Here is a 72,089-nt window from a genome sequence, read left to right on the forward strand (position 1 = left end):
AGGAGATGATGTTGCTGCAGAAAATACTTTGGGGACTAGATGATGCCAGGGACCAAAAACAGGGCCTCCAGCATGCAAAGCATAATTTGCCTAAGACTAGGGTTTTAATAGTTCTAAATCCAGTGCAACACTGCTGCATCACTCTGGGCCCCAATTTCACCCATTTCTAAGTGAATATGATGCTAAGTTTAGGTGAATACTAAAGTGGTAATAGTTAAATATGATCATATGTGTAAAGGGCCTAATGCAATACTAATGCATGCTCAAGTGTTGACATTTTCTCAAGGTCTCTTCTGTTCATCCCTTTGTGGTACCTTCCTGTCTTCTTCACCGGACTTGAAACTACTATTATATTCCAGTCTTTCTGACATGCCTCCAAAGCTCACTTTCTATAAGACAAGTGTGATCCAAAGCCATCTTTGCTGACTATAAATAGGCCTCTGGAACCAGAGGGAGAACACAGCTCTTCTTAAAATTGAAGGTGTTTATGCTTGGGATAAAACTGAAGTCTATCTCGGCAAGAGGTGTGTTTATGTGTACAGGCAAAGAACATCACTGTGGCTCCTTGTGGCAAATCTAAATAAATCAGAGTGATCTGGGGAAAGGTAACTTGTGCCCATGGAAACAGTAGCATCAGACTAAGACAATCAGCCACAGAATCCATGCAATGCCATACCCCTCAAGGATTTAAACTTATTGAAAAGTAAATAAAATGTAGATTTTTTAATTGACTAATGTAATCACAACATTTGCCTGCTTAAGTCTTTCTGTTAGTTCTCAACTACCTCCATAGAAATTTTCCATAGAAAATTTCTGGCCCTTATATTATGATTTACAAAGCTGTTTACAGCCTATCTTGTGGCTTTACCTTCCTCTATTCTATTCAGAGCTTTACACTCCAATATGTTAATATTACTTTCTTCTGAAAAGTCAAAGCTCTCTAACCATACTTTTCCTTTATATATTTGTTCTGTCTCTTCCTTAAAGCTTTCCCCGCTTCTTTACTACAAAGTAAAAATTCCAGTTGAATCTTTTAAGACTCATGTCAACTTGTATTTTTTAAAAAACAAAAATCAAAGGGTCAGAGAGATAGTAAGATGTTTGTCTTGGGACTAAACAAAAGTACAGCAGGTAAAACACTCACCTTGCACACAGCTGGCCTGGCTTCAGTCAACAGCATTCCATATGGTTCCATAAGCAACATCGGGAATAATTTCTGAGCACAGAGCCAAAAGTAACTCTCAGCTAACTTCTTAGTGTGATAAAACAAAACAAAACAAACAAACAAACAGAAAAACAATTCCCCCCCTTGGATATGGTCTAGCCTATCTAATTCAATCACTGGCACCATATATGGACTCCTGAGCACTGTCAGGAGTGATTCCTGAGCACAGATTAAGGACTAACCCCTAAGTATTGCTAGATATGACCTACTCCACCCTCCCAAATAAATAAAATTTAAAGTGTGGGTCAGTAAGACCACTTAAGAGTTACTTCACATGCTAGAAGGGTTCAATCCCTAGCTCCACATAGTTCCCTAGGTATCTCTAGGAGTGATTCCAGACCACTGCAGTAGGAGTGGCCCCTAATTACCATTGGGTGTGGCCCCAAACTGTCCAACTCAAATAAAAATAATAATAAAAATTAATCCTACAAGGAATTAATGACCCTATTCTCAACACTTGGTTAGTAGTTTTTACTGCTATTTTATGTAATCATATATGTGCTGTTTATTTTGTTTGAGGCCAACACCTAGTGGTGCTCAGAGCTTATTCCTAGCTCTGTACTCAGGAAACCATCTGGTACTCAGAGAACCATATGGGGTGCCAGGAATCAAAGCCAGTAGTTAGGCTGTATGCACAGCAAACACCCTTCTTCCTGTATTATTGTTCAAACCACTACTATTATACTTAAATTACTTGCTCATATATTTTCCCAATTCATCAAAACAAAACACATGCCTTATTCTTTATTAACTCCCCAGAAATCCAGAATATTTGTGCAAAATTATGCTTAATGACTATAACAATGACTAAAATAAATAGAATTCCTATTTTATTTTATTTATTTATTTATTTTTGGTTTTTTGGGCCACACCCAGCAGTGCTCAGGGGTTATTCCTGGCTATCTGCTCAGAAATAGCTCCTGGCAGGCACGAGGGACCATATGGGACACCAGGATTCGAACCAACCACCTTGGGTCCTGGATAGGCTGCTTGCAAGGCAAACACTGCTGTGCTATCTCTCCGGCCCCAGAATTCCTATTTTAAAGAAGGCTCTAGTAAAGCTCTAAACAAAGCAAAGCATCTTTTAATTAAGTTAATCAGGCTTCCAAAGTGATTTTTCAAAAATTTTAAGTTTTCATGGGGCAGGAACAGTGGTACAAGTGGTAGGCGTTTTACTTGTATGCGGCTAACCTAGAACCCACCGATGCCCTGGAGACCCACATGGTCCCCCAAGCCAGGGGCAATTTCTGAACACATAGCCAGAAGTAACACCGGGTGTGGCCCAAAATCAAACAAAAAATTTTATTTTAAGTTTTCTTGACTTAGTTTATGTATACTTCACTGAAACTAATCTGAGGGTAATTTTAAGGATTCAAGGAGTAACTCTAGGGGTAGCCAATGTCCCTAAGAGTTATAATTTGATATGCTGGCTGAGAGGCCCTCTTGGGACCATGACTCTATAGTGCTTGGAGTCAGCATTATCAGAATTTATTGTTATTTATTTATATAGTTAATATTATTAATAAAATAAAAATCATAAATAAAAATAACCTGTTCTTATTTTCAATGTAAACTTTTTTCCAGAAGTACAAACATCTGGAGCCAGAGAGACAGTACAGTGAGAAGGGTGCTTGCTCTAAACAAAGCTGATATGAGCTTGATTCCTGGCAATCAAAATGGTCCCTCACACACTGCCAAGACTGACCCTACAATACTGTAATAAAGGCCAGAAATGTCACTCAATGGTAGAGTACAGGTGTTGGAGATGTGTTCAGCCCCTAAGCACTGTCAGGAGTGACCTTTGTTAAAAACCAAGAAAAACCCTCTTATTCTTTCTAGCAGTTAAAGACAGTTGGCCATTATTAAAGACAGCTGGCCATAATTAGAAATTATGAAAATAAATAAACATACGAAATAACCTCTGTTTTTCAGCCATACTTAGTGAAGCTCAGCAGTTACTCCTGGTTCGATGCTCAGGTAACTGTATGTGGTGGCAGGGATTGAACTGGAGTCAGCTGTGTGCAAAATAAGCACCTAACCCCCTATATTATCTTTCATCCCCTCAAAATCTCTTCTTAAAAATTGAGGTGCAAGTCACCAAAATAACCTTGAATTTCATAAGAAAAAAATAGTTACAACTAAAGAACAATTTTCTCCAATAAATATTTTTAAAACTTTCATTAAAATAATTCAAATGTTGGGGACTGGAGAGATAGTCCAGCAGGTACTTGCCTTACATGTGGACAACCTGGGTTCAATCCCCAGCATCCCATATGTTCCCCCTAAGCACCGCCAAGAATAATTCCTGAGTGCAAACCAGCCTGAGCATCATTGGGTGTGGTCCTCAAACCAAAAATTAATAATAATTCAAATATTAATAAATATTTTATAATGAGAGAGGGTAAAAATGAAACCAGCAGAAAAAAACCACCATAAACTTTAGCTCAAATAGCAGAGTCTGGGATTAATTTTGTAAATTTATTTGTCAATTTCAAAAACTCACAGGTGGAATAAAGAGCTTAATACAGGTATGCAAAAGGGAAGCCTGTGAGGTTTTCACCAGGATGAAATGGGATTAGCTTTGTAGTTTCTGTAATCTTCTTCACAGAAGAATGCAATTTCAGTTTCATTGGCTGAAAAAGAAAAAAAGAAAAGCAGAAAATGGGAAAAATTCTAATATAAACCTAGATTTTAAACAAGTATGGAAATCTCAATTACTTTGAATCAGTGCTTCAGATGCCTCAAATGAGAAAGATAAGTTACTTGTTTGGTTTCACATTTTTATCAACAAGAAATACAAGCTGGAGTTACACGAATCTAGAATTCAAATAAATTAAAGGTGATATGGAAATTATGAAAAACAAGAGCTAACACAAGATTGGGTTTTCAGGAAATCATAAAACTGCTCATTTATAGTCCCCATAACTATCTAAAAAAAAACGACAACCCGTTTTTTAATTTTTTTTTCATATTTGCTATTCAGTTACTGAAGGTAGACGAAAATCTCTTTTCCCCCCGAAATTAGCCTGTAGGTATAATAATTTAATACTTAGAGGATCAGTAGAATATTTTACAGATCACTTTACATTCTCCCTCATGACCCATCAAAATATGTGTCTGAAGAAGTTAATTTTTTGCCTGCTTATGATTAATTCATGAGGCTTCAACAATATGCAAAGTGAAAGACACAAATTGGCTTCTACTGCAATACCTTCAAATACCTCTAATTATTCACAGGGGATCCAGCATAGCTAAAGGACCCACAAAGGTTCATAGCAGTCACCATTCTTTCAACCTAGCAGGTCAAGGACTCTGTCTTCTAAAACAATATGTCAGCAACATTATTAATTCAGACTGGAGACAAATCTGATGGAAAACCTTCCAATTATTAAACATGCAATTCTTTAAGGTGTTGCGCCAACAAGTTCCACATACATTTTTTAAATTAAACCAGAAGTTAATACAGTCTGCTTAGCTTTTACAGAAAGAGCAAAAGGGCCTTCAGAATCCCGACAAAAAGACAGACAAGATTATTTGTAATGAATACTGAGCACTCAATTAACATATCCTCTTAAAAACAGACAAGTAAAACTCTTCAAGCCAAATAAATAGGATAAAGAAGGATGACAAGGATTACTACACTCTCTTTACAATTCTCATCTCATCACTGGAATTTATCACAAAAGAATGGAATTAAAGAGCTTACTGCGACATTTCATTACAACTGTTTTAGCTGGTATTAAAAGTATCAAATTAAATATTTCTCAATCCTAAATTACATTTGTTCATTACAGAAAACACAAAACTGGTGGAAGAAAATGAAATCAGCACTGTCCCAGGCTCTTATTCCAGCCCCACTGTAACTTCGAGATTAAATGAAGATGAATCTTGATGAAAATCAGCTTGTGAATTCTTGTCATAATGAACTAGAACACTGGGGATAGGGAGAGTGGGCAGATAATTCTCAGCAGAGGAACTGGGAGTCAATAAGAAGTTACAAACAAAAGCATCCTGGACAATTTCATGTATAGTTAAAGTTTACAAGAAAATAGCATATCCAAGAATGGGTTTGAGGCACCACACTGAGTATCTATAAAATGTTTTGTTTATTTAAAATAATCAAAGAAAGGTCTTCAAAAAAATGCAATATTCAAAGGTAAGAAATTTTAAAACCTGTCTTCTTAGAATTTAATTTTGAGAAAGAAGAAAGCCCTGAAGGCAGACCTATATAATTTGCAAATGATTCTAATCATCTTCCTAATGGATAATGAGAACAAAAGCACCCAGCTCTTAATAATCATAGAGCAAAGTTTTATCTTTATCTTTATCTTCGATGTGCTATTTACATACAGAACTTTACATAGTGCTTTGCCCACACAGCACTTCACTAAGTACAAGCTAACTGTAATTACAATCTTCACTTTAAGCAGTTGACATTTCTCTGTACCCCTTTAGAGAAACTAATACATTGTACAGCTCTTCAGGACAGTACTTACAGGTTCCGAATAAGCTGATATAAAAGACTGACAAAGCATTTTTGTCTTGACATTAGGTTCCCTTGGGCTTAACCAACTTATAGATGAATCCATTATTTATAAAAAGAATTTATGCCATCTCTCATAAAACAGCTCAAAATGAGATGATCTAAGGGCAAGATTTAATTCTTCCTTTCCTGATAAAAAGAAGGCATTTTCCCCCTAGAACAACAAATGGGTTACACTTGAATACTTCATGCTAATAAAAAAAATCTATTTTTGACATATGGGAAAAAACCCATAAATTAATAGTTATTTGGATAACTCAGAAGTACAATGTAAAATTTATTTTAAGCTTTAGTATCATGATTCCCCAAATAGAAATAAAATGTTTTTTTTTTAACTATGACACTCTGTTGAAAATGTTTGAGAACAATTTCATATACTAATTCTGAAAATTTACTGGTCAATTAAAGTAGAAATAAATTACAAAAGATATTCAAGAATCTCTATCATAATCACCCTTTCTACTATTATCTCACAGTCTTGCTTCCCAAATTCTACTTAAAATGGCTCCAGAAGAACCCTCAGGAAGTCTGCTGTGCCAGTCCCCCAGGGCACCTGGTTTTAAATTAAATGTGCTGCGGGCGGCGGTGCACGAGGATACAGAGTGCCTTGGCATGTGAATCCGAAATGAATGTGCAATCTAAAATCCAATAAATATACCAGTTCATCCCTTCGTCTCACTATCAAATGAAATCAAGTAAGAGCCCTCTAAGTACATCTGTGAACCATTGTAATGCTGACTTTCAAGTTGGAAGTAATGAATACAAGTCGAGACATTAAACTTTGGGAGGGGCCGGGCAGTGGCGCTCGAGGTAAGGTGCCTGCCTTACCTGCGCTAGCCTAGGAGACGGACCGCGGTTCGATCCCCCGGCGTCCCATATGGTCCCCCAAGCCAGGAGCAACTTCTGAGCGCATAGCCAGGAGTAACCCCTGAGCGTCACCGGGTGTGGCCCAAAAACCAAAAAAAAAAAAAACTTTGGGATATGACATTAATAATTTTATGTTTCCAGATGCACACTATTTAAGATAAATAGGGACTCTAAATGACAGAAGCCAAGTAAAACCAATGTTAAATATAAAGTCTCCAGAAATATTAAATGCAAGGTCCTGACCTCCTTCAACTGCCTTAACTGCAATCGACTCACAAGGATTTGTTGCCCTTTCTAAGTCCCTAGCCTCAAAATGCCTGGGCATCAAAGCAGTACAAAGCACAGCAACAGTTGCCTGAGAAGAGAGCAAACATGTGCATGGACTTTGTGGCACAAAGAACTTAATGAGCAGAACAGACTGCGGTGTGGTAATTGCAGGCATTAACCATACTGTTGAGATCTAAAGGATCAAGTTCCACCATCTCTCCTGTTTCAGAATGCATTTTGCAAATTTCACAAAACCTAATCTACAAACCATTCAAAACCATGTTCCCTGCCGAGTTCTATTTCTATTTCTCAATTTTCAGGAAAGGAGGGTGATAATCCAGACAAATCCCTAGTTACTGTGCATTTAATTTGCAATTAATTTCAAATATCTGTTTTTTAGATTAACTGGCAGGAAGATTTTACTCTACCATATGAAGAAAAGGGAGGTAGAGGTAAAGGAAATGTGTCCTTTGATAAGGCTGGACACACCTGAAGTTGCCACCATGGGAAGGGGAGGGTAAAAAAGGAGGAATCACCTCCACGCATTCTCCTCCGAGCTCTGAATGCCACATTCCCTAGGTCCCGATATCTGCTTCACTGATCCTGATGAATGCAGACTGAGGCTGTTAAGATATTAGTCTTCAGGACCGGTCCTTAAGAAAAATGCCTATCACCTACCTAGGATGCTACAACTCCCCCTTAAAGGATCAGAAAGGGTCCTAAACTACAAGGAAAGAAATCAAACAGGCTTCTAATAAAGAAGAGATCAGAGGACATCACCATATCAGCTGTGCAACACTAGCCAGAGATGGGACTCAGGATGTAGGCAGGGGACAAAAGTGACAGGCAGAACAGAATAGAAACAAACCACAAGAGATCTTTAAAGCTAGGTTGGACCCAAATTCTTCCTAGAGATTGGCAAGGATGGCTTGCTTGAAAATATTTACAGCTTTCAAAGATTTATCCTTCCACACTTTCTTTCTTAAACCAGGGGAAGATTCAAAAGATAAGAGCCACAGAATGTAGCAAAACCAAAGAGAGAAACTAATACTTGCCTCCCCCAAATACTTACATGCTAATGTATTATTGAAGGGAATTTATCCATAAAACTACAACTGTTAATGACAAGATAAAATTGTGTTCTAAATAACAACTCTCGCTAAAGCTTTCTTCTTCCTTGGACAATGCAAACCTTTTCACTTATGTATTTTAGCACTAAGTCCACAGCAATAACTTCCCCAGCTGTCAGGCATAGAATATACAATTGGGATCTGCAATGCAGATAAAAGGCCAGGGTAGGGACTGGGGAGTTTCTGCGGAAGAAATAGAAATCTTCAAACAAGTTTGTTACCCTAGTTTCTCCTGCACAGCCTTTCTTTGCCTTTCATGAATCTTGTAGAAAAGTCATAATGATAAATTTGTTACATTGGCATTATTCCCATGGCAACTGGCCGTGATAGCCGAGGCACAGCTCTATAGCAAGATCAAGTGGTAAAAAGGGAACGTGAGGACTTAGAATTTTTCTCTTAAACCTCTTAAAACCCTAACCTGCGCCAAGGCAGAAGAAATTCCCTAGAAAAATCACACGCTTCAAGTGTCATTTTCACAACTTGACTTCCACTTAGGATTTTTTGTTGCTCTCGGCACCATCACCCCCTTTGCCCACAGACCCAGGGCTTTTCTGCAGTGCACAGCAACACTGCTCCAGAAAACAAGAGGACGGTGCAGCAGAGAACAAGCATCCCCATCATCCATGCACCCTCCCCTGTAGCCACCCACAAATAACTGAAGGTATATCAGGAGTTACTCTTGCCTCTGCACTCAGGAATTCAGTTTGTGGCTTCAAACTGTTCCTCATAAGTGAAGAAGACTGGAAAGGATCTGATTCTGATTAACAAGCAAGAATGATACCAAGGAATTTGGCTCCAATCTTTATATAAGTCTGAAATTAATCACAAAGGACAACTCTATAAATTAATTGATTAACTTCAAGACATTTGTCAACTCCCCTCTCCAAAACTGATTTCCAAATAATAATTTTGGAGGAAAGGGAGCCACACCCAGCAGTGCTCAGGGGTTATTCCTGGCTCTGTGCTCAGCAATCACTCCTGGCAGGCTCAGGGGACCAGATGGGATGCCAGAGATCTAATCTGGTTGACTGTGTGCAAGGCAAATGTCCTACCCACTGTGTTATTTCTTTGTCCCCCAAATAAAAAATGTTGACAGTCTTTAAATGCACTGTTTCATATACTTATATACCTTCTTTGATTCAACTTTTATGCTCTTTTAAAATAGACTTGTTCCTACATTGTTTTATTGAAAACAACAGAGATTCAGAGACTCTAAATAGGCTACAAAAGGTCATACAGGAAGTAAAGTACAGAGTCTTCATTTAAACAGATTTTTTCCTATTTTAGGACCTAAGTCTTTAAAATCAGTTTCTTTTTTTTTTTTTTTTTTTTTTTTTTTTGGTTTTTGGGCCACACCCATTTGACGCTCAGGGGTTACCTGGCTATGTGCCAGAAATCGCCCCTGGCTTGGGGGGACCATATGGGACGCCGGGGGATCGAACCGCGGTCCTTCCTTGGCTAGCGCTTGCAAGGCAGACACTTTACCTCCAGCGCCACCTACCCGGCCCCTAAAATCAGTTTCTTAATTTACCAGTTATATACTTGAACTGTAGCAAAAAAAATTGTTATTTATTTATTAGGGGGGGGGCACATCTGGTGATACTCAGGGATTACTCCACACTAAGGAATTACTGCTGGCAGTGCTCAGGGCCATATGGAATGCCAGGGCTTAAACCCATGTTATTTGTGTATAAGGCAAGTGCCCTACTTATATACTATCTGTACAGCTCCTATAGCACAAATTTTAAAATATGAGAAGAAAGCAGTGGGAAGAAATGGGAAGAAATCAGTTTCTAGAGCAGGTAGAGTATTTGCCTTGCATGTAGCCAACTGGGGTTTGTTCTCTGGCATCCCATATGGTCCCCTGAGCACTGCCAGGAGAGATTCCTGAGTACAAAGCCAGGAGTAACACCTAAGAATCACTGGATATACCTAACTCAAAAACAAAATCAGTGCCAACACCCAGATTAAACACTTAAAAGTTTTGGTATATGTTCTTTCCTCTATATACTTAGTGGTATGTATATAAAGAGAAACTTTAAAACAATGATAAATCATACAGCATATCTTATTTCCAATCATTGGGTAAAATTACACACTGGAAAATCAGAGAGAACCTTACTATCCCTTGAAAGAACATCAAACCCACAGAAGTTGGATAGCAGAGAACACATGTACCTGTGGGTATGGTAACAGATAAGACAGAGAGTTATATGGGTCAGAGACCCATAGAAAGTTAGGGACAAACATTCAGTAGGACAACAGAGCCCATGTTCAGCACCCCTCTTTAAGATCATCCAGCAGGGTCATCTAGATGGAGCATAGCAGAATCAGACTGTGAAAGCCACGCACTTTGACACCTTCTACAAGTGAACCACCAACCAGCCTGGCATATTAAATAACAGATAGACTCTATTTTCATGTACATTCCTCTCTATACTAATAAGTGAAGTATTTTCATCTATCAGAAGAGTTTCTTGTTTCTTTTTTTTTATGTTAGTGATGAGTTCTTTAGAAAGTCAAGCTAGTCGTGGATCGAACACTCCTAAAATTCATTTGGAACAATAAACACCCACAAATAGCTAAAGCAACCCTTAGGAAAAAGAAGAGGGGAGTCATCACTTTCCCCAACTTTAAATTGTATTACAAAGCAACAGTCATTAAAACAGCATGGTTTTAGAATAAAGACAGACCCTCAGATCAATGGAATAGACTTGGATATTCAGAGAATTTTACCAGACATACAATCAATCAATCTTTGATAAAGGGGCAAGAAATGCAAAATGAAGCAAGGAAAGCCTCTTCAACAGGTGGCGTTGGGACAACCTTTCAGCCACATGCAAAAAAGCAAACTCAAACCTCCATCTAACACCATGCATAAAGGTCAAGTTCAAATGGATTAAAGACCTTGATATAAGATTCAAAACCATAAGGTATATAGAAGAACACATAGAGAAAACATTCCATGACATTGCAACAAAGGCATCTTCAAGGAGGAAACATCACCATTCAAACAAGTGAAAGCTGAGATAAACAAATGGGACTATATTAAGCTGAGAGGATTCTGCACCTCAAAGGAAATAATAACTAGAACACAAAGACCACCACAGAATGGGAGAAACTATTCACCCAATACCCATCAGATAAGGGGCTAATATCTAAGATATGCAAGGTACTAACAGAACTTAACAAGAAAAAAAAATCTAATCCTATCAAAAATATGGGGAGAAGAAATGAACAGACAATTCCTCAAAGAAGAAATATAAATGGCCAAAGGCACATAAAAATGCTCCACATCACTAATCATCACAGAGATGCAAATAAAAATAACAACCATCTCATGCCACAGAGACTGGCACACACCACAAAGAACAATCAATGCTGGCGAAGATGTGGGGAGAAAGGACTTATCAATCACTCCAGGTGGGAATGCTGTCTAGAATAGCCTTTATGGAAAATAATATGGAGATTCCTCAAAAAAAACTGGAAATTAAGTTCCCATATGATCTAGCTATACCACACCTAGGGATATACCTAACCTAGCAATACAAAAACACAATACAAAAATGCCTTCTGCACACCTATGTTATTGCAGCTCCATTTACAATAGCTAGAATCTTGAAACAACCCAGGTACCCAGCAATAGATGAGTAGCTAAAGAAACTGTGGTACATATACACAATGGAATACTCTGCAGCTATCATGAAAAATGAAGTCATGAAATTTTCCTATACATGGAGGGACACGGAAACTATTATGCTGAGTGAAATAAGTCAGAGGAAGAGAGACAGACACAAAATAGTCTCACTCCTCTGCGGGACTTAAGAAAAATAAAAGACATTATTGTAATAATAATGGAAGACGATAAAGATTAGGGCTAGAAGGACCGGCCACAATATGAAACTTCCTTACCACAAAGTGTGATGAGTGCAGTTAGACAAATAACTACACTAGCAACTATCATGACAATGGTAGTGAGTAAGAGAAATAGAATGCCTGTCTCAAATACAAGCAGGGGTTAGGGAAGGAGGGAGATGGGGGACTCTGGTGGTGGGAATGTTGCAGTGGTGAAGGGGTGTGTTCTTTTTTATAACTAAAACCCAACTACAAACATGTTTATAATGGTGCTTAAAGATATATAAAAAATAATAAAATAAAGCCAGGCTAGTAACCATGTCTGTCATATGTGCTCAAACTATTTTTTCACAATTCATTGTTCCTCACTTAAACTATTTGTCTTTGTTAGTTTTTAGAGGGGTAAACTGATCACTTCTCCCTGCTTTATTTATGACTGCTGCCTTTTTTTTTTTTTTTTTTTTTTTGGTTTTTTGGGCCACACCCGTTTGACGCTCAGGGGTTACTCCTGGCTATGGCTCAGAAATAGCCCCTGGCTTGGGGGGACATATGGGACGCCGGGGGATCGAACCACGGTCCGTTCCTTGGCTAGCGCTTGTAAGGCAGACACCTTACCTCTAGCGCCACCTTCCCGGCCCCATATGACTGCTGCCTTTAAGGTCACTTTTCAAGATCACAATATTACAGAGACACAGTTAGCTTTTTAACATGATCACAATATAACCTTTAATTTAGCTAGAACTGACTTTGAAATAAAGACTGAGATAGGATTTGAGTTCTTAATATGAAAGTGTCAGCAATGGGCCAGACGTTATTTTCTGACTAACACACTCTACATTTGTTTGAATACACTTTTATTCAATAGTAAAATCTTACTTTTTCTATTTAGCTTATTTTGGGATTTTCCAATATTTTCTATAGAGCTGCCTGTCAATTCTTAGGTCAATAGGTAATCAGATAGATTCATTATAACTAAGTCTTAAAAACCAGCAAGGCTACCTTCTTGGTGCCATGTGCTAAAAGAATATGACTTTTAATTAACTAAATCCCAAATGTAAAAAGTTTTCAAACAAAAACAATTCATCAGCTTAGGTACTCATAGTATGGAAAGACACTAAATCTGGCAAATAGTATAGCTATAAAAACATGTCTGAAATTTCACTTATTCTATTTAAACTAGAAATGTTGTCAGAACCTCATACTAGCTATGTGTATAATTCAAAATTGAATGCCTGATCTACAAGATGAAAATAACACAATAGAACACCCATCATAAAAATGTCAAACTTCGGGCCCGGAGAGATAGCACAGTGGCGATTGCCTTGCAAGCAGCCGATCCAGGACCAAAGGTGGTTGGTTCGAATCCCGGTGTCCCATATGGTCCCCTGTGCCTGCCAGGAGCTATTTCTGAGCAGACAGCCAGGATTAACTCCTGAGCATCGGCCGGGTGTGACCCAAAAACCAAAAAAAAAAAAAAAAAAAAAGTCAAACTTCCTCACTTAGGTTTTCCTTTCCCAGTACACATAAATAGTGACCAAGTAACTGTGATTCCTGCTGTTTCATTAGTCACAGACCACAAAGGACAGTCAGGGACAATACCGTCAACTGCTCTCATACCTCTCAAGAGCTCCCCTTATATTGCCAGATCATCTTTCGGTGTAGCTATCAGCAGAATTAGAGTGACATCTAATGGTCAGAAAACAAGTCACACAGCATTCTCTTTAAAACAGAGCTACACGCATATTCCAGGTGAAAGGGCTAAAGTGGGCAATTTTTCATCGAGACACACTAAGCTCCTACTTAAAATTCCATGACTAGGCCAGCTCCAAATGATCAGGATGACGATGGGAAACCACGCTGCATGTTAGACAAACAACATCTCACTTCATTATTCCACATTAGTTCTCCCAGGCCCGTTTCTCTAGAACCATCAGTTCAAATGCTGCTGATAATAGTAAGGAGGTTATTAGGGAAGTAATAACCTGTCAATCACTTAAAATAACCCTCAGCAGAATTCTGAGCATATCTTCTGCAAAAGAACTATTTGCATTCTGCACATTTGGAGAGCAGATATCTGCTGCCCTCAGTTGAATGATCTGAATGTACATCATTCTCATCTTCCTTCTCTGAATAATTATCAGGTAATGTCGAGTGCCTGGGGCAGCACTGGGTTTGTGGGAAGCTCTCCCAGCAGCCTCAGCCAGTCAGCCCCAGTGGGCCAAGAGACTCAGAGCTTCCCCAGCAGTGCTCAGCTTTCTTGCTCACCGATTCCAGCAGCTTTTAGGGTGCTATCTTCTTTTAACAGTAGTTTGTCATCATCCTCCAAACTCAATACAAGTTCATTCGTCTAGAAAGCAAGAAAATCTGCATATTATCCAGTTTTGTAAATTGTTTTGAGGGGGGAACATGTGTACATGGTAAGTATCTAAGACACATGTAAGGAAGACAAGAAAGTGTTCCACCAACTGCTGAGCTCCAACCCTGGCCTTCAACTCTTCCCTGTGTTTCACATTTAGGAAGGTTTTTCTGAGACACACAACCCCCAGCCTCTGCTAACTCCATAGATCCCAGAGTTCCTACATCATGACACCTCCGAATCCCTCAATAGTCCAATAGGAGCACACAAAATTAGGTGGGGAAATAGCATAAGAGCCAATTAAGCCCAATAGGCAAAAATCAATAACAAAGAACGCTCAGCTGACAGCATACAGTAAATCTACAGACAACTGACTTTATAATATCACTGTGAGGTATAACAATTTTCACAAAAATTTTGACACATTTTTCGATAATTCTATTACCATTTAGTCATAACAAGAAATATAAAATAGGTGCCAGTGAGGTGGTGCTAGAGGTAAGGTGTCTGCCTTGCAAGCACTAGCCAAGGAAGGGCCGAGGTTCAATCCCCCTGGCATCCCATATCGTCCCCCCAAGCCAGGGGCAATTTCTGAGCGTTTAGCCAGGAGTAACCCCTGAGCATCAAACAGGTGTGCCCCCTCCAAAAAAAAAAAAAAGAAATATAAAATAAATTATTTTGTGCCTGCCAAGAGGGGCAGGCTCAGGGGTGAATGGGCCACTAGGGAAAATGTTACCCTGGTGGTGGGAATGATGTTGGAACATTGAATGCCAGAAACAACTGCATTATGAGCAGCTATGTAAACCATAGTGTTTAAATTTTTTTAATTATTTTTTGTTTAATTAAAAATAAGAAGTTTCTCTGAGACAAGCCACAGTTCCTTCAAGTTAGTGTTCTAATCTAAGTCACATACTATCCTATCAGCCTAAGGGGAGAAGTTGTTAGAGAACAAGCACTGCTGATTCAATGCCCTCTATTACCCTGAGGAGCTAGTACTGAACATTCAGGCTTCCTCCTGTCTAACTGCATGTTCTTAGACCAACTGTACAACCTCAGCTGAAGTTTCCCCTGTTCTAGCAAAGGGGAACATGAGGACACCTTTTCTATTGCTGTGAGGATACCGGAAGAGGAAGCACCTTAAATCACCAACACAGTTAGTAGGGGTTTTTTGGGGGGGAGGGGTGTCTCCTCATGATTGTCTTACCTCCTCCTCATAGAAATACAGCAGGAATCTCAGGTGGAGGGACAGACCCAGACAAGTTCAAGTTCTGGCTCATATGACCTTTTTCTTTTTTTTTTTTACCAGCCCCTCCCCCCAAAAAATAGGAAGGAAGGAAGGAAGGAAGGAAGGAAGGAAGGAAGGAAGGAAGGAAGGAAGGAAGGAAGGAAGGAAGGAAGGAAGGAAGGAAGGAAGGAAGGAAGGAAGGAGGGAAGGAAGGAGGGAAGAAAGGAAGGAAGGAAGGAGGGAAGGAAGGAAGGAGGGAAGGAAGGAAGGAAGGAAGGAAGGAAGGAAGGAAGGAAGGAAGGAAGGAAGGAAGGCTCATATGATTTTTTTAATTTAACTAAAATAATTAGAGCCATATATGCTGTGAGGCTCAAGCCCAGGGCTTCTACACAAAAAGCTTATGCTCTACTATCACAGTCACATCCCTGGCCTCCAGTCTGATTTCAGAGAGTAGTAAGCTTATCTCAAATAGCCTATGTCTACATAACAAAAAAAAAAAAACTGTCCTTACTGGTAAATACAACAGGCCCATTGCAGATTAACAAGAACATCTCTGGAGGACTTCAGGTGGGGAAAGCTGAGTTTGTTCTCTGATGTTATTTATATATTTAACTAAATAAATTTAACAACATAAATTTCAGAAGAAATTGTGAGTAACTATCCTCAAATATCACATAGAGGTGATCATTAGTTGGGCACACAGCTACATACAACACTTGAGCCACATGTTGTCTATCTTTAGATCATGGCTAGAAGCTGAAGAGATAGTATGGAGGTTAAAGTACTTGCCTTTCATGGCAACCAGACCCAGTTTGATCTCTGACACTGTATATGTTCACCCAAAAGTATCTCTCCAGCCCCAGAAAGCCTTTTTGCTTTGTTTTGTTTGTTTTGTTTTGGCTTACTCCTGGCTGGCTCAGGGAATGACTTGGGGTACTGGGATTGAAGTTAGATCAGCCACATGCAAGGTAAATGGCCTACCACTGTATGTTTCTCCAACTCCCCAGAAAACTTTTTAATTATGGTGTTAGAAAGGAATAAAGTTCTGTGAGTGGTTAAAGAAAGTCTCTAGGGCCCGGAGAGATAGCACAGTGGCGTTTGCCTTGCAAGCAGCCGATTCAGCACCAAAGGTGGTTGGTTCGAATCCCGGTGTCCCATATGGCCCCCCGTGCCTGCCAGGAGCTATTTCTGAGCAGACAGCCGGGAGTAACCCTTGAGCACCGCCGGGTGTGGCCCAAAAACCAAAAAAAAAAAAAAAAAAAAAAAAAAGAAAGAAAGAAAGTCTCTAAAGAGAGAAACTGGGAAAAAGGAGAACACATCTTTTGTGGACAAATTCATTAAGATACAAGAGTTCAAAAAAGAAAATAAAAACAAAAAAATAATGAAGAAAAAAAAGATACAAGTTCTTTAGGCATCTAGGAAAGAGATTAAAACTACAGCTGAGTAGAAAAACTGACAAGCTTTGTCCATGGTGCTTCCAGGACAGAATGCAGATGGGGAAATAACTGGCTAGTGGGATAAATAAAAAAGAAGGGCAAGTGGATACATTGTTCTGAGATTTTGCTACTATATTTGTAAAAAACATAAGGACTCCTTTCCCTGTAAAAGTTGTCTCTTTAAATGTGGACTCATATCTAGGACATATAGTCTATATTTAACTAAAATTTTGATGGGTTAGATAAAAGCATATATAAAGTCAAATTTCAAAAATAATAAGTGACTTAACTTGAGAATAATTATTTAAATAAGTACATTGCTCAAGGGCTGGGGGGGGAAGTTAGGATCAAGTCACTTGCCTTGCCTGTGGCCGATCCTATCCATACCCAGTACTATACATATACATGATGGATGCACTAAGCACCACCAGGGGTCACACTTAACAAAGAATCTACTACTAGGATGATTAAACTAGGTTGTTTAATGAAAAAGATTACAGCAGATGATCTATGTTATTATAATGGAAGTATATATCTTTTTGCACTAAGACAAGCAACAGTGATTACTTGTTGTGTCATACTGTATTTACCATATAGATGAAACATACCTTTGATTTATGTGCTTGATGAATAATCTTCAGTTTATCTGAAAAAAATAAACAAGGTGTCTTTTTAAAACTATTTTAAAACTATTTCTCTTTTGTTGTTGTTTTGTTTTGTTTGTTTTGGGGGGGCACATCCGTTTGATGCCCAGGGGTTACTCCTGGCAATGTGCTCAGAAATCACCCCTGGCTTGGAGGGCCATATGGGACACTGGGGATTGAACCATGGTCTGTCCAAGGCTAGCGTTTGCAAGGCAGACATCTTACCTCTAGCGCCACTTCTCCAGCCCCTTAAAACAATTTCTAATGTTTTAAGTGAGATGAGGGAATGTCAATAAAACATCAAATATAAGGTTTATTCTTTATAACCAGGCTTATTTAAAAATCTAGTATCCATTATGGCAAGGGAAAAGATTCGAAGTGCTGGAAAGATGCTTTGCACAGGAGTCCCAGATTTGATTCCCAACACAAAATATCAGGAGCTCCCTGCTCACTGCAACCCCAATCCAATGCACAGAAACAAAAAACTTCAAGACATTACTGAATAAAGATATTATAAAACCTTATCTGTAACATAACTAGGGGAGCATTCACCTTCCCCCACCCCCAATATAACACTGGTTCCACCATGTAACTGTCCTTAAGCTTTCAGAAAACTCAGGCTAGGAGGAAAGTAAATGAGGTGATGGTCTAGAAAACCATGGAAGCTGCTGGTGGACAAGAGAGAGGAAAGAGGGGGGGGAGACAGACAGGCAGACAGACTGACTGACTGACTGCCATAGAGATAGACAGAGAGAGGGAGAGGGAGGGAAGGAGGGAAGGGGGAGAGTGAGACTGAGAGAGAGAGAGAGAGAGAGAGAGAGAGAGAGAGAGAGAGAGAGAGAGCTACAACAAAGAAAATTAATCACCAGATCAAATAGGACTCATGAGGGCCCATTTTCCAAAATCAGAAGCCAAAGTCATAGAGAGGCATGAAGGCAGGTCTTTCCAGAGTTCCGGTGCCTTTCCCTTACTCACAACTAATGTCTACAATAAAGCCTTTAGCATGTCCCCTCTTTAAATTCTTTAGGTCTGAAAAAAAGGAGCTCACCTTTGAATTTTCACCTTTGAGATGGGGGCTCCCCCATCAAATTACACAAATGTGTACATATGCCCTAATCTGATGTCACAGGTTTTTGGCCACATTTGGCAGTGCTCAGGGCTTACTCCTGGTTCTGCTTACTCAGGGATCTCTCTCTTGGGGACCATATAGTATACTGGAGATAGTACCTAGATCAGCAATGTGCCAGGAAACTGCCCTCTCTGCCATATTCCTTCCAGCCCTCAATTAGGCAGGACAGAAGTCAAGTGAATAGCATCATAGTCTCTAGTTTTTGGACTTATAAAGGCCAAGACTGTCAAATAACATGACAAATGTTTGTTTTAAATTGAGTTATATATTACTCAAAGCAGGTTTCAAAAATCCCACTGGTTTCTCCAACTAGATTCATTGGCAAGAGGTCAAAGGCTCCTATGGCCAAATTACAACCACTGTTAAAAATAGGAGACCCGGGGCCGGGCGGTGGCGCTAAAGGTAAGGTGCCTGCCTTACCTGCGCTAGCCTAGGACGGACCGCGGTTCGATCCCCCGGTGTCCCATATGGTCCCCCAAGCCAGGAGCGACTTCTGAGCGCATAGCCAGGAGTAACCCCTGAGCGTCACCGGGTGTGGCCCAAAAACCAAAAAAATAAAATAAAATAAAATAGGAGACCCAAGAGATAGTACAGTGGGCAAAGCATTTGTGTTGAAAGCACTGGACCCTGGTTCAATGCCCAGAGACACTATATGGTTCTCGGAACCCTGCTAAGAGTGATCCCTGAGGTAGTGACAGTAGTAAGCCCTGAGCACCACTAGATGTGCCCCCCCCCCCAAAAAAAAACAATTCATCTGGGTAAATCTGAGATCTAATTGACTTTATTAAATAATCTGTGAATCCTGAAACATCTAAGTTGTAATAAAAAGATACGCCAAGGAGCCATATACCAAATGGAGATTTGTACACATGGGATGAGGATGGGACAAAATTATTTTAGTGTAGTTATTTCCCTAACAGCATTCACCACTCTGTAGTGAGCTTCACTAGCAACTAGCATGACAATGTTAAAGAATGAGAGAAGTAGGGGCCAGTGAGATAGCACAGTGGTAAGGCATTTGCCTTAGATGCAGAAGGACAGTGTTTCAAATCCCGGCACCCCATATGGTCTCCCGAGCCTGCCAAGAGCGATTTCTGAGCACAGAGCCAGGAGTAACCCCTGAGCACTGCTGGGTGTGACCCAAAAACCAAAAAAAAATAAATAAATAAAAAAAGAAAGAAAGAAAAGAAAAAAAAAGAATGAGAGAAGTAGAATGCCTGTCTCAAAGACAGGATGGGGTTGGGCAGGGGGAGGGGCGGGCACTGGTGGTGGGAATGTTGCACTGGTGAAGGGAGGGTGTGAAACCCAACTACAATTATGCTTGTAATCATGGTACTTAAATAAAGATTTTACATATTAAAAAAAAAGATTATTTTAGGTCCTGAATGTTTACCTTCCCTTGGAAAAGACAGATTGATTTTATCTGGAAGATTACCTCACAAGTAATGAGCAGGAAATTCCATACTAATTGGTTTAGAATGCCACTTCTGAGCCTGAGAGATGGTACCGCTGAAAAAATTGCTACAAGCAGCTGACACAGGTTAGATCCTCAGCATCTACCTCCCCACCATGTATGGTAAACCAACACCATCAAGTGATCCTTGAGCACAGAGTTAAGAGTAAACCCAGAACCTTGCCAGGTGAGACCCCAAAACTAAATAAATAAGGCAAAAGGAATTGAAACTGCAATAAAGTTGTATGTGGAGTCTGGGTTTGATTTGCTTAGAATAAATGACTCCATTTGGGGCCTTCAGTCTCCTTTTTAACTCTACTCTGAGTTCAAAAACTATGAAGGTTCACTGATAACCTATGAACAGGTTGCATATATCCAGACAACAGCCACATCTCTGGCAAGAGAGTCACAAGATCATGCCATATGCTTTAATTAATAATCTCTTCTAAACACATTTTTCTTTTTGGTTTTTGGTTTTTGGGTCACACACGGCAGTGCTCAGAGGTTACTCCTGGCCCCATGCTCAGAAATCGCTCCTGGCAAGCTCGGGGGACCATATGGGATGCCAGGATTCGAACCACCAACCTTCTCCATGCTATCTCTCCGGCCCCTTTCTTTTCATCTTAGTCAGACTATGCTATAATTTCCCAGTTAGGAATTTCTCTACATTGAGTAAAATTCTAACTTTGTCACTATCAACTTCTTTTTGTGGGGGAGGAAGAGGGTAACACCAGTGTTTCTCCTGGCTCTGCATTCAGAAATCAACTCTGACAATGCTCAGGGGAGCATATGGATTCCCTGATCTGTCGCATGTAAGGCAAGCACCCTACCAACTGTATTATCTCTCCAGCCCCCATTATCAACTTTTAATGATGTAATCAACAACATTAAACAACATTAACAACATAACAATAATTTTTTGTTTGTTTGGTTTTTTTGGGCCACACCCCAGTGATGCTTAGGAGCTACTGTTCACTATACACTCAGAAATCACCCCTGGCTTGGTGGACCATATGGGATGCCAGGGGATTAAACCATCCATCCTAGTCCATCCTAGGTTAGAGCTTCAAGGCAGATGCCTTACCACTAGCACCACTGCTCCAGCTTCTATATCAATAAATTTAAAGTTAGAAGTTTCCAACTCTTCCTCAGTTTCACTTATCCTAAAATTTATTTCTACTATGCTACTTGATTCATTGAAGAAATTCTATAGTGAAATGAAATTAAAAAAATATTAAGGGGCTGAGAGATAACACAGCAGTTGGGCATTTTCCTTGCATGCTGCTGACTCAGAAGGGACCAGGTTTGATTCCCAGCATCCCATATGGTCTCCCAGCCTGCCAGGGCAATTTCTGAGTGCAGAGCCAGGAGTAACCTTTGAGCACCGCTAGGTATGGCCCAAAATCAATCAATAAATAAATAAAGTTTAAAAAAGAGAAAAAGAAATTATATTAATAAGAAATATTGATTTAGCTATGTTCTAATAATATCTAACACACAATTAAGGGCTACTCTGAATTATACGTTAGGCAGCTTTCAAACATCAATTACAATTTTTAATACAAAATTAGTCCAAATCTAGGACTATAAACATGTATTGTTATATGTATGTGTATATATTTATATTTATATGATGAATATCCAAGAAATAAATAAGTTTAGCTAGAGAGCTGATAGTCCTAGGAAAGGAGCAGAAAATGGTGATAAGGGCTCTTAATTCTTTTTTTTTTTTTTTGGTTTTTGGGCCACACCCTGTGACGCTCAGGGGTTACTCCTGGCTATGCGCTCAGAAGTTGCTCCTGGCTTCTTGGGGGACCATATGGGACGCCGGGGGATCGAACCGCGGTCCGTCCTAGGCTAGCGCAGGCAAGGCAGGCACCTTACCTTCAGCGCCACCACCCGGCCCCAAGGGCTCTTAATTCTTGAATTACCTGGATGCCCTTTGGAATGGAGGAGTCTTGTGTTCACTCTTTTGCTCTATTACCTCCCCAGAGGAAGATATCCACAGAGACCTCACACACACACACACACACACACACACACACACACACACACACACCCTTCTTGAGATGTAAAAATCTAACTAGGCTTGATTAGCATTAGCTAGGTATCTGTCCTTCCTCCCATGCTGATTATCCCTGAATAATAAATACTGTACAAGGAGGATACTCAAGGCTTTCTCAGTTCAAGAAACTAGAAGCCCCCTGACCCCATGCTTTTCTCTATTATGTGTGTCTTGTTTTCTTAATCCTCATGGCACTCCTGGTTCAGGCCTGTCACCCATAGCTGGACTTCAGCTTATATACATATAAATATGCATACATATTGGAACCAAAGCTATAGCACTACAAATGTTTCCCCCAAGCCTCTATAGGAGTGAGCACAAGGCCAGGAGTAAGCCCTGAGCATTGCTGCCTTTGGCCCAAAAACAAATTAAATTAAATTAAAAATACATAGAGCCCAAACGAGTGCATACCAGGAATGTTAATATGTACAATTGCTAAAACATGTTATAAGTGATACAGTATTTGTTATTCTGACTCAACTCTTATACTCATTTTCCTAATCCAAGTACGTATTGATTTATTATGGAGACAAGATAAAGTAAATAGTTAAATAAAATAATCCTATTTAAAATCTGTCAAACATAGGTTGATCTAACCAAATAGTAATCATGCTCCATATATTTTTCTCATGAGCCTCTAAATAGTTATATCTTTGCTCTGATAGGTCAAACAAACTCATAATAAAAAGGCTTCTTATTTTTAGCAAAAAAAAAAAAAAGAAAGAAATGTTTTAAACAGCAAACATCACAGGATTCTTCTTTCCTAGAGATATTAATAAAGCTTAGAAAGAGGGCAATAAAAAATGACAAGCTAGTAAATGTGTTAGCATAATGTCTCTTTATTTGTTGATTATGTTTTATCCTTCCTTTAAGAAAAAAACTGTCACTATTAGAATAAATGTGTATTTCCTTAATGCAAATTCTTTAGGAAAGTAATCTCATTAAAAAAATTGTATACACGGGGTCAGAGAGATAGCACAGCATTAGGGTGCTTTTGCCTTGCATATAGCCGATCCAGCACAGGCGGATAGTTAGAATCCTGGCATCCCATATGGCCCCCCATGCCTGCCAGGAGCCATTTCTGAGCTCAGAGCCAACAGTAATCCCTTAGCGTCGGTGGGTGTGACCCAAAATCCAAAATAATAAAAAATTGTATACATAGGTGGTTCACGTATTCATGATCTAATCCAGGGTTTCTTAAGCTTTTCCCATGTGCAACTTCTGTCTAAGAAACACAACATCAGTGATAGAACTATAAAGATTAACTATAAACTAAAAGGTTAGATGGTTGGTTTGGGGTTAACTTTTGGTTGCTACATATTCTGAACAAATGTTTCAGAATGTTGTGCCTGTTATAATGGAAATTAATGATATGTATATTTGATTTTGTAACATATGTAACATATGCAACATATATACATATGTGTATATATGATATATACAGCAATGTATATGTGCTGTAAAGAGTTGGTTTTGCTTGTGGGTGGAAAGTTTTAAAAGATGCCCACCCTGTCTATACTTAGGATGAGTTTCCTATTCTATTCAAGCTTAGAAATTACTGATTTTGGAAACTCCCTGTAGCCATACTGATAAGATGTGATGTGTATGTACTCACTTGCTGTACTCAACTTCTTTCAATGTAACCAATCCTTATCTTTTTTAAAAATTCTTTTATTGAAATCAATGTGAATTACAAATCTTTCACATTTGTATTCCAGACACATAGTGAGTGAATTAGGATCATTTCACCACCAGTGTTGACCTCTCTCCACCATAGTTCCCAGCATGCATCCCATTCCTCTACCCTTAGCCTCTGGACTGTAACAGGTCCCTTCTGTGTGTGTGTGTGTGTGTGTGTGTGTGTGTGTGTGTGTGTGTGTGTGTGATTCTATTGTTGTTGACTTTGATTTGGGAATTTAGATCTGATCATGGGGAGGGGTGTGGGTCATACCCGACAGCATACAGGGATTACTCCTGGCTCTGCACTCAGAAATCGCTCTTACAGGCTCGAAGGACCATATGAGATGCTTGGAATCGAACTGGGGTCTGTCTCACCAGCAGTGAATAAGAGTTCCTTTCTCTCCACAACCCTGCCAGCACTGATTGTTCTTGTTCTTTGTGGTATGTGCCAGTCTCTGTGGTGTGACATGGTACCTCATTGTAGTTTTCATTTGCATCTCTCTGATGATTAGTGATGTGGAGCATTTTTTCATGTGTCCTTTGGCCATTTGTATTTCTTCTTTGAGGAAGTGTCTGTTCATTTCTTCTCCCCATTTTTTGATGGGGCTATATTTTTTTCCTTATTAAGTTCTGTTAGTACCTTGTATATTTTCAATATTAGCCCCTTGCCTAATGGGTATTGGGTGAATAGTTTCTCCCATTCTGTGGGTGGCTTTTTTATCTTAGGCACTATATTTCCTTCAAGGTGCATAAGCTTCTTAGCTTAATATAGTCCCATCTTAGGCACAAGAGAGTATTTCTTGTGCTTTAGGAACAACCAATCTGGTGAGAACAAATCAATAATGGGTATAGATACCAATAAAATATGAGTAAGGACTCTGCAAAATCTGACCAAGAGAACCAGCACTTTGCGTAAGACCAGGGAGATGGTGACTGTGAAAAATGAAATCTGATTCAGTGTCCTTTCTCCCCCACAGTGCCTTGGATGTTTTGTTCCCACTGAACAGAGAGACAAGGCTGAAGAAAAGTAACAAGGAAAAGAGTAACACTTCAGCCTTTTTTACACTGAACAAAGCAGCAGACTGTTAAAGGCCAACAATAGGGCTTATCAAAACCCTGGTGGTTCTCTAATTTCTTCAGAGATAAGAGTATTCATTTATTCTGACAATTCATCTGAATAGTAAAGGAAAAGGGACTAGGTCAAGTGATAGATAAGGTGGCATAATAGAAAAGGTCCTTTATTTACCACCTGATGATCAGCAAGCACATATTCTGATTCTTTGGGTCACCCCAGACTTACTCCTGGCTCTCAGGAATCACTATCAGCAGAGTTTAGGGGACCCTATGTCATGTCAGAGATCACACCTGGACTGGTTGTGTGGAAGGCCAGTACATTAACCTCTAATATCTTCTCTGATGCTTTTAATATCTATCTGATATTATATATAGATATTTTTAATATATATCTGATGCTTTTATTATCTAAAATGTATAACTCAAAATAAGTCACATGTAACACTTGTTTGAACACATATACCAGGTAATATATATGTATATATATATATATATATATATGTTTGCAGATTAATTTGGTGTGTTTATCTCAAGACAATATATTTTTAAAATCCTGAACTGAGATGCTTCATATTTACTTAATCGGTTTTTTAACCTTTCTCTTATTCAATATTTAGTATGCAAATTCTTTAAGTCTAATAAATCTAAGTATTTTCCACTCAGTGCCTCCAATTTCTTGACTACCCCTTATAACCTCACAATTAGTTACCAGATATTAAAATGCAGACACACGATGAAGATTGTGATTTCTAAGTATTTTAGGTCATAAGTTGCTCTACCAAATGAGAACGAAATTAAAAACCACTCTAAAAACTGATCTAAGTTTATCAAAAATTTATGTTCTGAAATGCCTGTACCAAATAACAGAGATATTTTTTAGATTCATCACATTTCCAAGTAGTCTCAAATTCAAAGTTTGGAGTCATTAGACTACAGATTGATAATTATATGATTTTATACTTAAAAACAAAACCAAGTTTCACTTTGTAACAAGCTAAAACTATTGGCATTTAAATTTATCCTTCAATGTTTTTTTAATTTTAGAAACCATGTTAATGATAAAGATAAGGCTTCATGCATGACAACTCCTGCACCACACCCCCATCAGAATGTTCATTTCCCTTCACCACTGTCTCAGTATAATTATCTCTTAATTGTTTGTCTTTAATCACTTTCACTTTTCTTAGTATTTGGCAAAAAAAAAATGTATTCACCTCACAAAATACTAAGATTCCTATGTTTCTTTTTTTAATAATTTTTATTGAGACTAATGTGAATTACAAATCTTTCACAGTTATAGTTAAGGTACGTAGTGATAGTGAATTAGGGCAATTCCTACCACCAGTGTTGACCTCCCTCTGCACTGTTCCCAGCATGTATCCCATACCTACACCCTTAGCCCCCTGGACTGCTACTGTAACAGGTCCCTTTTGATATAGCTTGCTGCAGTTTGGGTCTCTTAATTCTATTGTCATTGACTTCGGGTTGTGTATTTAGGTCTGATCATTTTTTATTTCCACTCAATGCTCATGAGACCACTTTGCCCCTGGTACTATCCACTTTTTTTTCCCTCAACTTGTAGGAAGCCATAGAACAGAACAGCAGAACAAATGATGCATGGTCTATAGTTCTAAAGAAAGGAAGGAAGGAAGGAAGGAAGGAAGGAAGGAAGGAAGGAAGGAAGGAAGGAAGGAAGGAAGGAAGGAAGGAAGGAGGAGGGAGGGAGGGAGGGAGGGAGGGAGGGAGGGAGGGGAGGGAGGGAGGGAGGGAGGGAGGAGAGAGAGAGAGAGAGAGAGAAAGAGAGAAGAAAGAAAGAAAGAAAGAAAGAAAGAAAGAAAGAAAGAAAGAAAGAAAGAAAGAAAGAAAGAAAGAAAGAAAGAAAGAAAGAAAGAAAGAAGAGAGAGAGAGAGAGAGAGAGAGAGAGAGAGAAAGAAAGAAAGAAAGAAAGAAAGAAAGAAAGAAAGAAAGAAAGAAAGAAAGAAAGAAAGAAAGAAAGAAAGAAAGAAAGAAAGAAAGAAAGAAAGAAAGAAAGAAAGAAAGAAGGAAAGAAAGAAAGAAGGAAAGAAAGAAAGAAAGAAAGAAAGAAAGAAAGAAAGAAAGAAAGAAAGAAAGAAAGAAAGAAAGAAAGAAAGAAAGAAAGAAAGAAAGAAAGAAAGAAAGAAAGAGAGAGAGAGAGAGAAAGAAAGAAAGAAAGAAAGAAAGAAAGAAAGAAAGAAAGAAAGAAAGAAAGAAAGAAAGAAAGAAAGAAAAGAAAGAAGAGAAAAAAGAAGAGAAAGTGTCTAGAAACTGTCTAGAAACTATAAATATAAATGTAAAAGAAGAACAAAAGAAAAAGAAAAAAGTGAGGGGGGGCTGATGTGGCAACTCTTTTGTTTGTTTGTTTGTTTTGCATAGGTACAATAAGTATTGAAGAAATTAGAAAAAAAACTCCCTTGGCCTAAGAGAGTCAGGGTGACTCCACCCTTAAAGCATACTGTCATGTGACTGACTACAGGTTCCAGACATGGTCACTGTCAAACCCCAAAGGTTTAAGGTGCTTAGACTTCATTCTAGGATCTGGGCAAAAACCAAGATCTCTACCTCTAATTAGAGGACTGACTTTGACAACCACAACTGAGCAAAATGTTTCCTGGGTTCCTATGTTTCTAAATTACCTGCCTGAGTGTTAAAACTCAAGAATTAAAACAATTCTTTTAAATGGATAGCCACTTCTCCAAAAAAGATACACAGAAGGCTAATAGGCACATGAAAAGACAGTTAATATCTCCTATAATCAGTGAAATGCAAATCAACAAAGAGGAGGTATTACCTCAGCCTACTGAAAATGGATGTTTCCCAAAAGGCAAGAGACAAGTGTGGAAGAGCACATGGAGAGAAGGGAATGCATGCTGGTGGCCCCTTTATAGAAAAAAGTATAGACACCTCCTAAAATTAAAAATAGAAATTCCATACAATTCTATTATTCCACTTCTTGCTACCTACAAAAACAATACAAAGGCACAGATTCCAGGAGTATATGTGTGTATATGTATTCATACATATAATATTGGTCCTATTCATTGCAGCACTTATCAATAGTCAGGAACTGGAGAAACCGAAAGTACTCACTCACTGTTAAATAAATAAAAAAGATACAGCATATGAAAACAATGGAATTTGCAACATGTACCCATGCCTAAAGGTAATTATATTAGTAGGAAAGGGCAAGACAATGCAATGAGGCTATATGATTTCACTCCTGTAAAGCAAACAGGTGAACTAATGAAAACAAAAATAAAATTTTGAACTAGAAGACCGATTAGTGTTTACCAGGGTTGAAGAGCAAAGGTGGGTAGGCAGATGAGGCAAGGAGGACAACTAAATTATGGTGAGGTATAAAAATCACATTTTTGGTGATTGTTACACAAATACATGCTGACTTTCAGTCATGCACACCTGAAGCATATATGTTATGTGATCTATATATGTTATGCAATCTCGCTTTAATAAAACTAATAAAAACAAAATTTAAATTCATAACAATAGGGGCCGGGTAGGTGGCGCTGGAGGTAAGGTGTCTGCCTTGCAAGCGCTAGCCAAGGAAGGACCGCGGTTCGATCCCCCGGCGTCCCATATGGTCCCCCCAAGCCAGGGGCGATTTCTGAGCACATAGCCAGGAGTAACCCCTGAGCGTCAAATGGGTGTGGCCCAAAAACCAAAAAAAAAAAAAAAAAATTCATAACAATATTAGACCATAAGTTATACTAAAGTTTGATTAAAATTAAAATTAAAAGTTAGCAATATTAAACCATAAGTTATATTAAAATTTGAAAGGGACAACAAAACTAATTACCATACTTATAACTTCTTAATGGTGGAGGCAGGCTGGTCCTTAAAGGGACATCTGTAAGAGAGAAATTGTTTTTATTTATAAAATATTCAAATAGACACAGTGCATACATACAGTACAAGCAGAATCTTTTGGTTCCGTTCCATACATCCAGACAAAGTACTCTGTTAATAAGGGCTTTCTCGGGGTAGAGAGGATGGCACAAAGCTCAAAGGGCCTGCATTGTGAGCACATGGTGCTTCCATCCCCAGCACTGCGGGGAAGTGATCCTGAGGGTCCACAATTCGTGACTGTTCATGAATGGTAACTCTGCTGTTGGGGAATTTCCTGGCCAATAGTAATTTCCAAGTATGTGAAGAACCACAATTATGACTAACAGAGAAGGGAAACAAAGGAAAAGGGATGGAACATAGGTAGGGAGAGGAGAAAATGAAGGAAAGAAAATAAGAAAATCAGATGAACCTAACACACCATCCAAGGGTAACCTCAAACAGTGATACATAAGGCTGACTTGTGACTAGATAAAACTGGAGAACCAGGAGCCGGAGCAATAGCACAGCAATAGGATGTTTGCCTTGCACATGGCCGACTCAGGTCGAACCAGAGTTCAATCCCCAGTGTCTCATATAGTCCCCAGAGCTAGAAGCAATTTCTGAGCGCATATCCAGGAATAACCCCTGAGCATCACCAGGTGTGGCCCCAAAACAAACAAACAAAAATAACTGAAGAACCATTGTGAATAACTGGATAGCAATAGTGGAAACCAAAGATCTAGAAAAATCTTAGTACTCTAAGAAAAATTTAAATAATCTACAATATAAGTCCACACAGCAAAAGACAAAAATGAGTAAAATTGTTTAAAACCGTCTTCCAGGAGTCCAGTGGAATAGCACAGGGGCTTAAAGTCCCTGCTTGCAAGCACATGGCTGTAAGCTCACAAATCTAGTGTCCCACACGCATGAGGCACACTCCTAGAAAATATTTGAGCCTGGCAGATCTGCTGTCTGCAATCCCCTGTCCCACAATTTCAAGCCACACCAGGAGTGTATAAATATCACAAAATGGACTGCAAACTCTGGCAAGCACCAACACTAAACTAGATTTGTAAATGCCAGCTTCAAAAAGTATGACCTCTTGTGAGAATTGCAGTGGCCCTGGTGAACCACCACAACTGTAACTTGTATGCCTCAACCAAGAGTGGGACCCCTGGTGAGCATGTGGCTAAGCATCACAACTATAACAATGCGGATCTGCAGTGAGCACAGCAAATGAGTGCACAAGCACCACGACCTGAGGCACAACTTCTGTTCATCACATCAAAAATGATAAGAGAGGCCCGGAGAGATAGCACAGCGGCGTTTGCCTTGCAAGCAGCCGATCCAGGACCAAAGGTGATTGGTTCGAATCCCGGTGTCCCACATGGTCCCCCGTGCCTGCCAGGAGCTATTTCTGAGCAGACAGCCAGGAGTAACGCTTGAGCACCGCCGGGTGTGACCCAAAAACAAAAACAAAAAACAAAAAAAAATGATAAGAGAAAGGAGAAGAATGAGAGGGAATGAAATAGTAGTCTAAAATTAAAAAGCCAAATAAAATTAAATATGACACTATTGTTTGTTTTAATTGTTAAAAAAAAAAAAGCATTGGATTTGTTTTTGTTTTTGCATTAAATTTGGTTCTAATTTTGAGTTGGGGTCACACTCAGTCTTGGCACAAGCTTTCTCCTGGTTCTTTGCTCTAAGATTGCTCTTGGTGGAGCTCAGAAGACCATCTGAGTCTATGGCCATACCACCCTGAACATGCCCTATCTCGTCTGATCTCGGAAGCTAAGCAGGGTCGGGCCTGGTTAGTACTTGGATGGGAGAAGACCATCTGAGGTGCTAGGGTTGGTATCTATGACAGTAATTTGCAAGACAAGCACCCTACCCTCTGTACTACTATAGTCCTTGTAGTTTGTTTGTGTTTGTTTGTTTTTTAAATAAAAGCCACTCCCAATGGTCCAGGGATGGAACTCAGGGCCTTATGCATGAAAGATGTGTACTTTAGCACTGAGCCATAACTTGGCCTTCAGCTTTATTCTTCAACAATTCTGGCAGGGATATGGGAAAAAAGAAACTCACACAGTGTTAGTGGGAATATAAATTGATGTATCTTCTATAGAAAACAATATAGATATTTCCCTAGACATCAAAAATAGATCAAATATATACCCAACAACTCTACTCCTAGGAATCTGTCAGAAAAAAACTAACACTAATTCAAAAAGCTAAGTCTGGGGCTAAAAAGCAATAGTACAGTAGATAAGTTGCTTATCGTGTATGCCCTGACCTGGGTTCAATCCCTGGTACCCCATATGGTACCCCAAGCACAACCAAGAGTGATGATCCCTGAGTACAAAGCCAGGAATAAGCTCTAGGCACAGCCAAATGTGACCCAAACTGTCTCTAACCCCCCAAAATGATCAATGCATAAACTTATGTGATATTTAAAATTCTAAGATGTGGAAATAATCAAAAGCCAAATGACAGATAAGTGGAAAAAGAAGTTGTAGTATATGCGCACAGTAAAATATTACAGAGCTCTAAAAAGAACCAATGAAATCCTGCTTTTTACAACAACTCAGTAGGGGACTGTGCTAAGCAAAGTAAGTCAGAAGGTAAAAAAGATAAACACCAGACATGGCCCTCTTACACAGGATGTTAAAGAAATAAAGCCAAAGAGAAACAAACCCTTAAATCTCTACACAGCTGAGGGTACCAAAGTGGGGAAGAACACTAGTCATACTTTAAATCAACATTCAACCATATGAAAATAAATAAGATACTGTTACCAACACAAGTCTCTCCAAGCTCAGAGAGCCTAAACAGTAACACAGAAGGCTCAACTAGCACCAAATACAGCCCAGTAAATCCTTAGACACTGACTTTCATAACACAATGAAGAGATAGAAAAATTATCTAAAACTGACCCTTGTCGATCTAAGTTTTGACAATTCCATTTACCATCATGTTCTAAGAACATGAAGTAAATTTGTGTCTGCAAGGAGGCAGGCTAGGGTGGTAAGTGAGAAACTGAGGACAATATAAAGGGAAGGTCACACTGGTGGTGTGATAGATATGTCTGAACATATAATGCCTGAAATGACTGTATTATGAACAACTTGGTAAATCATGGTGTTATAATAATAATAAAAAATAATAATAATAATGGGCCAAATGTCAGTTAGGGGCAAGAGAGATAGTACAAAACAGCAGATGTCATCTATTGCTAGCACATGCTCCCCCACTGAGCATTACAGGAAGTAGCCCTCAGAAATCCCAAGCAGTAGCCCAAGAAATCTCTGGCATAATAGACACAAGTATATAATAGCCTTGTAGCACGCAATAAACCATTGCCCAGCTTGTTGAGAATTACTATTTTATTGATTTATACAATTTTATTTGCTTTAGGTATAAGAAAAATCAACTGTCATTTCACCTTGGTTAGAAAAGATCTGTAAAAGTCATAAAATTCTGAGAATTAACTCCCATTTTTCAGAGTTTTTCTTTTAGTTGCTGTTCTTCCATCCTTGAACTTAATTCAGGGCCCCAAAGGAATTATTTGGTTTGTCTGTCTATTTAGAGTTTTTTTCAGTCTTTTTTGATTATTTGTTTTGTTTTGTTTTGGGGCCACACCCAGTGATGCTCAGATTATTGAATCTGTACTCAGGAATTACTCCTGGCGGTGCTCAGGGAATCAGGTAGGATAAGGAAGATTGATTCCAGATTGGACATGTGCAAGGCAGAAGTTCTACCAAGTATACTATTGCTGTAGCCCTTGTCTGTTATTTTGTTGCACTAGAAATGGAAGCCAAGGTCTTACAGATATGTTATCTGTTATTGAACCATATCCCTAATGTGGAACACAAAGAAGTTTTTATGGAAATACTCAGAATTGCAAAAGTGTTTTTTAAAAAACTGATTATGGAGGGTGGACAGAGTGACAGTACAGCAGGTAGGGCATTTGCATTGCACAAGGCCAACCCTGTTTTGATCCCCAGAATCCCATATGGTCCTCTAAGCCCACCAGGAGTAATTCCTGAGTGCAGAGCCAAGAGTAACCCATGAGCACCACCAGGCATGGCCCCAAAACTAAAAAAAAAAAAAAAACAAAAAACAAAAAACAAAAAAACTATTATAAGACTTAATGGATTAAATTAGGTCTCCATAATAGACATATAGAAAAATTAATTGTTCTATAAAAAACTTGAAACCATTAATTAAGCATAGAATTTTAAACTATTTCGTGAAAATATGAATTATGTTCAATCGAAAAACAAGGCAACTTAGTATGTATTAAGTTGCAATGGATTGCACAGATGAGTCTGAAATGTTAAAACCCACATTTCAGTAGAAAAATCAATAAAGTCTGTAAACCTATTAAAATAATGAGTAATAGAATAATATTTTACAGCACAGTAAAAGCCTAAAATATAGATGTGGCACTAGTCATAACGTACTATTTGGTGCTAGGACTACTTTGAAACCTTTTAGAGAAAGTACAAGCACCTAATGGGGAAAAAAAGTGAAATGAGATAGTACAATTTTGAAGTCACTTGCCTGGTAGGTATGTGGCTGACTCAGTTTCGATCCCTGGTACCCCATGTGGTCCCTTGAGTATTACCAGGAGTGATCCATGAGGCAATGCCAGCATTAAGTTCTGAGCACAGTCTGGGACAGCCCACCAACATGCACTGAGAATGATCCTAGCTGCTCTGCTGTTTGTGCTTAGTACAAAATTCCCAGTCAGTCAGGTATGTGTGAGCATTGCAGTAGAAGCATGCCCCTGACAAGCACCAAAATTAAAATGATGAGCAAGTATTATAGCCATAGCCCAAACTATAGAGAGCAAATGTGTTCGCACCACAATGACCCCTCAGGAACACCACAACTAACGGAGAAAATCTCCTGGTGAATACTGCAACCCAAATACATATAAATTGTAGCAAAATCTGTTCTAAGACCTTGAAGAATATCATTTAAATTTTGATGGAGGCTATACTAAATTCTCCTTCCATGAACATGAAATATTTTTCCATTTCCTAGTGTCCTCTTCTGTTTCTTCCAAAAGCAAATAAAGAAAATTAGTTTTTAATTATGACTTTCACTTCTAAGTGGTTCCAAAAGGAAAAGCGGGGCAGAGTTCAGTGGTTGATCATTGGCTTTGCATCACTGGGTTTAACCTTTGGCACACAAGATCTACCCCCAAACATCTTTAGGGGCAACCCCCATCACTCCCCAAAAAAACAATGTAACAAATATAAATTTGCTAGATTTCCTTGAAGGGCATTCAGGAATTCTTTGTTCAGCATTTCAACTTTTCTGTTTGAAATTATGACAAAGTTTAAAAACAATATAAAAGTTGGCTTTATTCATGGATAAACTGCAGCTCAGAAAATGTATAGGCTCGGGGCCGATGAGGTGGCGCTAGAGGTAAGGTGTCTGCCTTGCAAGCGCTAGCCAAGGAAAAGGACCTCGGTTCAATCCCCCTGCATCCCATATGGTCCCCCCAAGCCAGGGGCAATTTCTGAGCACTTAGCCAGGAGTAACCCCTGAACATCAAATGGATGTGGCCCGAAAAAAAAATTTATAGGCTCAACACCAGCCTTAAAAGATAAACTGGGAGGGGCCGGAGAGATAGCACAGCAGCGTTTGCCTTGCAAGCAGCCAGCCCAGGCAGGACCTAAGGTGGTTGGTTTCAATCCCAGCATCCCATATGGTCCCCTGTGCCTACCAGGAGCGATTTCTGAGCAGATAGCCAGGAGTAACCCCTGAGCACTGCCGGGTGTGGTCCAAAACAAAACAAAACAAAAAAAGATAAACTGGGGGCTGGAGTGGTGGCACAAGCAGTAAGGCATTTGCCTTGCACCCACTAACTTAGGATGGACTGTGGTTCGATCCCCCAGCATCCCATGTGGCCCCCAAACCAGGAGTGATTTCTGAGCACATAGGCAGGAGTAACCCCTGAGCGTCACCGGATGTGGCCCAAAAAGCAAAAAAAAAATAAAATAAAATAAACTGAAAGGTATACTTTAAGACAAGACAGGCCTAAAGACACATCAAACTTCTACACAAAGATGGCTCTAAATCCCATGACAATTATCTCTCTCAAATTCAATGGGCCAAATGCACCAGTTAAGAGACAGAGTGACAAAATGGATCAAAAGGCTGGATCCAACATTTTGCTGCCTACAAGAAACACATCTGAATAGTCAGAACAAACACAGACTCAAAATCAAAGTTGGAGGCACACATTAGGAAGGAAGAAGGAGCCTACATAAATACTTAATGACACAGCTTATAAAAACAGAAAATGATCAACAAAATGAACCCAAAGTAAGTAGGCAGAAGGAAATAACAAAGCTTAGAGCAGAAATCAATGAAGTGGAAACCCAAAAAACAATCTGAAAGATCAACAAAAGCAAAAGTTGGTTTTTTTTTTTTTTTTTTTTTAAATAAACAAGGTTGATAAACCACTAGCAAAACTTAAAAAGAGGGGCCGGGTAGGTGGCGCTGGAGGTAAGGTGTCTGCCTTGCAAGCGCTAGCCAAGGAAGGACCGCGGTTCGATCCCCCGGCGTCCCATATGGTCCCCCCAAGCCAGGGGCAATTTCTGAGCACATAGCCAGGAGTAACCCCTGAGTGCCAAACGGGTGTGGCCCAAAAACCAAAAAAAAAAAAAAAAAAAAAAAAAAACTTAAAAAGAAAGGGAGAGAGAGTGGGCCAGCGAGGTGGTGCTAGAGGTAAGGTGTCTGCCTTGCAAGCGCTAGCCAAGGCATCAAACAGGTGTGGCCAAAAAACGAAAAGGAAAAAAAAAAGAAAGGGAGAGAGAGAAACTTAATAAACTGCGGTTCATCCCCCTGCGTCCCATATGGTCCCCCCAAGCCAGGGGTAATTTCTGAGAACTTAGCCAGGAGTAACCCCTGAGCATCAAACAGGTGTGGCCAAAAAAACAAAAGAAAAACAAAAAGAAAGGGAGAGAGAGAAACTTAATAAACCAGATTAGAAATAAAAAGGGGGAGATCACTACAGATAATAAAGAGATCCAAAGGATAATCAGAGACTTCTTAGAGAAACTCTATGCCACAAAACATGAGATCCTGGAAGAAATGGGGAAAAATGATAAAGAAAAATAAAAGACATTATTGTAATAATAGAGATGAGGGTCAGAAGGACTGGCTCATTGATATGAAGCTTACCACAAAGAGTGGTGAATGCAGTTAGATTAATGACTAAACTAAAAGCTACCATGACGATGTTGATGAGTGAGAGAAGTAGAACGCCTGTCTGGGATACAGGCAGGGGGTGGGGGAGAGGGGGAATGGGGACATTGGTGGTGGGAATTTGCATTGGTGGAGGGGGTGTTCTTTCTATGACTGAGGCCCAACTATAAACATGTTTGTAATCATGGTGCTTAAATAAAGATAAAAAAGTAAAATTATATGCAAAAAATACAGTTGGCTTTATAAGTGTTATCTTTATCAAAAATCATAAGAATCATGAGTGGTACAATACTATCTATATATTGTTCCAGATGCAAATTTGCCCTAAACAGTTTTTATCCCAGTGTGGATGCTCAGGACACCAATAATTTAATACTGAGTTTAGAAACCCACTGGTGGGGGTAGGAGGTGGCAGAGCAATAGTACAATGGGAAGGTATCTGCCTTGCAGTTGACCCAAGTTCAATCCCTGGCATCCCATATGGCCCAGCCTCTGAGCACTGCCAAGATTAATTCTTAAGTTCAGAGCCAGAAATAAACTTTGAGTACCACCTAAAGTGGCCCTAAAACAAAACAAAGCAAAACCATCTGGAGTCTATCAAAATAAAGACAGATTCCCCACTCACTATATATTGAAAATGATGAAGTCCTTCCAAATAGTTCATCAATTCTCTGAGCATCAGATAGTCTCCTGATTTCCTGGCTGATCACATAGAAGCTGAACACCCAAGCCTAATAGGTATTATTCTCTACATACCACACCCTATAACCTCTCAAATAAGCTTGTTATCAGCAAACCCAGACCTGAGAGTTTTTAAATCTTAAATAAGAGGGGAAGGAGCCAACTGGATGACACTCATCTCTGAGGAAGGGACACACACAGGAAGTGAGTCTGTGGGAAGAACTTCCAGTAGTGACCAGGCCTGGCTTAAAACCTAAATAAATACCTTCTGAAATATTTTTGGAAAGATTATTAATGTATCAATCAATTATTTTTCCCAAATACTAATAAAAAAGGTAAAAAATATCTCATACCTTTTTTAAGAAACACTATAAATTCCTTTACAGTTTGGTCCAAGTTAACTTTGTGATAAACTACAGACTTGAAGTTTCGATGCTCAAATGAGCGGATGAGGCGGACTGTAACGGTCACTCCTTCTGAAGCCATGTGGAGAACTACCTGACAAGGGATATAAGAATAGTTAATCCTCGGTGACTCCCCAAGCCTGCACTTCCATGTGCAGTTCTCCTGCACCCACACCACCTCATCCACCCTTGATAATTATGACAGAGGACCCCCAAATCAAGTTTCCTGAATATTCATTAGGATCTCAAGGTTAGTGCCACCTGCCCACTGTGCTCCTAGACATCTGTCATAGCTCTTCTGAATGACAGAAAGATGTTGAGTACAGATGGACACGTGACAGCATAGAATGTGAGCATGGATGTGAGGAAGCATGGCTGCATACACATGCAAGAGGCATACACTGACTGCTCTGGACCTGCTCCCTTCACTTGCACATTAAAATAACAACAGTCGGGGTCAGATTGACAGCACAGGAGATAGCGCCCAGGACTACATACAATTCCTAGTACCACATATAGTCCCCAAGTACCACCAGGAGTGATCCAAAAGGGCAGAGCCAGGTGAAAGCCCTGAGCACTGCCAGGTGTGACCTCCCCCAAATAAAAAAAATAAGTAAAATATAATAACAACAGTCATCTCAGGGTTCAGGATGTAGCTCAATGGCAGGGAACTTGCCTTGGTTTTGTAGAATCCTATGTTCTATCCCTGGCACAGTCACACACACAAAATAAATCACAATTGACTCTCAACAGGTTGCATTTTATTTTTATATTTTCTTTTTTTGTGAGGTGAGGGGTGCTGTCACACCTGGTAGTGTGCAGGTCTTACTCCTGGCTCTGTGCTCAGGGATAACTCCAGACAGGGCTCGGGGGATAACCATCATGGTGCTGGAAATCATGCAAGGAATGAACCCTACTTGCTGTACTATCTCTCTTGCCCTCAGGAAGCATTTTAATCTCCCAGATGCTGTCAGAATTCAGAGATGATTTAATTATATGTCATGTGATTATTCATCATTCACATTATTGTTGAGTTTCTTTAAGTTGATTTTACTCTAAATGTACATACTAGTCCTAGTTTTTTACACTGTGACCATATGGGTGATGTGACTTAATGTGGGGGGTCACAAAAATTTTATTTTAAAATAACATTATGGGGGTTGAAGAGGTAGTATAAGGGACAAGGTGCTTAACTTGTACAAATCCCTGTTCAACTCCCAGAACTGCCTAATAGTCTCCCAAACATCATTAGTAGTTGGCTCTGAGGACAAACCTAGGAGTAAACCTTGAATACAGCGAACTCCCATCTCCAAATACAAAATTTTAATGTATGGAGCTGGAGAGATAAGTTCAGGGGTTAAAACAATTGTTTTGCATGCAGCTTCCTGGTTTGAGCTATGGCACCATATATGGTCCTCTGTCACCAGCTATTTCAAGTTTTTGGTGGGTTTTTTGTTTTGTTTTGTTTTGTTTTATAAGACTGAAAAGATACATACCTTTCTATCTAGCAATTTTAGTCCAGGTAGAGTACTTGTATACATTCAGGAGAACTGTAAAAACACAATTATTAGCAATCTGGTAAATGTAAAAATTGGGAACAACTAAATGACAATGAATAGGAGACTAAGTAGCAAATTATGCCATAATCCAACAATGGAACATTCCAGCAATAGTAATAAGCTAGAATGTTATACGTCAACATAGAGGCATTTCACAAATAATACAGTGGAGTGCAAACATGTAGCTTAGTAGAAAGCAGTCTTGCAGGCCAGAAGCCAAGAATTTGGGCCCTTGAATTGCCCCATATGCTACAAATGATCTCTGCTCCCTCAACAAAATGTTCAGTTCCTGAGATACTATGCTAAGTGTGTGCAAGCACTATGATTAAAGAGACTGATGCCTAGAAAGAACCACAAAGCTTGCCAAAGAGGGGAGAATGCAATTAGGACAGAGAAGGGACCGCTATGACAATGATAGTTGGAAATGCTCACTCTGGATAGAAACTGGATTCTAAAAAGAGGCAAAGAGAGATACATGATACTCCTTCAGTAACAATATTGCAAACCACAGTGCCTAAGAAAGAAAGAGAGAGAAAGAGAGAGAGAAAAGAAAATTATCTAGCATAGAAGCAGGAAGGGTGCAGGGGTCCTCAAACTTTTTAAACAGGGGGCCAGTTCACTGTCCTTCAGACTGCTGGAGGGCCAGATTATAGTAAAAACAAAAATTATGAACAAATTTCTATGCATACTGCATATATCTTATTTAGCAGTGAAAAAACAAAATGGGAATAAATACAATATGTGGCCCGAGGGCCGTAGTTTGAGGACCATTGGGTTAGCAATTTTGTAACTGTATCTATCTCACAGTGATTAAATTAAAAATTTATTAATTGAAAAGTTGGAACTGTTTTTTTTGTTTTTGTTTTTGGTTTTGGTTTTTTGGTTTTTGGGTCACACCCGGCAGTGCTCAGGGGTTACTCCTGGCTATCTGCTCAGAAATCGCTCCTGGCAGGCATGGGGGACCATTTGGGACGCCGGGATTGAAACCAACCACCTTAGGTCCTTGCTTGCAAGGCAAACGCCGCTGTGCTATCTCCTCAGCCCTGGAACTGTTTTAATGTATAAAACAATCTGCTATTACATTAGTATGCCTGGTATAATTAGTCTAATTAAATGAGTGCTTCTAAAGGAACTGAATTTTTTTCTCTTAAATAAGGTGAGGATTCACTATGTAATCTTGCTTAGTTCATGACAATAAGTTAACAAAACTTTCAATGATCTCTGATAGTTTACAGACTATTTCTTTTTTTTGTTTTTGTTTTTGTTTTTTGTTTTTTTTGGGCCACACCCATTTTATGTTTAGGGGTTGCTCCTGGCTAAGCGCTCAGAAATTGCCCCTGGCTTGGGGGAACCATATGGGACTCCGGGGGATCGAATCGTGGTCCTTCCTTGGCTAGCGCTGGCAAGGCAGACACCTTACCTCTAGTGCCACCTCACTGGCCCCAGTTTACAGACTATTTCTTACTAAACCTGATTTATAATGCTTCTAAATTATTCCGATCTAGACTAGCAAGAAAGTAGGTGCTTGCCTTGCCTGCAGCCAACCCCCCTAATTCAAGCTCCAGCACCCTGAGCACCACTAGGAATGATCCCTGAACAGAGCCAGGAGTAAGCCTGGCCTACCATTCACCTCAAGGTGTCTCCCTCCCCCACCACCCCCATCCCCCGCAAAAAAAATTCTGATCCTAGAATAGTGGTCAGCAGATATCTACTAAATTACAATTAAAAATATACTATTAAATACAAACTACTTCTGAGAAAAGATTATTATAAAATCCTTCTGTATTTTAGAAGCAACTAAACAGGTTTGTTGCCTTTCTGGCCATTTCTTTCTCCTCCTACCTATTTCCCCAAAGAACCATAAGGCTTACATACACACACCCAGTAGTGCTTAGAAAGGCACAGAAAACAGTCCATGTTTCAAAAAGCTCAGAGCTAGATAGACCCAACTTAAATATCAACTCTATCTTTTAACTGCTACATCTATTTGGATTTCACATGACAAAATCGTCATAAAAAGCAGCTACATCTGAATAGTCCAGTAGGAATAAAACAGGTTTGAACATGAAGGCACTTATGTAGGTGGCAAATACCTCAGAAGAGCAATGCTATGAATCATAACAAATGATCCAGATCTGGCAGGCTGGAACATGCAGGCAAACTTTTATAATTATAGGCTTCCCCGAATCCCGAAACTTAATAAAATACTACTCAAATGTCACACTTAACTAGCTGAAATCTCCCATTTAAAATTCCATATTTGCATTTATCTAATTTTGGTCAGCACTGTATGTATATATTATGACCTTCATCAAAAATGTGCTGTAATTTTTAAGTTACTACTGATAGTAATAGTTACTGTTTTGCCTTTGAAGCTGATTTGCCTTAGTAACATTGGGAAATACAACTTGCTACTTAGGGAGGCTGACAGAATGTCAATATTAATGATCTACATTTAAAAAAATCCAATTAAAGTTTAATGGCATTACTCAAATGAAGAGACAGAGAAGTTAAAAACAATAAACGGGAATAATTTAATAAAGTATTTTCAAGGACAAAAAAACATTCTAATAAGTGAAATGGTATTCTTAACTATAAAAGCTTAAAGATATTTTAAAAAAAAATCAGTTCCCGAGGCCAGAGCAATAGCGCAGCAGGTAGGTCATTTGCCTTGCATTCAGCCAACCCAGTTCAATCCCTGGCATCACATATGGTCCCCAGAGCACCACCAGGAATGACTCCTTATCAGAGTAACCCCTGAGCGCTGCCAAGTGTGGCCCCCAAACAACAACAAATCAATTATTCCAAGGTCAGAGATAAGTGAGGCATTTGCCTTGCACCTAGGTAATCCTGGTTTGTTCCCCAGCACCACTTATGGTTCCCTGAACACTGCCCTCACCATAGTCAGGAATAAGTCCAGAACACCAACAAGTGTGAAGCCTCTCCCCCAACAAATAAAAAGAAACCAATATTCCCTAAACTTAGAAATAAAGCCTTATTCAGAATATGAAAGGATTTTAGGGAACTTATAAATATTTCTAAAATCCATCTGGAAAAATATAGTTAAAATATGGTTTTATGTAAGCTATCAAAAAAACAAAGGAAGAAAGGGATCAGTGGCATTAATTTTAAAATACAAAGGAATAGTCAGGAAGACAATAGCAATGTATTATATGTATATATAATCTTAGTTGATTCCATATATTTACAAAACTAGTTACAAAGATTTGAAATAATAAGCTATATGATTAACACTGTGATCTGAAGGAATAAGACAGACAAATCAATGAAATGCAAGTGAAAACTCAGAAATAGACTCTAGAAAATTTAATGTATATCACAGTGGCATTTGGAGGTCCAGAAAGATGGCTCCAAAAGCCAGAACATCTTTGGGCATTGCAAAATGTGTTTCTGGTGGCCCTCAAGGCCCATTAGAATTAATCCTGGTGTATAACATAGGAGTATGACAACACCTGGATAAATTCCCCATAAAAATATTTTGTAAACAGAACTTTACAAATCATTGTTCTGAAAATTAACAGAGAACTCATCTGCACATTTCTTTTAATTTTGTACCATTCCTCCTTTACATTTTAAAAATTAGTGCCACTGGGCAAGAGAGATAGCACAGGGGTCCCACAAGCCTGCCAGGAGTAATTTCTGAGCACAGAGCCAGGAGTAACCTCTGAGAGCTGCCGGGTGTGATCCAAAAACAAAAACATAATAAAAATAAAAAAGTTAAGTGAGTTAAAAGGTGACTACCTCAGTCTGAAAAATAAATAAAAATTAATGCCACTGATATCCTTGTTTTTGCTTTTGGGTCACAGCCAGTGGTGCTTAGGGTTTACTCTTGCCTCAGCATTCAGGAGTCACTCCTGACAGGCTCAGAGGTCAATATGAAATGCCAAGAACTGAACCACAATCAGCCATGTGCAAGGCAAGCCCTCTCTCTTCCTATTGTTTTATCATTGTGGCCCCAAGTTCCTTTTGTTGTTGTTGTTGTTGTTGTTGTTGTTGTTGTCCATGCCCAGTAGTATTCCCAAGGGATAATCCTAGCTCTGGGCTCAGAAATTTCTCCTGGCAAGCTCAGGAGTGCTGGGGTGCTGGGGATCAAACCCAGGTTGGCTGCATGCACCCTAGCTGCTGTGATATCACTCCAGCCCCAAGTTCCTTTCTTTTTTGATTATTTTTTTGCGACTATATTTTCAAGATAGATTTCTGAATGCAAGGTAAGTGTTCTGCACACTGTACTATCTCTAAAGTTTCACATTTGTTTTTCTTAGAGCTGACTACTAAGGTGAGGGTGTGCCAGATAAGAAGAGATAGATATGTATCCCTTTCTTATACAGACTGTATTTTAAAGTTACCAAATAGCTGTTGAAAATTCTTCATACAAAAATAATAGCTGGGCCCGGAGAGATAGCACAGCGGCGTTTGCCTTGCAAGCAGCCGATCCAGGACCAAAGGTGGTTGGTTCGAACTATTTCTGAGCAGACAGCCAGGAGTAACCCCTGAACACCGCCGGGTGTGACCCAAAAACCCAAAAAAAAAAAAAAAAAAAAAAGCTAAAAAGTACTCAAAATGATAGACTTAAAGATCTCCATTTACATCACCTGTCAATATAGCTAAAATGAAATAGTGAAACAATGTTAGGGAGGGTGTAGCAGGGGTCTCAAACTCAATTTACCTGGGGGCCGCAGAAGGCAAAGTCGGGGTGATCCTTGAGTGCAAAGTCAGTAGTAAGCCTTGAACATTGGGGGGTGTGACCCAAACAACTAAAACAAAACAAAACAAAAAAAGATTCCTCTAGGACAGGGCCACAAAATGTACGGAGGGCCGCAAACGGCCCGCGGGCCGCGAGTTTGAGACCCCTGGTAGAGAAACTAAATATCTTATTCTTTAAATAGTATAGCCACCTGAGAAAAGAGTATGGCAATTTCTCACCAAAAAATGAACACGACTCATTATACACCCTAGTCATTCATTCTACTGGGCACTTATGCCAGAAAGGTGAAAACCTGTTGCTCAACCAAAACTTACATATGAATGTTCACAGCATATTCATATGTAATATTCATAAACTGGAAATCACTCAATAGGTGAACGGTCAAATAAGTGGTGGGATGTACACAATAATTCGAAGAAATAAGTGATCTACATAACAATCTTGATTTATCAAAAGAATTAACCTGGATGGGCCCGGAGAGATAGCACAGCAGCGTTTGCCTTGCAAGCAGCCGATCCAGAACCAAAGGTGGTTGGTTTGAATCCCGGTGTCCCATATGGGTCCCCCGTGCCTGCCAGGAGCTATTTCTGAGCAGACATCCAGGAGTAACCCCTGAGCACTGCCGGGTGTGGACCCAAAATTAAAAAATAATAAAATAACATCTTTTATTTGGAGTGTGAGATGAGCAAGGTTAAATAAACTAACAAATATCAATTTCATTTTTAAAAAATGAAATAAGGGCCCGGAGAGATAGCACAGTGGTGTTTGCCTTGCAAGCAGCAGATCCAGGACCCAAGGTGGTTGGTTCGAATCCTGGTGTCCCATATGGTCCCCTGTGCCAGCCAGGAGCTATTTCTGAGCAGCCAGCCAGGAGTAACCCCTGAACAATGCCGGGTGTGGCCCAAAAACCAAAAAAATAAAAAAATAAAAAAATAAAAAAAATAAAAAAAGAATTAACCTGGAACAAGAGAGAAAGCTCTTTGGGCTAGAGCCCATGCTTTGCATGCTAGAAGCCTGCATTCGAGAAACTTGGTTTGACCTCCAGCATCTATTGGTAGTATCCACCAAGCACTGGGCTTCGAACTGCCACCAAATGCAGCCCAAACCCCTAAAATTTAAAATTTAAAAAAATATAATAGAATAAACTGAGTGAAAAATTCCAAATTATTGAAAATATATGATTTAACTCCATTTACTATATCACAGTGAAATATTACAGAAAGAAATATAGTGAAATAATACAGGAGAACAGAGAAGAGTGTATGATTACTTATGTGTGTATGATTTTTTTCAATTTCTTTTTGTTCTCATTGTTGCTGTGATGACTGGAGGTCACATCTGCACCGGAGCTGTGGCGCTCAGTAGGACTGCTAACACACTCAGCTGCAGTACTAAGGTTTGTACTCCTTTAGTTGTACAAGCTAACACACTCAGCAAAGTTTGCACTCTTCAGCTGAGGTATGCAGGTTCTCGTTGAAGAGCTTTCCAGGGGTTTCTTTGGTGCCAAATCTGACTTTGCAAGGGGTCACACTTCCTGGCCCTGGTGTTTAATGTCTTTTAAGTTGTGATACTAGCCTGAGAGTCACATTCATTTGTGGTGATTGCACACACTTGGTTGCAGTGCAGTAAGCATACGTGGCAATTCTGGGTAGGTGCTGGGGGAAGAGTGACTTAATTGACTTGTTGTGAGGTATCCCTACCCCACTGCCCTAAGCTTTCTATTGAAATGTTATTCTCACCTGGATGATCAGATCCACCCACACCTGGGAGGGGTCTGTGGTTTGGGATAAAGAATAAAAGGTCTTTCATTATGTTTCCAGATCTGCTCGGTTGCAGTTGTCTCAGTCAGATCTCTGGAATTTGAGATCTTGGTTGTTGTACAGATCATAGGCCAAGGCCTAGACTGGGGTTTTTTATTGGTCCCAGGATAAGATCTGCCCAGTCATGGTTGACTTTTGTACAAATCAAAGAATGACATGCCCTCTGATTTCAATAGGTGGTAAGGTAAGACAACCTGCTCTTGGATCAAGTTGTTACCATTTCCTCATTGTCAGGATGTCATATCAGAATCGGCACATGTTGGTGTCAAAGCAGTATTAAGAATGTCCCAGAGGGCCCGGAGAGATAGCACAGCTGTGTTTGCCTTGCAAGCAGCCGATCCAGGACCAAAGGTGGTTGGTTCGAATCCCGGTGTCCCAAATGGTCCCCCGTACCTGCCAGGAGCTATTTCTGAGCAGACAGCCAGGAGTAACCCCTGAGCACCGCCGGTGTGGCCCAAAAAACAAAAAAAGAAAAAAGAAAAAAAGAATGTCCCAGAGGGAGTTTGGTTCCTGAAGCTGTTGTTCAGAGCTGTGTCAGTTCTGTCTGAGATCTAGGGTTCATGGTTGGATGGTCACTGTCTAATCACATGGAGTCTAAGTTGGGACCACATGACATATGTTCAAGGTGGGAGGTGCCCCTGTACTGTAAAGTGTATGAGTTCTTATCCCTAGTAGATAAGAGCTTGTTTCTTTACGTAAAATTTCCCCATTTTCAGTATGCCTATGCTTCATTCTAGGATCAGGTCAAAAACCAAGACCACCAACTACAGAAGACTGATTAAAACAACAGTGATGGAACAGAACTCCTAGAACCATAAAGAAACACTCCATCCTAGGCTCCATCCTTCGGCCTGTGCAAATACCAAGATCTCTAGATACAGAAGAATGATTTTATCATCCATGGTGGAGCGGAAAGTTTCCAGACACCACAAAATGACCTAGGGGAGAGTAAAAGAACATGTATGGAACCTAAAGTTATTCCCATGACAGTATACTTCAAGGGCAGAGAAACCCTGTATCTCTTAGGCCAAGGGAATTTCCTTTCTAGTCTCCCCAAATTAATTTTTTAGTTTTGTTTTTGTTGTTGTTTGTTTTCGTGAGTTTTCTTTTTTGTGCTTTGTTTTGTTTTTATTTCAGTTCCGTGATTATTGTGTGGTTGTTGTCTTTGTTGCTGTGGTCTTTTTGAGATTTTTGATTTTTTTATTATTGTTATTTTTTCTTCCTTTTTCCCTTTCTTCTCTTAAATTGATATTAATAGACTCTAGAAGGACTCCTCCCATTTTTCGCTTTGTTTGATTCTTGCCCCATTTTATTTATTTTTTCTTTCCTTCAAACAGAACCACATAACTTATACCATCTTATTCCGTCTCACAAATTGATGGGGGAAAAATGAAGGGTACCAAGACTAGACAGTCGTATGAACATAAAGTAGAAATAAAAAAAAATAATCGGACTTAAATACCAAATCTAAAGCCAATGACAACAGAATGGATACCCAATCTACAGCATGCTAGACACAGAGGGGACCACTTATACTAACAGCCAGGTGGGTAAAGGAGGGGGATATGGATGCATACTAGGAACAGGGGTAGAGGGAGGACAACATCGGTGGTAGGAATGCCCCTGATTCAATGTCGCTATGTACCTAAAATATTACTGTGAAAGATTTGTAATCCACTTTGGTAAAAATAAAAATTAAAAAATAAATAAAAAGTTCCAGCTGTGGGTGGGGGAAGGGGGCTGCTAGGAAGCATGGAGAGCAGCTGAAAGGGAGACAGAGAGTTCCTGAGAGGAAGAGAAGAGTTAGGCAAACATGCGCAGAATCTTGCACGTGGCAGACAGGGCCATAGAATAAACCTAACTGTCTCTAATAAAACTTCAACTGACTGCTTGCGATTATTTCTCCACCATTATCCTGCGTCTTCAGACCCGTCCACCAAAGGGGCTAAAGGTGCCTGGCCGTGCCAGGCCAAGAAAGACCTTACCCAGACATGTGGACATTAGACAGTACATTATAATTTAAAACACAACTTGTGACCCTAACTAACACTCATGACCCTAACTGATTTGCAGGACAGGTAGTAGTCAAAGCCACTACACCATTTTCTGGTCTAACAGGTAGATATTGCTGAGGTAGGGAAAGAGGTGGAAAAGCAAGTGGTTGTGGCTACAGAAGGGAAGCAAGAACAATCCTAATAATATGAATGTAGTTATCTGACTTGGTGTTGCCCATACATAATAAACTGTATCTATACATATACACATGTGATAAAATTGCATAAAACTAAATACACATGCAAACAGAAATGCATATTTACTCGTAACAAAGACAACATCTGGAGAGGTACTGGAATCAGAGTACAGACCATGGATTTTCTGTGTCAGTTTCCTGACTGAGAGTGAACTGAACTCAAGCAGGGTCTTACTACTGGTGAAATTGGGGAAAGGATGTCTTCTAAAAACCGCACAGGAACAACTGAATGAAAGAGCAGCTTTATTGGCAGGAAAACAATTTCAGATGGGGAAGGTATCTACCAGTATCATATAGAGAACAGCTCTAAGGAGAGGGACAAGGTTCTGGGTAAAGAAACTCATACATATTCAGGATGATGAACAGGAGCATGTGCCATTAATAATAAATATACAAGTAAAGAAAATGGCAGAGAAATATCACTGCTGTGTTTTGGTATGGAAATGAAGAGGAAGGAGGCTAAAGATCCAGAGGGCTTCGACGCATGTTTTCTACTATCCACTAATCCTCAGCCAGAGGCCTAAGAATTCATATCAGTACAAATTGTTGGCTTGGCTTAACTAGTCAAGAGAATGAAACAGCAGTTTCTCTCAGAGAGGTGTCATATCATCAAATACCCTCACAAAAGTCTGTTTTAGCTTTTCCAAACCCCAAAGAATCCTTGTATATTGGTAGAGATTGGGAAAGAGTGAGGTAAATTTGCAAAATATTTGCACAAGAGCAGGAAGGGGCTGGGAAGGTGGCGCTAGAGGTAAGGTGTCTGCCTTACAAGCGCTAGTGTAGGACTGACCGGTTACTCCTGGCTGTCTGCTCAGAAATAGCTCCTGGCAGGCACGGGGGACCATATGGGGACACCAGGATTCCAACCAACCACCTTTGGTCCTGGATCGGCTGCTTGCAAGGCAAACCGCTGTGCTATCTCTCCAGGCCCACCAGGGGAGATTTCTGAGCGCATAGCCAGGAGTAAACCCTGAGCGTCAAACGGGTGTGGCCCAAAAACCAAAAAAATAAGATACTTAAAAGAGCTATGTCAACAAATACCACATTTAAATACAGTGTGGATTCTGATTCACAAATTAGATGACTGCAATGTGGGAAGCGGCTCAGTGGTAGCATCTTGGGCACAATGCCCACACTACTCCCAAAATGAAATTATATTAGGAACTAATGTCAGCTGTTTGACATTTGTTTGACATTGCTTTGGAGTGCTTTATATAAGTTGGGGGAAAAGAGGGGCAGGCAAGGGGGTTGGGTCACACCCAGCAGTACTCAGGGCTTACACGTGCCTCCATGCTCAGGATCACTATGCCAGAGACTGAACCAGAGTTGGCCATATGCAAGGCAATCATTTTAATCCCTGTACTTTATCACCATCTGTGGAGTCTTTCACTTAAAAAAATAGAGACATAGGGACCAGAGAGAGTACAGAGGGTAGTGAGAGAGTACAGTGCTTGCCTTGCATATAGCAGGCCAGAGTTCAATCTAAAGTATTCTGTATGACCTCCCCCAAGTCCACTAGAGTGAATCCATGAGCACAGAACCAGAAATCAATCCTGAGCACCACTGGGTATGACCCAAAAACAAACCACACACACACAAAAAAAATAGTGCACATATTAATGAAATTATATGACTTAAATTTGTATTCAAACACTCTGAAAAAGAAAACACAATTATGAGTGTGCATTTTACAAAAAGTTATGAGTCTTCTAACAGCTTCTTATACTATTCTATTTTTGTATATGCCTGAGACTTTTCATAATAAAAAAAATGTAAGAGAAGATACATACATAATAATGTAAATTCATGAAAAACTATTTTAATGAAGTGTTTGTGAAGGTAAAAAATATTAGAATTCATCTAAATGTCCATCAATCAATAATTAAGTAAATTAGTCAAAATAAAAGTTTGTAGCCACAGGTCCTCCCACAGATACTAACTCTGAACAAGGCTCTGGTACATGAGCAAATGAAAAGGCGAATAGAAAATGTATGATCTTCAGAGGCAAGAAGAGAGGTCCAGATGCCACTTAGTGTTTACCAAATGTTGACAAAAGTGGAAATTTCTGAAAAATAGAAATCCAAGAAAATGGTTTTATATGAAAGAAACTCAAATAAACAAAAACCTTTGACAGTAAATGGTTACGTGGGCTGAGTTTGGTTTTGTGGCCACACCCAGCCCACGTTCATAACTCTTGGTTCTGCACTCAGAGTTCAGGGGGCTTCAAGAGACCAAAGATACACAGAGGTCAATGCATGCAAGGAAAGTACTATACCTACTGTATTCTCCAATCTCCATTATGTGGTTTTTAATTAAGCTATTGCTAAATAGTTATTTCCCTTTATATTTAGAGTTGCATATTTTTCATATTTTGAAAAGTACTTTATTCAAACACTGTAGTTAGCAAAGTTGCTCACAATACAGTAGTTTCTAGCATTCAATGTTCCAATATCATGCCCACCACCAGTTTAATGTTTCCTCCACCATTGTCCCCAGTTTTCCCCCCACCAAGTCGGCCCCTTTGCAGGCACAAAACAGTTTATTTTATATTGCTTGCTACAATTAAATGGCTAACGGAATTACCAAAAAATACTTTAGTAAAAGAAAATTTGTGAAAATTGTTACACAATGGGATCATTAAGTCATTGTCAGAGGCTTTACTAAGCTATTTGTTGCTAGTTAAGTACTCTGTGTTGTTTTTGTTTATTGAAGTTAGATTGCTTCTATGCTACTTTCTCATCTAATTTGGTGTGCTCCTTCTGGAGTGTCAAAATTGTAGAATTTGAAGGTGTCATGTAGCATTTGCAGCCACTAGAGCAGCATTATCAGTTGTATTATTAAGCAACAACAAAAAGTTAATACAAAACTAATTCTATTTCTTTAAAAATATAAAGAGAGGGGCCGGGCGGTGGCGCTAGAGGTAAGGTGCCTGCCTTGCCTGCGCTAGCCTAGGACGGACCGCGGTTCGATCCCCCGGTGTCCCATATGGTCCCCCAAGCCAGGAGCAACTTCTGAGCGCATAGCCAGGAGTAACCCCTGAGCGTCACCGGGTGTGGCCCAAAAACCAAAAAAAAAAAAAAAAATATAAAGAGAAACGCCCCAAAAAAAGAAGTCAGAGTTTCTGTTAACTCTTAAAGGAGACCGAAGAGATAGCATGGAGATAAAGTGCGTGCCTTGCATGCAGAAGGCCAGTAGTTTGAATCCTGGCATCCCATATGGTTCCCTGAGCCTCCCAGGAGCAACCCCTGAACGCTGCTGGGTGTGACCCAAAAACCAAAAACCAAATAAAATTAAAAAATATATACATATATATATATAAAGATGAAAAGAGAGAAATGCACCAAAGAAATAATATAAGGGGCTGGAGAGATAGCATGGAGGTAAGGCATTTGCCTTTCATGCAGAAGGATGGTGGTTCAAATCCCGGCATCCCATATGGTCCCCTGTGCCTGGCAGGGACGATTTCTGAGCATAGAGCCAGGAGTAAACCCTGAGTGCTGCTGGGTGTGACCCAAAAACCAATTAAAAAAGGAATAAAGGAAGAAAAGAAGGAAAGAAGGAAGGATGGAAGGAAGAATGGAAGGAAGGAAGGAAGGAAGGAAGGAAGGAAGGAAGGAAGGAAGGAAGGAAGGAAGGAAGGAAGGAAGGAAGGAAGGAAGGAAGGAAGGAAGGAAGGGAAAGAAGGAAGGAAGGGAAAGAGGGAAGGAAGGGAAAGAAGGAAGGAAAGGAAAGAAGGAAGGAAAGGAAGAAAGAAAGAAAGAAAGAAAGAAAGAAAGAAAGAAAGAAAGAAAGAAAGAAAGAAAGAAAGAAAGAAAGAAAGAAAGAAAGAAAGAAAGAAAGAAAGAAAGAAAGAAAGAAAGAAAGAAAGAGAGAAAGAGAGAGAGAGAGAGAGAGAGAAAGAAAGAATATAAGAGCCTATCAAACTCTAAAGAATAAAGAAGTTTCACTATACTGCCAATACATTTTGTTGAGTTTTTTGGTTTGGTTTGGTTTGACTTGGTTTTTGAACCACACCCAGCAGTGCTCAGAGGTTACTCCTGGCTCTGCACTCAGAAATTACTCCTGGCAGTGCTGACGGGACCATATGGGATGCCAGAAATCAAACTCAGCAGTATACAAAGTAAGCACCCTTCGTGCTGTACCTTGTCTCTGTCCCCCTTAACATATTTTGAATAAATTTACAAAATGTAGTCAGTGTAGAAGAAGTGGGTCACATACACAGATGAGTATGAACTTGTCTCAGACAGCAGCAAAGTTTCCCACACTCTGCGCCTCCCAATCTCTCTGTTCCTATCTGTCACCACCATGACTGTCTTGCATTCGAGTCTCCAGCAGCAAAGCCAGCCCCAGCTTGCTTCTCTGCCAAACTTCTGGAGTCTCTGTCACACCTCTCTGCTCTCAGCTTTCCACCAAACACTCCCTTCACCCCTTCTTTTTTTGCCTTACCATGCAGGTGAGAGCATTCAAAACTCAGCCTGCAGCCGGAGAATATATCATATAGTGGATACGTACACTTGTCTTGCATGTGACTGTCCCACATTCAATCCCCAGCATCCTATATGGTCCCCCAAGCACTGCCAGGAGTGATCCCTGAACACAGACACAGGAGTAAGCCCTGAGTACCTCTGAGTATGGCCCCAAAACCAAACAATCCAGGAAAAGCCACACTAAAGTTCCCTGTCTCTGGGGGCTGGTATGCAAGTTCCTGGAGGGAAAGAACTTGTATAGCTCAGTTTGGATATCCAGAACACACACAGCATGAGGAACTTCAGTGTACCATCAACCTCTGTGAAACGAAGAGCTAAGTGGCTGGGAAAAATCTGAACTCCCTCTTTTGCAAGGACATGCTGCCATTTCAGAACTATCCCAAAACCAGAGAATCAAGTTTTGAAGCTTTCCAGAGTCCATGAAAATGCTTGAGGAAGGAAGGAAGGGATGCAGGGAGGGAGAAACAGAACCAAGGAAGTAACTCAGAAGTATGATTCAGTTTGAATGTGGGTCCCTGTTCCCATCCCTAAAATTAAAACACACACACACACACACACACACACACATACGAACACATGTTGTCTACCAGAGCATTCTCTCTCTCACTGTCTCTCTGCCTCACTGTCTCTGTTTCTCTCTCCCCTCTTTCTCTCACTCTCTTTCCCCCCTACAATAAAACAAACAAAATCCATGTAAAAATTTCCTCCACTCTCCTCACTACCACCTCTCTCTCTGAGAAAAATAAAATAAACAGAGAATCCATGTAAAATAACCCTCCAGAGGCTGAAGCAATAGTATAGTGATCCCTGGCATCCAATATGGTCCCCTGAGCACCCTAAAAGTAATTCCTGATTGCAGAACCAGAAAAAAGCCCTAAGCAGCATGGCAAGTATGTCAAAAACAAAAGAATCCCCACACCCACTTTCTCTGAGCAAAACAAACAGAAAATTTATGTAAAATTACCCCCTCCCATGTGCCGTATTTTACACTCTATAAGACGCACGTGACCATAAGAGGCACATAGTTTTTAAAGAAGGAAAAAAAGACTTCAGGAGATGGTAGCTGGGAACAACCAGCTTGCAAAGCTAAAATATATTTACAATATGCCAGTCCACAGCTAGTTAAACACATTTACCTAGCATTTTTTTAACATCAGCAAACTGAAAAAAAATTATACTTTTTCATTAATATAAAAAAGAATAAAAGTCTCCTGTACTCAGGCTTCAGATCCTGGAGGCATTTGCTCCTTAAGACGCACAGATAATTCCTCCCATCTTTGGGGGAGGGGAGGTATTGCATCTTATGGTACAAAAAATATGGTAAATATTTCCCCTATTTCCTCCATCACACCTCCTCACTCTCTAAGCAAAACAAACAGAAAATCCATGGTTACCCTGACCAGAGCCAAGGATGCTACTCAGCATACACAGATCACACAGGGTCACTTTTTAAGAGTCCAATCTTCAGCAGGGAAAACAGAAGGGTGGAAAATGAGTAAGGAATGATAACAGAAAGCCAAGTCAAGAACCAAGAATCCTGGCATCCAACCGCTCTCACTCCCCAGTTGGCTCCTTTCCCACACCAGGGTTCAGACCTTGAGAGCTGAAAAACAGCTGAGGCAGTCTCCATCCAAGAAAATAAAGTCAGGGCTGACTGGCTCAGTAGTAAAGAGCATGTCTGCCATGTGCAAAGCCCTGAAAAATGAAAAAAGAAAAATAGGTCCCATACATAAAATCTCAGTGCCTGGCAACATGATAAAACAAAACATGAATACCCCTAAAGTTCTTCACTGCTGGCCTTAGGCCTTCATCAAAAGACAAAGAGGGGCCGGAGAGATAGCATGGAGGTAAGGCATTTGCCTTGGATGCAGAAGGACGGTGGTTCGAATCCCAGCATCCCATATGGTCCCCCGTACCTGCCAGAAGCAGTTTCTAAGCCTAGAGCCAGGAGAACCCCTGAGCGCTGCCAGGTGTGACCCAAAAACAAACAAAAAAAAAGACAAAGAGTCAGTTCTGGGGTGATGAGATGGCTTAAAAGGCTAAATGGCAGGGCTAGAGTGATAGAACAGGCAGAGCATTTGTCTTGCACTGCCGACCTGGATCTGTCCCCAGCATCCCATGTGGTCTACAAAAGTGCCCCACCAGGAATGATTCCTGAGTACAGAACCAGGAATAAACCCTGAGAACCATTAGGTGATGCCAAGTTTTTAAAGTAAGATTAGCTAGAGGGTGTGCTTTGCATGCAGGAATCCTGGACTCAATTCCAGTGCCACATGGTTTCCTGAAAATCGCTAGGCATAGCCATGGTGGCCTTTGAGCACAGCCAGGACAGCTCTATTGGTCTACAGATTACGGGGACGCCTGAGCATCCATCACTTGAGAGGATCAAAAACAGTTAATAAAGGGCCAGAGAGATAGCACAGTGGTAAGGCATTTGCCTTGCATGAGGCTGACCTGGGACAGACTCAGGTTCAATTTCCCACATCCTACTCAGGTTCAATTTCCCACATCCTACGTAGTCCCCTGAGCCTGCCAGAAGTGATTTCTGAGTGCAGAGCCAGGAGTAACATCTGAGTGCCACTGGGTGTGGCCCAAAAACAAAAGTTAATAAAACCAAAAATAAAAATAACAAAGGTAAGAGTTCTACACAAGGGCCCGAAGAGATAGAGTTTGCCTTGCAAGCAGCCGATCCAGGACCAAAGGTGTCCCATATGGTCCCCCGTGCCTGCCAGGAGCTATTTCTGAGCAGACAGCCAGGAGTAACCCCTGAGCACTGCCGGGTGTGGCCCAAAAACCAAAAAAAAAAAAAAAAAGAAAAAGAAAAAAAGAAAGAAAGAAAGAAAGAAATTTATTAACTCTTCAGTTCTGAAATTTTACCTTGCTAGTGTCAATGGCCACATCTACTACTAAATATCATCAAATACTCAGTTTAACAAAACAACAAAAAGTTAAGGGTAGGGTGGGAGCAGGAAATTCCTTCTTTATTGGAGGGATGGAGGGCCATATCTGCCCTCCAGGGTGTGGCCTTGGCTCTCCCCTTAGGGATCACTCCTAGCAGGGCTTGAAGGAGGGCCATTGGGGATCTGGGGGCTGAACCCAGGTCTGCTGCCTGTAATGTAAGCATCCTAGCCTCTGTGCCTTTTCTCTAGGCCCTTTTCGATGCAATTTCTTTTTTTTTTTTTTTTATTTTTGGGCCACACCCGTTTGATGCTCAGGGTTACCCCTGGCTAAGCGCTCAGAAATTGCCCCTGGCTTGGGGGGACCATATGGGACGCCGGGATGGAATCCAGTCCTTCCTTGGCTAGCGTTTGCAAGGCTTACCTCTAGCGCCACCTCACCGGCCCCTAGATGCAATTTCTAATGAGAGTTTATAGAGAATGACAAATTGTAGGGTTGGGGGTATGATCCATGTAACAGAGCACATGCCTGGCATGTGTGAAGCCTTGATAATCCCTAGCATATACCCAACCACCCACACACGAGAATACCATTCTGGTGTCCGCCAAACAATTCTGTATAGCCAGGCTAAGCACCAAACCCATCATGCTATGCTGCAGAGCTGAATACTGTTAAAAATGCTCACCAGAAGGGGCCAGAGAGATAGCATGAAGGTAGGGTGTTCACCTTGCATGCAGAAGGCACACACACACACACACACACACACACACACACACACCACCCCTAAGCAGAAAAGAGCCAGAAAGATGAGAGACACCCACATGTGAGTCACAAATCCACTTTCTTTTATAGCCCACTTACTATTCTCTCTGAATACCCAAAAGATAAGGGCAGCAGGGCATCTTAGAACTTCCAATTGCCAGGTCTTCTCTTACCAGTTATGTACCCAGAAAAGGAAAAGTTACAAAGGAGAAAAAGAAAAGGAAAAGGAAAAGGAAAAAGAAAAAAAGCTAAACCCTCCCCCTTACTACCTTGCTCTCTCAGCCTTTCCAAAACTAACTGCCACCCTCCCACGCAATAAAGCCCGTGTCCCTTTAATCCAACCCCAGAAGCATTTCCCAAAACCTTCTTTCATCAAAAAATCACTGAAATCTCCACCCAGCCTTGCTGGGGTCATGTATTAAAAGTCACATTCCAAGGAAGTGCAAAAATACCAGAGTATGTTATTTATCAGTTATGACTATGCTAACCTTTGCCTCCTAGTAAAGCTTGGCTATATTTGTAATCCATTTTTTAATGATTAGGTTACCTTAAGAAATTAGAGGTTTAGCTTATACCAAGAAACTTAATATTAAGCTATGATTCACATTCTTTGGGCATACACTGCCAGTGCCTGTAAAATAGCCTGCCCTTCTGGCTTTATAGTGAAGTTTGATGTGGGGGCCAGGTATAACTGGAAGGATCTCTGTTCCAACCAGTGGGATTGATGAGGCTGCCTGGCTGGTTCATCAGGTTCCCTCTCTCTTCCTAGCAGATTAGGTATTCTGTGCCCAAGGCCAGGAGTGGTACAATCACAAGGTTTCTGTATGAGACTTCATTCACTTATATAAGCCCACTGTCTACAGTCAGTTCTAACTGACTGCATTGGTTTCCAAGTTCATGGCTAAGCAAAAGGAATACAGTTCAAATAGAAAAAAATACTTGGTGGGGGGTGGAGTGATAGCACAGTGGTAGAGCACTTGCCCTGCACGTGGCTGACCCAGGACAGACCTGGGTTCAACCCCCGACATACCATATGGTCCCCCAAGCCAGGAGGGATTTCTGAGTGAATAGCCAGGAATAACCCCTGAGCATCACCGATTACCAGGTGTGTCCCCAAAACAAAAAGAAATAAAAGAAAAAAAAGCACTTGGTTTTACTTTGGCCCTAAAAAGTATCAGTCACTGAGAGACAGAGTACTAACCAATAAATAGAGTGGCCCCTATCCTTTGTGGTTTACATAGTATGAAGGGGCTCCTATCAAAAGGCAAATCTGCAAATCTGATTGTAAATTAAAAAAAAAAAAAAACTGCAAGGCCAGAGACATAGTCTCACAGGTAGGGTAGTTACTTTGCACACAGCCAACCCAGAATTGCCTGGCATACCATATGGTCCACTCAGCCCACCAGGAATGAGTGCAGAGATAGGAGTAAGTCCTGAACACCAGAAAGTGTGCTCCCTAAAAAAAAAAAAAAGATAATAAAATAATTGCAGTGTGTGACCATTGCCTATAAGGATAAGAACAGAGCCAAGAACCTTGCATTGATTGGGGCACAAAGAGTGATTTGGGGACCTGAGTAACAGCACAGTGGTAGGACATTTGCCTTACATGCGGCCAAGCCAGGATGGACCCTGGTTTGATTCCTGGCATCCCATATGGTCCCTGGAGCCTGCGAGGAGCAATTTCTGAGAGCAGAGTCAGGAGTAACACCTGAGTGCCACCAGGTATGGCCCAAAACAAAAGAAACAAAACAAAAATAAAAGTGAGTTCATTTCCAATACTACGGAAAAACCTGATTTTAAAAACATAGCTTTGGGGGGCCGGAGCGGTGGCGCAAGCAGTAAGGCATCTGCCTTGAATACGCTAGCCTGGACATACCGAAATTTGATCCCCCAGTGTCCCATATGGTCCCCCAAGCCAGGAGCTATTTCTGAGTGCATAGCCAGGAGTAACCCCTGAGCATCACTGGGTGTGGCCGAAAAACAAAACAAAAAACAAACAAACAAAAAAAAAACATAGCTTTGGGGGCAAGAGAAATAATACATGGGTATTTGTGTGGACCAGACCTGGATTTGATCCCCAGTGTCCCATATGGTCCCCTGAACCTTCCTGGAGTGATTCCTGAGTAAACAGCTAGGAATAACTCCTATGCAGTGTGGCCCACAAACCCAAAATTAATTAAATATTTTAATGCAGCTTTTCAGCAGAGAACCTCCCCCACCCAAGAGAGCATGACTCTCACACAGGATTTCTTTCATCTCATCTAAAAAAAGATGAAAAATCAGCCCAAACCCTACATCCTAGACAGAAAAGCCCACAAAGTCTCTAAACAGGCATAAAGAACAGTTTGGCATGCCTGAAAACTGCTCCACCATCTTCTGCCAGCCTGCTTAAGAAGTGAGGCTCATAGGATTCTCTTTCAGACAGAAGCACCAACAAATACAGCCTAAGTCAAGAATGAGAAATTGTCATCAGAAGCCCATTCTAAATAAAAAATAAAATGAAGAGGTTAAGATAATACAGTGAGTAGTAATTTCTCAGTGCAGAGCCAGGTGTGGCCTCAAAACAAGAAATTCATACAACTCTACTGACCTCAATAAGCTCCAAAATTCACTTCTCAAAATTAGTGCCAAGATGCCAGCTTATTAGCACTTCCTTTATGTTAAAAAATTGAATGCCATGGGGCTGGAGAGATAGCATGGAGGTAAGGCGTTTGCCTTTCATGCAGAAGGTCGATGGTTCGAATCCCGGCATCCCATATGGTCCCCCGAGTCTGCCAGGATCGATTTCCTAGCATAGAGCCAGGAGTAACCCCTGAGCACTGCCAGGTGTGACCCAAAAACAAAAAAAAAAAATTGAATGCCAGGAACTAGATAGTACAGAAGGGTAGGGGGTAGGGCATTTGTCTTTTTTTTTTTTTTTTTTTTTTGTGGTTTTTGGGTCACACCCGGCAGTGCTCAGGGGTTATTCCTGGCTCCAGGCTCAGAAATCGCTCCTGGCAGGCACGGGGGACAATATGGGGCGCTGGGATTCGAACCGATGACCTCCTGCATGAAAGGCAAATGCCTTGCCTCCATGCTACCTCTCCGGCCCCCATCATTTGTCTTGCACACAGACAATCCCCAGCACCGCATATGGTTCCCCTGAACCTGCTGAGAATAATTCCTGAGCATATAGCCAGAAGTAATCCCTGAGTAGCATCTCTGAGTGTGGCCCAAATTAAAAAAAAAAAAAAAAACTGAATGCCAGCCTAATCCCTATGGCAGGCTCCTCAAACTTTTTATGCACCTGCAGCCACATCCATCAAAAAATTGACTGGGCCCTAAAATAAATGGCCAAAGGAAGACTTAAGATAGCAAGGTACAAAAGTTGCCATTTGGCCAAAGGATCACTAGGCAGAGAAAGAAGCAAAATGTAGGCCAAAGAGCATGACTTGGCTATTATGAAACTGGGACTGGGTTAGGGCCTTCTACCAAGAAAAATTTGTCTACTTTCTTATCAAGATCATTTGGAGGCGCTGGAGGTAAGGTGTCTGCCTTGCAAGCGCTAGCCAAGGAAGGACCGCGGTTCGATCCCCCGGCGTCCCATATGGTCCCCCCAAGCCAGGGGCGATTTCTGAGCACATAGCCAGGAGTAACCCCTGAGCATCAAACGGGTGTGGCCCAAAAACCAAAAAAAAAAAAAAAAAGAAGTCCTTTGGGGCCGGAGAGATAGCATGGAGGTAAAGCGTTTGCCTTACATGCATAAGGTCATCGGTTCGAATCCCGGCGTCCCATATGGTCCCCCGTGCCTGCCAGGAGCAATTTCTGAGCATGAAGCCAGGAGTAACCCCTGAGCACTGCCGGGTGTGACCCAAAAAAAAAAAAAAAAAATCACAAAAAAAAAAAAAAAAAAGATCATTTGGAATACAGTGTAGACCAGAATGTACTATCCTCTCTAATTGGCCCAACAAACTAGTTACTTCAGCTGTTCAAAGTAACTTCCCTAGACTCATCACAGCACAAAATTGCTATGTGGAAAAAATTTTTATTTTATTATTATTATTTTTTGTTTGTTTGTTTGTTTTGAGTCATACTGGGCAGCACTCAGGGGCTACTCCTGGCTCTACACTCAGAAATCGCCACCAGCAAGCTCGGGGAACCATATGGGATGCCAGGATTTGAACCACCATCCTTCTGCATGCAAGGCAAACACCCTAACACTGTGCTATCTCTCGATCCAGAAAACTTTTTTTTTCTTCTGAGAAAAGTGTAGCATATTCCAAACAAGTGGCACTTAAACTAGAGAGTGCCTGGCTAATTTTAAATGCTAGTCTTGTTTCCTATGATGTGTTTAACTCCAGTCAAAACTGAATCATATCAATATCAAATAAAAACAAATAAAATTACATTTCCAGAGACATCTAATTTTTCTAATGCACCAAATACAACAAGGTAACTTTAAAACCTGCTGACAAACTGGGGGTGTGGCTCAACAATAAAGCACTTGCCTTCAATGTGTAAGACCAAGTTGACTCTTGACATAGGGAAAAAAGAAAAAAGATGGGAGGGGAGGGAAGTGAAGAGAAGAGAAGGGAAAGGGAAGGAAAGGAAACAAAAAGGAGGAGAGGGAAAGGGGAAAGAAAAGGAAAATAAAAAAGAATGGAAGAGAGGGAGGGGAGAAGTGAGAAGAGAAGGGAAGACCAGAGGAGAAAAAGGGGAAGAAGACAGCAGATCAAAGGGTTTTGCAAGCAGAAGCCCAGTGTTTGATCCCCAGCTCTGCATGTTCCCCAAGCAGCATGCTAGAAGTGGCTCCTAAGAACTTCCAGGTATAGCCTCAAGCTCAAAAACAAGAACTTTACTGACTGTAGAGCTAGGAATGTCACTCAGTGGTCAAGTACATACTTGGCTTGTTTGAGGTCCTGGGTTTGAAGCTCAGTACCACTAAAAAATAAAAGACAAAAATTACTACTGACTAGGAGCTACATGGCTGCAAAAGTGACCCACCTGGGCAAATATTAGAATATCAGAATTTCTTTCAGAAATATTAAAGCAAATGTTAGAGCAAAAACAAATTGAGGAATTATTAAGACTTTAGAAGAGCCCTGATTGTCATTTTGGAAGAAACTTACACCCCTTTCACATCAAGTATAACTTCCCCACATTTAAAGGTTTAGCTAATTTGCCTTTGCTTTTTCAGAATTAGTCATAGACAAGATTTAATTTATTCACTGCTGCTGTAGCTTCATTTCTTACTAAGTAATTTATAAAGCTTGACATACAAAAACTTAGGAGGTTAGACCTAAAAGTTTCTGGGCCAGAGTGATAGTACTCTGGAGCATTTGATTTGCATGAAACTTAACCAGATTCGATCCCCCACATCCCATATGGTCCATTCCCCACATCCCATCCCATAACTCTGCCAGCTAGCCAGGAGTGATTACTGAGTGCAGAACTAGGTGTAACACCTGATCACTGCAGGGTGTGCCCCCTACACACAAAAAAAATACCTCCTAGGTGTTTTTTTGTTTGTTTGTTTGTTTGTTTTATTTTTGGTTTTTGGGCCACACCTGGCGTTGCTCAGGGGTTACTCCTGGCTGTCTGCTCAGAAATAGCTCCTGGCAGGCACGGGGGACCATATGGGACACCGGGATTCGAACCAACTACCTTTGGTCCTGGATCGGCTGCTTGCAAGGCAAACGCTGCTGTGCTATCTCTCCGGCCCCCCTAGGTGGTTTTTAACTGGATTTGAACAACAGAAATCACAAACTTTTTCTTCTATCTGTGCTGTTCCTCCCTGTTCCTAAGGAAAATCTTAGCCCCCTAATAGCCTTTTCAAGACCTGTTGTCACTTCTGTTCAAAACTTTCAGATGATGGCGCCCAAGCTACACTACAGCAGTTAGGGCACTTGCCTTGCAACTGCCAACCTGGGTTCAATCCCTGGCATCCTATTATAGTTCCTATAGCACCAACAGGAGTAACTCCTGAGCTCAAAGCCAGGAATAACCCGTGAGCATTGTAATAAATAGCCTCAAAACCAAAAAAATGATTCCCCACCTCAGAATAAGTCAGAGTTTGTCTGAACAACAAGTTCTACACTACCTAGTCTTAACCAACCGTAAGTATCCTCTTTCTACTCTTTCCCTCACACCAGAACACACATTTCTTCCTGAATGCTTCCACCTTTTTGTCCTTGTTTTTGCTTTAGGGCCACAACCGTGACGCTCAAGGTATACTGGGCTGGGGGGAACCTTGCTGTGTCTGTTTCAGGAACAGAACATTGACTTCCAGCATTACAGCTCCCTAGCCCCTTCCTCCTTTCTATAAGCGACTCTCTCAAATATGACCTTACAGGAAACCTTCCTGATTCTGATTTTCTTGTTTGTTTTGTTTCTTTGCCACGCCAGACAGTGCCCAGGGCTTATTCATGGCAGTATTCTGGGAACTATATAGGATAACCAGAATAAAATCAGGGTCAACTGCAAGCTAGGCACAAATCCTACCTGCTGTACTATCACCCTGGCCCTACTTCTGATTTTCTTATACCCTAACAAAGTTTTTATTTCACCCATCCACTCCTATGCCCAATCCAGGTTTCAGAAATCCAAATATTAATTCTGGCCTGCTGTTATCTCAAAAGTCTACAACTGTACAAGTGACCAGAGTGAATGCCTATTCGTGACTGAGTCATTCGTTCTATCAAGTTTGCTGGGCACATAATCCAGGTCAAAGACTGCGATGAAAGAAAAGACACTGATCCCATCTGATGACCCAGATGGGAGCCTGCACCACCCCACAAAAACGTACACAAAAAAAAAAAAAGAAAGAAAGAAAAGAAAAGAAAAGAAAAGAAAAGAAAAGAAAAGAAAAGAAAAGAAAAGAAAAGAAAAGAAAAAAAATGGGACTGCAAACTCAGGCAGGTCCCAAAACCAATCTGAAGCTCAGAAAAAGAGAGGACTCTGGCTTTCAGGGACCAGGTCAGCTTTCCATCGTCGCTCTGCTCTCTAGAGATCACCCTCCCCACGAAAATCTCCCCTAAATAATCCCACACCCCAAAAAAAGTAAAGCCCCACTCGCCTATCCCACAGCTCAGGGGTGACTTTTCCTTCTAGCTACAACTTCTCATACAGAGCTCAAGAATGAACAGATAGATGTCAAAGCTTCTGCTCTTTTTTTTGGTTTTGGGGTCACACCGGTCACACTCCTGGCAGGCTCGGAGTGACCACATGGGATGCCGGGATTCGAATCCCCGTCCAGCCTGAATCAGCAGCTTGCAAGGCAAACGCCCTATCGCTGTGCTATCTCTCCGGCCCCAAAACTTCTTCCGCACTTGAGTCTTTTTGCACCCAGGTCATCACCGGGGACCTTAAGGGGAGCAGCTTCGGGGGGTACCGAATCCCGCAACAACCCACTACAGAAACCCCACGCGTCTCACTTCCGCATTCCCCACCTGCTCCCAGCGTCCTCTCGGGCTCCTCCCCGCGCCTGCGCTCTGCGGACCCACGTGGGCCCGGAAAGAGCTGGCCGCGGTCCCGAGCCTGGACACGCCCCTCCCGAGTGGAACTCGTCTCTGATTGGTCCGTCCTGGCTCGCGCGAGCCGAAGGCTGCAAGACCTACGTTGCGCCCCTCCCGGCGCTGCTGTTTTGGGTTTGTGCTGCTTGCTGTGGTCTCCGTGGTCTTCCCTGGGATCCCTGCACACACTCTTCCGGCATGTCTCAGGTATGCCTCGCGCCCAGGGCCCAGGGATGGACCCCGCTGGACCCTTGCCCATGCCCCCTGCTCTTTCCGACTAACCTTGGGAGCTGGACTTTCTTTCCTCTTTGGGACCCTGAAGCACCAATGCCCGCTGCCCCTGCAAAGTCGCCCCTAAAGGGCTGGGTGCACTTTGCAGCCCAGCAGGACCAAGGGGATAAAGCGGCGCGCGGAGGTAAAAGTTGGCTGGCTTGGCTTGGAGGAGGCAGTCAGTGACCGATCGGAACTCCTCCTGCTGAAGGAGAGGGTAGGAGGAAAGGGGGAAGTGGGGAGGCCAGCGCCTAGCTTGGAAGTCAGTCAGGGCAGTCGAAGGGCTGAGAGTTTAGAATGCAGAATAAGGGGGTTTGGGGGCTCCCCAGGAGGACTTTTCCCTTCCTTGAACTTTGATGCTTTTCTGGGACTGTTGGCACGAGTTGGCGACTTTTGGCTCCTCTCGCTGCTTTCTGATCTGGGCACGGGAACAAAGGTCGGAGCTGGACACCCGAAGCTTCAAAAGGAAGGGAACCGGGGCGTTCATGCTGCTGATCCTTCTGCTAAATGAAACTCTCTAAGCCAAATTCATCCACGGGTTAGGATTGGACCGGGACTTAATGATTCAGCCCAGTAGTGATCAGGCATTTAGAGAGATGCTACTTGACCCAAGTGGGTGCCCATTGCCAACACTGCATTGCAGCCTTCAGCGTGGTTGAGGGAAAGTGTCTGAAACGAAGTTATTCATCCAGTGAGTGAGTAAGTGTGTGGTAGGGGTGACAGGAAGGAGTGTGGACTTTTACACTATCTGTACTGCTGGAAGCTTCCACTTTTCTAATCCTTCCTTTCCTTTTACTTAAGAGCTCTAATCTGATCTCTCCCTTTCTCTGATATCTAGGCTGAGTTTGACAAAGCTGCTGAGGAGGTTAAGAACCTCAAGACCAAGCCAACAGATGAAGAGATGCTTTTTATCTACAGTCGCTTCAAGCAAGCAACTGTGGGCGACATAAATACAGGTAAGGGAGAAGACACCAGCAGGGCCACTGCTCATGAAAACAAAAGAACCACAACAGTATAAACCTGCACGAACCTCACTCTAAGAACCACCTATAGAGGGTTTCTCTAGGAAGTGAGGCTGGGGGTTTCTTTGGATTTCTGGGCTTTGAGCTGGCAATATGTTCCTCTGTAAGGTTCATAGGCCTGCATTGTTCTATGTAACAGAATTCAAGTCCTAGTTTTAGTTTGGAGCCACACTCGGCTGTGTTCAGAGATTACTTCTGGCTCTGTGATTAGACATCACTCCTGGAGGAATTTGAGAGATGATATGTGGTGCCAGGACTCAAACCCCAGTCAGCAGAGTACAAGGCAAATACCCTACCTGTTGTACTATTGATCTGACCCCAAGTTCCTATCTTTCCTTGAAAAGATAATAATTATCAATCAGCAGTATCTATCTACTTGAGCAGTGGCCACCATGACATGAAAGATATTTGCTCCGAATTCTCTATTTAGCCCTGTCTTTATGGAGCCATCTTGAACCTCCCCTGCGGCTGGGCAGGATCAAAGCTAAAGCAACTGACTTCAGGGGGTAGGTCAGAAGTGTTTTACACTGACAGCCACTTGCCCCCTATCAAAAATATTTGTACAAATTTGAGAGCAGGGTTTGGACCACCATAATCTGGACTACTGTTTTTCTCACTTTAGTTCATTTTCATTTTGCCCAAGACCATGGGATTCTTGTCTGCTCACGCTGTTGCATGGTTCTCATGCTGAGACAATTGCAAGGACTTGGGTAGTAGCCATAGCAGTGTAGAAGTAGGTGCCCATTCTATCCCAATCCCACTCCTCAATCCTATTCTGGAAGTTGGGCATGATCTCCAATTCCACTTCAGTTGGTGTGGAACAATGAATGGATGCTTGACAACTATAAAAAAGATACATTACCTAGAGTGAAGGATCACAGGCAATGCCAAATGAAACCCAGGTTTAGAGGCTGCCTACTTGAGAAATCCCTTGTGGCGTGGGTGAATTTTAGACTTGGCTTAAAAATCATGCCTCTCCATGGGGCCAAGAGAGATAGCATGGAGGTAGGGTGTTTGCCTTACATGCAGAAGGACAGTGGTTCCAAGCCCAGCATCTATTATGGCCCCACATGCCTGCCAGGGCCGATTTCTAAGCGTAGAGCCAGGAGTAACCCCTGAGTGCTGCCGGGTGTGGGAGAAAAAAATCATGCCTCTCCTATGGAGGGTAAGGCAGTGTGAAGTGAGAGTGAGGAGCAAAGATACTTTTCTGCCAAACTCTCTTTGCAGATACTGAACTCTATCCTGCATATAAGAGTATGGAGAGATGAGCCTAAATCCCAACAGAGTCTGCTCAGAGTACCTCAGCTCTCAGAGGCTGCTCCTTACTCTGCAGTGTGAGACCCACTAATCCCCGTGAAAGACTCTCAATTTCAGATTATTGTAGTTCAGAGAAATTTAGACTTCCAGCACACAAGTCACAGTTCAGATTCTCAATGGCCACCAGAGGCAAGTGATTCCTGCTTTGAACACTGCAGATAGCCATTTCCATGGTCACTGAGAGGTCACTTTGAAATTCTGCCTAGGATTCTGATACTGAGTCAGGTTCCCTCAGGATATACTCCCAGAAAGCACTGGGAGAGACTGATATTCTTTAGACAGGATGACCTGGTCTGTGGATACTGTAATGACTCCCCTGGACATGAATCTCAGCACAGCAATGAAATGGGTTGTCAAGGAGATTGTGAACCTGTATCCCAACTGCAACCAGGACCTTTTATGCCTATAAGCATAAAATGATGACACAACTTTGGAAATAATCCCTTAGGAAAACACTCCCCCATACATAGAAATAGGATAATAGTTTGGGACATCACATAAGTGGATGAAAGGAGACCCAGGAAACTGATCACAATAATTCATGAGGAAAGGCTGGGGAGATTTACTTTGCGATCAGGGACCTTGCATGTACAAGGCCCAATATTTAATCCTTGGTACCACATGAACCCCTAAACGCTATCAAGTGTAGCCCTAGTGATACCTGGTGTTGCAAGTCAGCCCCTGAAGAGGTTGACTGATGGAGGGATGGAGGATGAGGTCTTTACCCTCTAGCTGGGAGCACGCATCTGCCACCCCGTCCAGCCGACGGTTCTAAGGTGAAACAGCAGGTAAACAGCTCGCAGACAGTCAGGCTTGTGGAAATATTAGCTTTATTCAGTGGACAAGACTGAAGTCCAAAGACTCAGCATAAGTTCCAGCCAAAAGCCTCTCGCCTTCCACAGATCCCTGTTTTTATCCCCCAGAATCAGGTACCACCCAATGGTGGGATCAGATACCACCCAATAGTGGAAGCAGAATCAGGTACCACCCGCGGGTGGGGGCAGAATGCCAGGTCACACCCTAGGGTAGGGCACAATCACTGATCAGGGTCGGGTCAGTAACATAATAATCCCCTAAAATATTTACACACACAACACCTGGCACTGCATTTTTGGAGTCTTGGACTGTCCATCCCAGTCAACTCAGTGTTCCAGTGCATGCTTCCAGGCTTTGCAGTACTTTTTGGCAGGTCCAAAATAACTAAAAGTAATGCATGAGGAAGAGAACTGAGGTAGCTGGGTAAACTGAAGGCTAAGAGGGTACTTTCAGCAATCAGCTTTTAATATTTGAAATTTGGGCCATGTTGACGGATTGGTCAAGAGTGTGGTATTTAAAAAGAGGAAATTTGGAGTTATAAGGTGTTCACTTCAGCAACAGCACATATACTAAAATTGGAACGATACAAAGATTAGCATGGCCCCTGTGAAAGGATCACATGCAAATTTGTGAAGTGTTCCATAGGAGGAAAAATGTTGTAAGGCAGGGACTATCCAATAGGTGTTTCCATGGGGCCAGAGCAATAGTACAATGGGCAGGATGATTACCTTGCAAGCAGCTGACCTGGGCTCAATCCCTAACATCCCATAAAGTATCTTGATCCCTGCTAGGGTGATCTGTGAGTATAGAGCCGAGAGTAAGCCCTGAAACTGCCAAGTTATAGCCCTAAAACTAAAAATAATAACAATAATAATAACTGTTTCTTCCTCCATTTTGGAGATAGTTAATACTGATCTGTATGTCACATTTCTGAAAGTTGACCTGCTATACTAGATAACTTGCACAACTGAGTCAGGAGAAGAAGCTATAACACAAGATGCTTTTCTCTTATGATATGTTTCTCGAATTAAATTGGAGACAGGTCTAATATCTTTTTTCTCCTTTTTAAGAACGGCCTGGGATGTTGGACTTCAAAGGCAAGGCCAAGTGGGATGCCTGGAACGAGCTGAAAGGTAACGATTGTTAGATTTTGAGTAAGGCCAGTGTTGAAATACTTTTCACTGGAGTCCTAAAAATGACAAGAAAAAATGCTTAGAAGGCACATATTGAAAACCAGCTAGACCTGTGCCAGAAAAAGAGACAAAAACTGGTCCACCTACTTTTTCTCCTAACACTGTTAATACCTTTTCTAAAAGCACCATCTCAGAGGACTACTTATAATCTGGGTGGACAGGACATGAACCAGACCACTGAAAGCAACAGATTGGTGTTGCAGGGATTGAGGGCAAAATTAATCAGCGTGGGTTTTATATATCTGCAAAATAATGGGTGGTTTTCTGCCCACGCCACCTTTCCCCCACAAAGCCAGTCAGTGACCCCATAACCCACACAGCCTTCCATAGTTCCCTTCCATCCAGAGCCATATGAATTAAAGGAATGAGCTCATGCAAGTGAGGCTGCTGGATAACGCAGGCTGGGAAAATGGAGCAATTCTAGGCAGAGCGATAGTGTCCTAATGCCAACTTAATCATGTGTCACTTGCCACAGCAAGACCCAACAGTTGGCACCAAAGTGCCTGCTGGCTTTTGTACTTTTGCCAGCTAGTTTGTGAATAGGCCCTCTGTCTTACTGCAACCCTTGAATGCAGAAAGGACCAGAATACAATAAAGACACTCCTAGGAAGGGAAATGACCACCTGCCCCTCTCCCTCTTTTTTCTTGGACACTTCCACACCATTCTCAGGCCCTGTGTGCTCTCCGAGGCATCAGAACACACTCAAGATTCTCAATGTGTCTGGCCTTTACTATGAGAGCCAAGGGGAGGAGGCATACTGTCTTGGATTTAGTCCTATACAGCAGGATTTAGCCCTGTGCCACAGCAAAGAGGCCACAAGTTGCCTCTTTCCTCTGCTTGTGCTCAAAATTGTAGAAACTTTGAGAAGAAGGTGCCTAGTTTTCCTTTGGTTGTTGCTTGTTCAGTCACTCTGGGATGCAAGAGCCCCACAGAGAAAGACATGGCAGTCCCAAGCCAGTGATGAGACTCAGGCTGCCCCATAGTTATCACAGCTTCCTGTGGTGGTCCCCACTATATGGAGCCTTCAAGCTTTCTACCACTTGCTCTTATAGCCCCTAACCAGATAACCTCTCTGTCAGCCCTGTTTCTTCTCTAACCAATGATCCTGTTACTTCCTTCCAGGGACTTCCAAGGAAAGTGCCATGAAAGCATATATTGAAAAAGTTGAAGAGCTAAAAGGCAAATATGGAATATAAAGACTGAATTTTGGCTGACAGCCATACATTTCATCTCGACTTTTATAATGCCTTGTTTTTCTAATACTGAAGATGAAGTGAAATAATGAAAATAACGGTTAACCAGCTGCATCAGACTCTGCAGATTAGGGACTGAAGCAGATTACTGGTCTTTAAAAAATAGTTTTTATCTGTAGATCGAATAAAAGTACATTTGCTACTTATGTCTTTGTAATGTGGAAAAATGATTTATTCTGTTCTTTTCTCGATCATCTATCTATCTTCCCCTGCTTTTGTCAAGATTTGGTTGAACTTTCCGCTTATGAACTAGAGTCATTTTGTTTGTGTTTGTGGTGCCAGGGACCCAATCCACATACAAGGCACTTGCTGTACTACTGAGCTATGTCCCCAGCCCCTGCAGAGATTTTAGGAGTAGCCTTTCCCTCTCCTCCTCAAACCCCCCCCCCCATTAGGAAAGCTGGCTGAGCTGCCAGATGCAGGTGCTGCTTACCTGCTTTTCTGGACAGCACTGACTTCATGTGCTAAGGAAGTCAAGGTTGGCATGCATTTGAGATTTGTGTGAGATTCCATCCATGGTTTTAAAGCAAATAGGCCAGAGTAGAGCCTGGAGTCAGGGATAACATATATAATGATCACATTCCTGAAGTTCTAATTGGAGTGTAGCCCCAAGAGCTGGTGGGCCAGCATTGAACTTCGGCAAAGACCATCAGGGGATCAGATGGTCAGACCCCAGGGGTTAAAGGTACAGAGAACAAGGCAGCTTGACCCTGGAGGCTGCTGTGCTGGAAAAAAGACGAAAGAAGGGAAAAAGGTAGCTGTGATCTTGGATGTAGTTCAGGCTCACCCAGTACAGCCCTCCTGATGGTTCAGATGCTTGTGACCTGCATTGTGGTGGCAGAAACAGCCAGCAAAGAGGGCAGTGTAGCATGCTATACACAGTAAATGGCAGAGTTGGAATATCTATCTTCCTCCTACCTCCAGTCATAATCAGTGGCTGAAATTGGAGACTTTGCTCAAACAGCATTGGGGGAATGTCCAGTCATCCAGACTCAGGGCACTGGTGAGAGTCATTTATGGATATCGGAGCTAATAGGAATGAAGGCCTGTGAGGCCTGTCTTGCTCTCCTCCATCACCTCACCACCAAGTCTGCCACCCACCGACTCCCAGACATCACTGAAACCCACTGAAGGCAGTAATGAGCCCTGGCCACATGCCTGTACCTATATCTGGATCACCTCCTTTGCTCACATCTTGTTTATTATTATGGAAACCCAGTCTTTGGGAGCAAAACAAGCTGTGTTTTGCACAGCTTACTCCTGGCTTTTCATTCAGCTCACTGCTGAAAGTGTTCTGGGGATCCTTTATGTGGTCCTGGGAATTTAAGTGAGGTTAGCTGCTTGCACAACAAGTGCTGTAACTCTTATACTATCTCTCTGGCATTGGGAAAGCCAGTTCTGAATGGAGTTTCTGTGCCTGGTTTTGATCCTCAGGGCTAACTTCAGGTCAGAATAGCATGCCTACTAGGGTAGAGGAGGGTGAGCATTAACAGATGGTGTAAGACTCTGGGGGATGGGGCGGGAGAGATAGCATGGAGGTAAGGCGTTTGCCTTGCATGCAGAAGATCAGTGGTTCAAAGCCTGGCATCCCATATGGTCCTCTGAGCCTGCCAGGAGCGATTTCTGAGCGTGGAGCCAGGAGTAACCCCTGAGCGCTGGCGGGTGTGACCCAAAAAAACAAAAACAAAACAAAACAAAAAAAAAGACTCTGGGGGCATTGGATATGTGCCAAGTATGTAGCATTTTATCGGGATTTTTTTTTCCTGCCAAGTTTTATTTGGGGGTGTGGGTTTGGGCCACACCCAGCGACTCTAGTTACTCCTAGCTCTGCGCTCAGAAATTGCTTCTGGCAGGCTCAGGAAATCATATGGGATGCCAGGGATTGAACACATGTTGGCCGCATGCAAGTCAAATGCTCTACCTGCTAAGCTATCGCTCTGGTCCCTCCTGCCAACTTTTAAACTAAGTAGTCCCAGTCAATCTCCTTTCGGCAGCACCTTTCAAAGTCAGACCTACCAAGAGCCAGTGTTCCCTCCTCCCTCCTGCTGAACATTAGAGAGAAAGCAGAAGAACCACCCGTCCATATTTTTTCCTGTTTCTAGCATCTGAGATCCAGCCAGGGCCACACAGGCATGGCGTGCTCTAACTCTGACTGCATTGCTGCTGGCTGAAACCTGAGGAGGATGGGAATGGCCGGATAAAGCCTAGGCTCACCCTGTGCACTTTCACCATACCTGCTACACTAGAACTGTCAGAGGCACATTGCATCAAAGCCCTTGATCTTAATCAAGGACAGGAAAACCCTGCTGTCCCCTTCTGTGATGATCCACTCATGACCTTTTGACTCTGCTACTCCATAGTCCATCTGGCTGTACTCGACCTGATGTTGTGAAACCCTCCACTTCACTAAGAGCTGCAAAAAAAAAAAAAAGGAAAGAAGGTAGGTCCCATGCCAAGGCTAGAATGGAACTTCACTGGGCTGTTCTTTTTTGTTTATGAACTTTTTAATTTTTTACAATTTTACAATTCTGTAATTAGTTGGGTTTCAGGCATACATGGTCCTGCCCTCCATCCTCATGCCCTCCCCACCTCAACACTCTCTGCTCTGTAAACTAGATCTTAGATTCTGTTGCTTTGGGCTATTTCTTATTCCTTGACTGTGCCTCTTCATATCCACATAGGAAAGAGATGTCTTATAAGCAACTCAGGTGATCTGAGAGCTGAGGCAAGTTTAAAGGGACCTACCTGTGAAGTTGTGGTACCAGTTTTTCAGAGCACTGTGGATGTGGTAGCCTGAAGACAACTCTCCAGCACTCTGGGGGTTGGGGGTGAGGGCAAGCAGATGTCTTGAAAGACAAGGAAAAGCCTGAGGGTGAAAGGACTCTCAGTGCCCAGTTTAGATTGGTAAGGCCAGGAAGGATACTTAGGTAAGCCATAGTTTCTCCAGCAGAAGGGCTTAACTGGAAAGTGATGGGCCTGTGTACACAAAAAGGGAAGGCAGAAGAGAGGAAAGAGAAGACTCCATTTCATGAGTGGCTTGACAGGAGTCAGCTGAGAAGCTTCGAGTGAACAACCAGGAGATTAAAGGTGTCACCAGTGTTTGGG

The 72,089-nt window shown here is 41.3% G+C and overlaps 2 protein-coding genes and 1 non-coding gene across 3 annotated transcripts; 2 read left to right on the forward strand and 1 right to left on the reverse strand.

Moving 5' to 3' along the window:
* Positions 1 to 3,682: 3,682 nt before the first annotated feature.
* Positions 3,683 to 38,672, reverse strand: C5H2orf76 (chromosome 5 C2orf76 homolog). The gene is made up of 6 exons (XM_049773164.1): positions 38,616 to 38,672; positions 37,069 to 37,213; positions 28,782 to 28,832; positions 17,513 to 17,550; positions 14,153 to 14,234; positions 3,683 to 3,858 (listed from the first exon to the last, which is right to left on the reverse strand). Exons 1-6 carry the CDS (start codon positions 38,658 to 38,660, stop codon positions 3,782 to 3,784), a joined length of 438 nt encoding a protein of 145 aa, XP_049629121.1. The 5' UTR covers positions 38,661 to 38,672; the 3' UTR covers positions 3,683 to 3,781.
* Positions 38,673 to 63,188: 24,516 nt separating this feature from the next.
* DBI (diazepam binding inhibitor, acyl-CoA binding protein) lies at positions 63,189 to 69,130 on the forward strand. Its single transcript, XM_049773165.1, has 4 exons — positions 63,189 to 63,319; positions 64,221 to 64,338; positions 67,608 to 67,670; positions 68,854 to 69,130. Exons 1-4 carry the CDS (start codon positions 63,311 to 63,313, stop codon positions 68,925 to 68,927), a joined length of 264 nt encoding a protein of 87 aa, XP_049629122.1. The 5' UTR covers positions 63,189 to 63,310; the 3' UTR covers positions 68,928 to 69,130.
* LOC126009870 (U6 spliceosomal RNA) lies at positions 67,080 to 67,186 on the forward strand. Its single transcript, XR_007496048.1, has one exon. It is a non-coding gene; the product is annotated as a U6 spliceosomal RNA (small nuclear RNA).
* Positions 69,131 to 72,089: the final 2,959 nt, after the last annotated feature.

The sequence above is a fragment of the Suncus etruscus genome, chromosome 5 (assembly GCF_024139225.1).
Source record: "Suncus etruscus isolate mSunEtr1 chromosome 5, mSunEtr1.pri.cur, whole genome shotgun sequence".
Classification (NCBI taxonomy): Eukaryota; Metazoa; Chordata; class Mammalia; order Eulipotyphla; family Soricidae; genus Suncus; species Suncus etruscus.

Bases quoted from the DNA above. Each gene is read 5' to 3' on its own strand.
- C5H2orf76 (XM_049773164.1), bottom strand. From the start codon at position 38,660: ATGTATACAAGTACTCTACCTGGACTAAAATTGCTAGATAGAAAG. The intron at 37,214-38,615 runs GTATGTATCTTT...ATCCCTTGTCAG, and splicing joins TAAAATTGCTAGATAGAAAG to GTAGTTCTCCACATGGCTTC. The intron at 3,859-14,152 runs GTGAGCAAGAAA...TTTCTTTTTCAG, and splicing joins CCTAAAAGCTGCTGGAATCG to CCAATGAAACTGAAATTGCA.
- DBI (XM_049773165.1), top strand. The intron at 64,339-67,607 runs GTAAGGGAGAAG...CTCCTTTTTAAG, and splicing joins TGTGGGCGACATAAATACAG to AACGGCCTGGGATGTTGGAC. The intron at 67,671-68,853 runs GTAACGATTGTT...ACTTCCTTCCAG, and splicing joins TGCCTGGAACGAGCTGAAAG to GGACTTCCAAGGAAAGTGCC.